The sequence below is a fragment of the Mauremys reevesii genome, linkage group 3 (genome assembly GCF_016161935.1).
Source record: "Mauremys reevesii isolate NIE-2019 linkage group 3, ASM1616193v1, whole genome shotgun sequence".
Lineage (NCBI taxonomy): Eukaryota > Metazoa > Chordata > Testudines > Geoemydidae > Mauremys > Mauremys reevesii.
The window spans coordinates 140531584-140603672 of NC_052625.1; the positions used below are offsets into that span (position 1 = coordinate 140531584).

A 72089-nucleotide genomic window follows, 5' to 3' on the forward strand; every position below is an offset into this window, starting at 1 on the left:
TTATTTCCCAGGTCACTCTCAGCAGCGAGATATCTTCCAGGACGAACTCCTGTGGAAAATGTGGGGACAGTGTTCAGTACAATAACTCCTCACTTAAAGTCTTCCCGGTTAACGTTGTTTTGTTGCTGATCAATTAGGGAACATGCTCATTTAAAGTTGCGCAATGCTCCTTTACAACGTTGTTTGGCAGCTGCCTGCTTTGTCCATTGCTTGCAGGAAGAGCAGCCCATTGGAGCTAGCTGGTGGGAGCTTGGAACCAGGGTGGACCGGCAGCCTCCTATTAGCTCCCCGCTCCCCTAAGTTCCCTGTGCGGCAGCCACTCAGCAGGCTATCAGTTGCCGGCAGTTCAGCTGTCCCTCCCCCCACACTGCCATGTGCTGCTACTGCCCTCTGCCTTGGAGCTGCTCCTGGGAGCTTCCTGCTTGCTGTGCAGGGGAGGGAGAAAGAGAGAGGCTATGTCAAAGTATCCCCCTCCCCCCTACTCCTGTCCCTCGCTTATGCCTTCTCCATATAGAGCAGGGTGGGGACAGGACAGGGCTCAGGTTGGAGAGAGCTTGCTGGCCACAGCTGCTGTCTCAACTTCCTGATTATTTTAAAGGCAATGTACTTAGAGTGGGGTCAGCTTATTTAAAGGGGAAATGCACATCTCTCTCTCCCACATACAGGGTGTGTGTTTCTGTCTCTGTCTGCCATGCTGTCTCCCCTCCCTCCATTCGTGCTGCCTTGTAGAGTGTGAGGCTACATTAACAACAATGTGTTAACCCTTGAGGGCTCAGCCAAATGCTAGTTCATCATTTAGCAGTAAGGCATTCCCTGGGAAATATCCCACCCTCTTCTACTCTCTGACTTTACCACCTTAACGAAGCTTCACGATCACCATTCCTGTGTACAGTATTAAATTGCTTGTTTAAAACTTTTATAGTTACAAAAATTTCCCTGGAACCTACACCCCCCCCATTTACATTAATTCTTATGGGAAAACTGGATTCGTTTAACATCGTTTTGCTTAAAGTTGCATTTTTCAGGAACATAACTACAATGTTAAGTGAGGAATTACTGTATAGGGGCCCCCTGCATCTGCTGGCTCTCCCCAAGACACAGAATCCCAGAGGGCATGAAACAATCAGTCCCCTTTGCCCCTGTGCTTACTCACCATATTGGGGCTCCTGTGGATTATGTGCGCTCGTTTGGGGATGGGCAATTTCTGCGATTGTGTAGACTGTGCTTGTCTTTAAGTACAGGCGAATCACTGCTATGTCTGGTGTGAACAGTGCTGCCTCTGTTAAGTGATGCATTTTGGCTTTACAGATGCAACCTTGAGATCTCAGCCATCCTTGTGATCAACAGCAGAAAGACACCAAAGAATTAGGAAGCGGCCACATAGAAGCAAAGAGGACATGCTGCTGAAGTAATGCAGCACTCCCTTAATGAAAATCAAAAAGCGCAGGAGTGGCGGGAGAGTGAAAGGAGGGTCCACCAGCAGAATGCAGATCGCCTGCACCAAAAGCACGGAGTGGCTGATAAGCATCATGGACCACCAAGTGGACTCGATACAGGCACTTGTAGCAATGCAGGTGGAGCACTTCCACACCTGCTCCCTTCCTCTCCCCCCTCCTGCAGCCCTTGTCCCAAAACTCTTTCCTTTGTGCCCCCATGTCACCTCCAACCCACTTTCCCCAACATCTGGGTTCTTATCACCACCAGCTGCCTCCAACACCTGTAGCTTCACCCTGAAAACTATGACCCTTATCCACTACACTCAATCCCCATCACTATGCATTTTAGCCAGCTAGAAGTGCAGCACTCATTGCACAGCACTCCAGGCAGGAAGGCTGAGTATGATAATAGGACATATGCAAATCTGTGATTGTACCATTCCCCACCCACCACTTTGTCCTTTCTGTTTCCCAAGCAGTTGTGTTTCTTTTCAATAAATGGATTTTTTGGCTTTGAAAACATTATTTATTATTGCATTAAGTAAAAGATACCTTAGACCAGGAAAGCAACAGGCACTGCAAGTCAGCGTAGCAAACACAGATTCCTACTGTCATTGGAACCACTGCACTTCAGTCCTGGGCAGGGCACCAAACATTACTGGTGGCTTTCAGCCTCAAATTGCTCCCTCAAGGCATCCCTAATCCTTGCAGCCCCTTGCTGAGCCCCTCTAATAGCCCTGCTCTCTGGCTGTTCAAATTCAGCCTCCAGGTGTTGAACCTCCTAGGTGTATGCCTGACTGAATCTTTCACTCTTCCCTTCGCAAATGTTATGGAGGGTTCAGCACGTGGATATAACTGCAGGGATGTTGTCATCGACCAGGTCCAGATTCCCATACAGACAGTGCCAGCAGCCCTTTAAACAGCCAAAAGCACACTCCACAGTCATTCTGCATCTACTCAGCCTGTTGTTGAACTGCTCCTTGCTGCTGTCAAGGCTCCCTGTCTAGGGTTTCATGAGCCACTGCATTAAAGGGTAAGCGGGGTCTCCAAGGATCACAATGGGCATTTTGACTTCCCCTATGGTGATCTTCTGGTCCAGGAAGAAAGTCTCAGCTTGAAGCTTCCTGAGCAGGCCAGTGTTCCAAAAGATGCGTGCGTCATGCACCTTTCTGGACCAGCCTGTGTTAATGTCAATGAAATGCCCACGGTGATCCACAAGCGCCTGGAGAACCATAGAAAAATACCCCTTAAGTTTAATGTACTCGGAGGCTAGGTGAGCTGGTGCCAGAATAGGAATATGCGTCCCATCTATCACCCCTCCACAGTTAGGGAAACCCATTTGTGCAAAGCCAGCCACAATGCCATGCATGTTACCCAGAGTCGTGGTTCTTCTGAGCAGGATGCCATTAATGGCCCTGCAAACTTGCATCAACATAATTCCAATGGTCAACTTTCCCACTCCAAACTGGTTCCCGACCGATCGGTAGCTGTCTGGAGTTGCCAGCTTCCAGATTGCAATAGCCACCCGCTTCTCCACCGGCAGGGCAGCTCTCAATCTCATGGCCTTACGCTGCAGGTTGGGGGCGAGCTCAGCACACAGTCCCATGAAAGTGGCTTCTCTCATCCAAAAGTTCTGCAGCCACTGCTCGTTATCCCAGACTTGCATGACGATGTGATCCCACCACTCAATGCTTGTTTCCTGAGCCCAAAAGCAGCATTCCACTGTGGTGAACATGTCCGTGAATGCTACAAGCAATCTTGTTATATGTCATATCTGTTATGCAAGTCTACATCATCATCGGACTCCTCACTGTCAGTTTGTAGCTTAAGAAGTAACTTGACTGCCATTTGGGACATGTTGGCAAGACCCATCAGCATATTCCTCAGCACTTCGGGATCCATTACTGTAGATCGAAAGGGAAGACAGAACATGCAGTACAATAAACTTTGAAAGGTGGCTCCAAATGTGGATGGAAGCACAGGGATTGCTGGGATGCGAAGCGATACATCACGGGGCATTGGGACAGGACCCAGAATGCCCTTCCCCCCCTTCCCGCCCCCTTCCCACAAGCCACAGCGCCAGAATGGGAAGAGGTGCTCTGGGGAACAGCTGCCCATAATTCACCGCTCCCAATGCTGCTGCAAGTGCTGCAAATGTGGCCATGCCAGTGCACTTGCAGCTGACAGTGTGAACACACTGCAGCGCTTTCCCTACTGCACTCTCCGAGGGCTGGTTTAACTCACAGCGCTTTATATCTGCAAGTGTAGCCATGCCCAGAGTGTCACAGCTAAATAGAAGGCAGAACATATTGTTTAGCATAAATAGTTAACACATATTTCAAGGGGCCATTCAAGGTGAAGTGGCCCGTTAACACCTCTCCAGTTACAAGGGGGAAAGGGAGAAACAATCTGGGTGTGCGGAGTTTAAATGGATTATAGATTGTTCTAATAAACCATAAATCCAGTGACTCAATTCAGTCTAGATACTGTATTTAATCAACCAATGTTCTGTTATAGTATGGCAAATCCTATTGTGTGTTCCAATGGAAAAAGTTTATTTTTATGAAAGCGTGATTTGATTATGTGTGGGCCCCTTGCTGAATGAGGGAGGGAACCTAGTGGCAGAGGATGTGGAGAAAGCTAGTGTACTCAATGCTTTTTTTGCCTCTGTCTTCACAGACAAGGTCAGCTCCCAGACAGCTGCACTCTGCAGCACAGTATGGGGAGGAGGTGACCAGCTCTCTGTGGAGAAAGAAGTAGTTCGGGACTATTTAGAAAAGCTGGATGGGCACAAGTCCATGGGGCCGGATGCGCTGCATCCGAGGGTGCTAAAGGAGTTGGCCGATGAGATTGCAGAGCCATTGGCCATTATCTTTGAAAAATCATGGCAATCGGGGGAGGTCCCGGATGACTGGAAAAAAGCTAATGTAGTGCCCATCTTTAAAAAAGGGAAGAAGGAAGATCCAGGGAACTACAGGCCAGTCAGTCTCACCTCAGTCCCTGGAAAAATCATGGAACAGGTCTTCAAGGAATCAATTCTGAACCACTTAAAGGAGGGGAAAGTGATCAGGAACAGTCAGCATGGATTCACCAAGGGCAAGTCATGCCTGACTAACCTAATTGCCTTCTATGATGAGATAACTGGCTCTGTGGATGAGGGGAAAGCAGTGGATGTGCTATTTCTGGACTTTAGCAAAGCTTTTGATACAGTCTCCCATAGTATTCTTGCCAGCAAGTTAAAGAAGTCTGGGCTGGATGAATGGACGGTAAGGTGGATAGAAAACTGGCTAGATGGTCGGGCTCAACGGGTAGTGATCAATGGTTCCATGTCTAGTTGGCAGCCGGTATCAAGTGGGGTGCCCCAAGGGTCGGTGCTGGGGCCGGTTTTGTTCAATATCTTCATTAACGATCTGGAGGATGTTGTGGACTGCACCCTTAGCAAGTTTGCAGATGACACTAAACTGGGAGAAGTGGTTGATACGCTGGAGGGTAGGGATAGGATACAGAGGGACCTAGACAAATTAGAGGATTGGGCCAAAAGAAATATGATGAGGTTCAACAAGGACAAGTGCAGAGTCCTGCATTTAGGACGGAAGAATCCCATGCACTGCTATAGACTAGGGACCAAATGGCTGGGCAGCAGTTCTGCAGAAAGGGACCTAGGGGTTACAGTGGACGAAAAGCTGAATATGAGTCAACAGTGTGCCCTTGTTGCCAAGAAGGCTAATGGCATTTTGGGTTGTATAAGTAGGGGCATTTCCAGCAGATCGAGGGATGTGATCATTCCCCTCTATTCAGCACTGGTGAGGCCTCATTTGGAGTACTGTGTCCAGTTTTGGGCCCCACACTACAAGAAGGATGTGGATAAATTGGAGAGAGTCCAGCGGAGGGCAACAAAAATGATTAGGGGGCTGGAGCACATGACTTATGAGGAGAGGCTGAGGGAACTGAGATTGTTTAGCCTGCAGAAGAGAAGAATGAGGGGGGATTTGATAGCTGCTTTCAACTACCTGAAAGGGGGTTCCAAAGAGGATGGATCTAGACTGTTCTCAGTGGTAGAAGATGACAGAACAAGGAGTAATGGGCTCAAGTTGCAGAGGGGGAGGTTTAGGTTGGACATTAGGAAAAACTTTCACTAGTAGGGTGGTGAAGCACTGGAATGGGTTACCTAGGGAGGTAGTGGAATCTCCTTCCTTAAAGGTTTTTAAGGTCAGGCTTGACAAAGCCCTGGCTGGGATGATTTAGTTGGGTTTGGTCCTGCTTTGAGCAGGGGGTTGGACTAGATGACCTCCTGAGGTCCCTTCCAACCCTGAGATTCTATGATTCTATTCTATGATTATGTAGTTAAGTCTTTTGTGGTAAAGCAAATAGAAATTCTGCTAGTGATCAAAAATCTTCAAAAGCAAATACAATTATGTTCAATAAATACTGCCCCAGTTTTGTTCAGCTCAGCATTGGAGTCCCCTTGGTGTAACAGAGAGTGGGACTGGTGATGGAGTATTCCCCACAAGGGGCCCTGAGTTGTGAAATAGACTGTTGATCTTTGGTGCCTATTTGCAAGGCCTATCCTATTGCCTGGGTATCTAAAAAGGGTAGGGCCCCCTTATATCAATGTTTATGGGAGAGAATTTTGTCAATGAAAGAAATTCCACCTGTTTTGTTGTGTTGGGAGTGAAGTTTTATTTAGGGGCTTGCTGCTGGTTTGGTTTTGTTCACACTGTTATTTTCATTTGGAGAGGGTGCAGAAAAGAGACACCCAAATGATTAGTGGGCTGGAAAAAATGTCCCATCGTGAGGGTTAAATAGCTCAATCTGATTTGTTAATCATAAAGAAGATTGAGACATGACTTGATTATAATGTGAAATTATCTTCAAGGGGAGAAAATACTGTTTGCTAAAGAACTAATTAATCTGAGACAGGCAGAACAAGAACCAATGGCTGGATGTTGAAGCCAGACAAATTCAAATGTGAGATTAGGCACACATTTTTAACAGTGAGAGTGGCTAACCATTGGAACAAACTGCCAAGAGAAGTGGCAGGTTCTCCATCTCTTGATGTCTTTAAATCAAGATTGAATGCCTTCCTAGAAGTTATGCTTTAGTCAAACACAAGTAATTGGGCTCACTACAGGTGCAAAAGGCTAAAACTGCATGTTGTGTGATATCAGGAGGCTAGACTGCATGATGTAATGGTCCCTTCTGGCTCTAAACTCTGTTAATCTGTGAATAATGTTAAGGGTGCCCAGACAAGCACACTTTTCTGTGTTGGTCTGTGCCAGAAGGAAGAATAATAATATAATATGAAGATGGTTTTATTTTGTCCTAAGGCTGAAATGTGAAGAGATTTCAGTTGTTGCACTTCTTTTATAGAAGAGGTTAGGAGAGAGGCTATTGTGATGGCTGTGGGAAATTAAGTTAAATACTAGAAAATGCTGTGAATTTCTCATTTATATAATCACTATGCACAGACACACAGTTTACAATGTTTGCAACAATAGGCCCCAATTCTGCACACCTTAATCACACAAGAAGTCCCACTAAAGTCAACACAGCTACTTCACTGACTCAGGTGAGCAGGATTTGGCCTTAAGGCAAACTTTTCAACAGCTCCTAGTGCAAAGCATACTAGATGAGTTTGTCACAGGCTACAGCTATCCTACATGACTGAACTAAAGTAAGAAATCTAGGAGGTCAAAAGATCATCATAATACCAAATCTTTAGAATAATGGAGATTTAGAAGAAGCCCAGTCACTCGACTCCCAGTCAATAATAAACCAGTTCTCATTTTTCCAACAGTCAGATTGGTTTTCTGCTTCTGTCATGAGCAAAAACAATCCGCTCAGCAGGATACCCTACGGGGCACCATACAGCCAGACTCAGACCTATATGTATCACATTCTTTCATCAAGCCCAGAAGAGATTTTGTAAACTCATTTTGCTTAGTGAATATACAGCTCATAGCTAATGAAAAGAATACCTGCTCCATGGAAAAGAAAGCCACTACTAGGTTTCATATTGTATTTGTTTGTTGTCTTCTTTCTCTATCTCCACCCCCTACAGTGTTTGGGATTCCTCTGTCTATTACAGCTGGCAAGGCACAGAAAAATGGGGATCATACACCGGTGGTCAACAAGCCAGCCTTTAAAGAAAAACACTGCTGATAAGATAAACAGCTTGTGATGTACTTAATTACAATATTTCATATTCATTTAGCCATCTACACATCACAGCACTAACAAAGTGGATTTCAAACAGGAAATAAGACTCCTTCCCACAAGCCCAGAGGGCTAATTATAAAATAACATCCCTTTTTTTTTTGTAGCTAGTGTATTTTTTTTCCAACAGAATTTATTGAGCTCATTACCAAGCTGCTTATGAAGTGATTTGAAATGAGGCAACATTAAAGCATTCTGAAAATCCCTTGTATTTAGTCATCTTGACACTTTGTTTGAACTCAGAGCATTAATATGAAATAACTGCCACAGCCCCATATTTCTGATTCTATTGTTTGACAGCACATTTAAAAACTAAAAGATGATATGATCAAGCTTTTTTAATCAGCACAGTCATTTGTAGGAGTGTCTCAAGTATTCATAACTCTAAAAAGACCAAAGGGGCATGACTGTGAGAAACAAGACAGGTACAGTCGATGTCTGCCTAGAGTAACATGGCAGTGTTAATCGAGTACTATCGGCACTGCTGGCACCATTTTTTTTTTAAAGCAAGACAGAAAATTGAGAGAGACATATCAAAGCTGCTAAAGAACTCCAGATACTGTACCTTATTCGCCTGGTTTTACCTTCTGTAATCACATTATACAATATGCATCATCAGATTAACCTACTCAGGGTCAGCAGAGGGGCCATGGTAAATATATTTGAAGTCAAGCCTTTGCAGGTTTCAAAGTAAAAAAAAAAATCTATAAAGAAGAGTAGTAAAATCCATGGAAACCTACAGTGTATTAAAGTCAGTTCAGTGCATCACTTTGCTTTTCATCACTTTTTTTTTCTCTTCAGTTTTGAAACTAATAGAGTCAATGGAAATGCTTCTATTGAAAGAACAGGTTTAACATCACTCTTCACTCCAGCTAAATTCTGATGTTCTGCCCACAGTGTTACAAGGCCCTTCAAAGGAAAAGGAAAATAATTTGTAAAAGAACAAATAGGCATTGGGAATACAGGTGCCAAATGATGAACTTTGCTCTAGCCCAGGAAGAGGAGAATACCTCTAGTTTGTCCATTGTTATGTAACAAGTAGGAGACAGATTCCAGCCAGCCCTTGCTCTGGTGCACAGAGGAGTTGTGGAGGGCACAAGAAGTTCCCTCTTCTCTTCATTGCATTCCCATGCAAGAAAGAGTCAGGTTCCCACTTGGGGAGCATAGTCCTTGCTCTATAGCAGTACCTATACAAATGCTAGAGGTCTGAAAGGGGTATGAAAAGGAGGGTGGCTTATCTCCTTACCCTCTCTGCACCAAGCAATAGAGCTAGATGGGAGACCAAAGGAAGAATTTTGATCAAGTCAAAACTCCATCTATGCTGCAGCCCCTTCAGTGTGCCTGTTGGGTTCTAGTGCACACTCTGGTCCTAAGTTACGTCGATGATTGTTCTCATCACACAAAAAAGAGCACAGCTGGCACCAGTTGGTCATTAATTTAGAAAGGAGACTAACTGAACTAGCATCTGACTTCTAGAGATCATCACGTCTCTGGGTTGGTTGTTGAGGCACGTGGGTGGGACAATGTCAGGAGGCCTGCATTGCTGAGAACTGGGCAGTACCTGCTCTGTGGCTTCAACTTCCAGTGCTGTCAGGCCAGCTTCTTTCTCAACATTACATCCACCTGGAAAACATTTAAATAAATGGTGGCTTTTTACTTCATCACTCAGGCAAAAATACATAGTGCAGTGCAAGAGCAAAGACCAAATGTAAAAATGAGGAAGATAAACTATTATATAAATGGGTACTTGTTTGGGGGCAAAAGCAATGTAATATTGCTCAAGGCTAAAGTAGTTCTATCAGTTTACACAATACAATGAACTATTTTTATCCTAGGGCAATTTATCTGCTGTTGTCCCTGGAGAAAGTGACCATTTGTTTTATTATCGACTCGTCTTGGATACATTTTGCATACACTGGAATCACATTCAGGAGGCCATCCAGGATGCCGGTTGGCTACTCTTTTTGGTGGGAGAGTTTAGGACAGCTGTTCATCTCCTCTCGCCGTGGGGGAAGTTGGGGAAGTGGCTGGCTGTGTTTGATGGAGACTCAAAGGAGCTAGTTATGCAGGTGTCCCTATGGAACATCAGTTACATTAGAGAGAATTATTTTTTTTAGGAGGCATATAAACCCTCATGCTTATAACTCATAGTGGAAAAGAAGAAACTTTCTCTGTGTGCAGGATATTTCATAACGGTCTGCTGAAGAGCTTCTTGCACCTTCCTCTAAAGCATCTGGTACTGACCACTATCAGAAATAAGATAATGAACTAGACAGATCTCTGAGTCTGAGCCAGCATGGCCATTCCTGTGTTCTAATGCGTGTTATTGCTTATTTAGGATAGGAAAATAAATAAATAAAGGAATTTATATGCTGCGTAACACTCAGTAACACTGTTGCAAAAAACAAACAAACAAAAAAAAACCCCAAACCCAAACATCATTTTGGGATATATTAGCAGGAGTGTTGCAAGCAAGACATGAGAAGTAATTCTTCTGCTCTATTCTGCACTTATTAGGCCTCAACTGGAGTGTCCAGTTCTGGGCACCATGTTTCAGGAAAGATGTGGACAAATTCGAGAAAGTCCAAAGGAGAGCAACAAAAATTATTAAATATCTAGAAAACATGCCCTAGGAGGAAAGAGTGAAAAAGATGGTTTTGTGTAGTCTGGAGAAGAGAAGACTGAGGAGGGACATGATAACAGTTTTCAAGTACATAAAAGGTTTTTACAAGGAGGAGGGAGAAATATTGTTCTCCTTAACCTCTGAGGATAGGACAAGAAGCAATGGGCTTAAATTATAGCAAGGGCAGTTTAGGTTGGACATTAGGAAAAATGTCCACCCTAACTGTCAAGGTGCTTAATCACTGGAATAAATTGTCTAGAGAGGTTGTGGAATCTCTTACATCATTGGAGATTTTTAAGAGCAGGTTAGACAAACACCTGTCAGGGATGGTATAAGGTAATACTTAGTCCTGCCATGAGATCAGGGGACTAGAATAGATGGCCTCTCAAGGTCCCTTCCAGTCCTATGATTCTATTATTGAAATGAAATATCAGTGAGTCAGCAAACTTTATTTTCTGATGCTCAAAATAACAGCAAGAGTTATAAACATAAATATATATTGGTTGAAAATATATAGTAGCCCATGCTATAGTTTCAATTTTCAAATTCTCTCGACCCAGAGGTCTCTTTCTTATGATCAGCTGATTTTTAATTTTTAAAGACTAAGTAACTAATAGTAATGGCAACTATTACCACAGTATTGTGTGAGCATATCATATCTGGAATTGGGGTGTGAAGCTTCATTGTTTTGGAAGCAGAGCTGAGCAAAAGAGTTTTGAAGGATCAATGAAAGTTGCTGCTGCCTGGTTCATTTAACGTCATCTGATCTTTTTCTAGTTAAACATTCTATACAACCTTTTTTCAGCTTAGAGAAATGGATCAGGGAAATAACTCCCCAGATGTTTTTTGCTGATAACTAGAAACACTAGGAGAACACTATAGCTGTGTCCTCTAGGAGTTCCTAACTACTACCCAAAGCAGCACTTTGTATTAAGAGACGATAACAAGACTCTTCTCAACAATATTGTAATCCCTGCATGAGGGAACATTTCACATTCATTCTGTAGTTATGGGTACTCAAAATGAATTATATCTGTTGTGCAACTATTACAAGCTATTTTATATGAATCTGAAGAAGTACATCATTTTAAGTAAAAGATATCTAAAAAGGCAGCTATCCAGAGCTATTGAAAGAAGGTAAAAATTAGATTATGTACTATACAGACCTACATAATACAACAGACTATATAGATCAGAATGTACCTTAAGGACCCAACTTTTCTCTTAGAGTAGCTCTGGGGATTCTTATCCACCAGAGTCTTTACCTGAAACTCAAGATGGGCAAATACTGCTATATAACCCCAGTGGGCTCTCTACCCTTCAGAGTGCCAATTGATTAGAGAGTTGGCAAGAAATCTCTCCCCTTGCATACCACTGCCAGCTCTCCTCTCATTGGAAGATGGGCCTGCCACTGAGGAGAAGCCCACGGGCCATAAATCACAGGCAGGGGAAAGTCACTACTGTTGATGGGACACTGCAAGCCCAAAAGCAGCTTCATCATAGTGCTGGGAGATAGGCACAGGGATTTGCTTGTAGCTCTCTTGCTTTATCCAAGGAACAACACAAATGTGTGGCCACCTTGCACCACATGAATCATGAATCCCAAAGGGAAGTAGGTGCCTAACGTTGAACTAAATGACCAAGGGTGAAGGGGCAGTTTGGACCCGTTGTTCCTTTGTGTTAGAGTTCTTTGTGTTAAGTATCTGGGGTTTTATATTGTTGAAAGGCACAGTTAATAGACACATAGGCTATGTCTATATTGTTATCATTGTGGCATTAGCTGTGCCTTTCAACAATGTAATCAACTCCAGGTTGAGAACCCTAATGCCAGTGAACAACCTTGGTCATTTAGATCAATCTAGCTTGCGTGGATCCATGAGCACTGACACATGACAGCACATGTTTCAGCATGAGCTAGTCCCACAGGTAATTACGCATGGTTCCAGGCAGACTTGTACAGCCCATTCTGCAGTATACACTGCTGCAGCTTCACTGCTCTGGGACCCAAGCTAGCTAGATTAAAGATCGCTTGGATGTGTCTGCTCAAGCTGTAATCACACCTTTCGATTACAGTGTGGGACTTTCCATGGTGATAAAAGTGTAGGAGATATCTGTACATTGAAGTCATTTATGAATAAATTCCTGCCTCCTCAAAAGTTGTAGATGGGGGGTGGGGTCTTCACTCCAAGGCAAAGGGGTGGGAATTTGAGCCAATCTATCAAAAAGAAGAAGGTTTTGTAGTGTTCCTTAACAATGGTCAGATTCTGGATGTGCCCAGTGTTTTCTGGAAGTTCATGCCAGAGCTGAATCTTTTTGTCCAAGAATGCTTTGTGCCCAGTTCTTGTGCATTTCATCCTCGGTTTTGTGATCTGCATTGTCACAAAGGAGCGCAGCTGCCTCAATACATCATAGATTGAAATTCAGTCTTTATTGTAGCTGCAACTTGATCCAATAAGTGTTTTGAAGATTAGGACTAAGGTCTTAAACTAGCATCTAAAACTGAGTGGGAGCCAGTGCTAGGGACTTGAGAAAGAGCCTGATGTGGTCAGACATTTGTGCAACTGAGTTTAACTGGCACAAACATAACAAAAAGCCACCTGTAGAGTTGCATGGCTGAATATTTGAATGGAAGCAAATTTTAGATGTGAACCTGTGACTATCAGACTAGAGGTGATTGTGCCCTTATCCAATCAGGCAATACCACCACATATACCAGGGGTGGCTCTAGCCATTTCGCCACCCCAAGCACGGCGGCACGCAGCGGCGGGCGCTCTGCCGGTCGCTGGTCCTGCGGCTCCAGTGGACATCCCGCAGACGTGCCTGCGGAGGGTCTGCTGGTCCCGTGGCTCCAGTGGACCTCCCGGTCCACCGGAGCCTCCTGCCACCCTCCCGGCAACCAGCAGAGCGCCCCCCGCGGCATGCCGCCCCAAGCACACGCTTGGCGTGCTGGGGCCTGGAGCCGCCCCTGCACATAACGTACCTAACTAATCAAAATTGGCCAGCACGGAATGAATACTAAATACTCAGAGAAAGCTGTTTGGGATCAATCCATAGAGTTAAAGAAGTCACAAAAGTATCACAAAATAATTCTGAATAAAGACCACACTTGAGAAAATCACAAATCATGACTTAAGCAGAAAAAGAGACTAAATTTGTTGGACAAATTATTCATTGTGAATTATTTGCTTGGATCTAATACTTCTCTTGATCCCCTGATTTAAAAACACATCCATGTTGTGACAACAGCCACAATCATTCTACAACTTTAATTTAATTTTTCTGTCTGCTGGGTAGCAACTTAAAACTTTTCAATTTTTTTAATCATTGTAATTAGTAAGACTGCACTTGTAGGTCATGAAATGCCTACTTATGCTCAAAGGAAACGTATCAGAGAGAATTGATTTTTACTTTCTCAACCTCTCTCATACACTTTACAATTCACCTATTGCATTTCCCCAATATCTTTTTGAACTAGATTCTCTTTCATAGCCATTCTCATAGTAGTTAATTGGCTACCAGGTGTAATTAATTAATCAGCCAGTTAGATGTCATCCAGCAGAGGAAATAAAGACGAAAACCCTCCACAGTTGCTATGCTTTCAAAGGAACAAAAGCTGCTTTCCAATGGGTCTTTCGAATGCCTCTTCTCTCCTTTCCTTAGAACAGTCTGTTTGCACTGCTAAAGTCAAGGGTCTGCCAGTTTTTCCATTATAAAACCTATTTTGAGCCTCTATACCTTTTTGAGCTTCTATATCTTCTGAGCATCTGTACCAATTCACTTCAAGTTGAAACAATAGCCGACAAGATTTCAGTACGTGTTTTTTCCCCCAGAGTTATAGTAAACCAAAAAGAAAGGCTTTTATGGTTGTGGTACTTTTTTTTCAGTCCATAACTCAAAAATGGCCTCACATTTTTTCCAGATAGACATTTTGCTACCCACAATGTAAATAAACTTTCTTGTTTGGAGGTGATGAGTAAAATAAATTAAAAAAAAAATACAGCATCCAAGAATCAAATGACGACCTTTGAAATGCAGTTTTTTTCCATGAGCATTAAGTGCACAGTTGCTTTTCTTAATATTTTTGTTGCCCATAAGTGGAATAGGAATCTTCTGTGCACTTTTTTTTTTTAAAGGAAGATAGACTGAGTATGGCATAGGGTATTGATGGGAGGCTGATTGCCTTGAAGTAATATTTTTCAGGCAAAGCACAAGCTGGAAGGAGCCTATGGGGCCCCCATGTAACTGCACATAGAGTTGGAAGCCTCTGAAAGGGCAACATGGGCTAGTGAGGTGGCTGGATGCTATCAAATTTTATATATATATACTCGTTAATTTGTATATATATATATATATAAAAACGAGATATACTCGTTAATTTGTATATATATATAAAAAATTGAAAAGTTTTAAGTTGCTACCCAGCAGACAGAAAAATTAAAATTAAATTAAATATATATATATATAAAACACTTCTATATTTAAAAAGTTGTACAAGGAATATATGTGATGTCTGAAATATCTAGTAGGACTTCAATCTTACTGTGTTAGGCTCTGATCCAAAGAAGCAGGTAACCATATGCTTAACTCTAGCTTCAGTGGCCACTCATGCTTAAGTTAAGTACATGCTTAAACGATTGACTGGATCAGGGTCTTATAGCCTCATCCAAAGCCCATCAAAGTCTATCTCTAAAATGCCTATTAGTCTATTTGGAACAGACTTATAGGGCTCCAGTTCTTCAGACATGCATAGCTTTACACACATGAGTAGCCTCATCTACTTTAATGGAATTATGCATATGTATAAACAAGTACATGCTTAAGTGTTTGATGGATAAGGGCCATGGGACATATGAAAGGAATCATACATTTTATATTAATGCAACTAGGGAGTCCATATATTTCAAAAGTCTTGTTATGTATCTCCAATTGTAAATTCATTGGGGGCACACTGTGAGAATTCTGAAGTCCATTCGCACACCATTGGGACCTTTTCTGACTCCCTTTGCTTTGTGATACAAAGAATTGTACAACATGAAATAATGTACTGAAATATCTGTTAGCGAGTATCATCTTTAATAATAACTTGCAAGAGCAACATCCTTGAATCCAGGGGAAAAATGTGATTCTGTTACAACAATTCATTTGCTAGGTATTTATATAGAGGAGTGGGGAAACCTTGGGCCAGAGCCTTTTCAATAATTGGAGATACATCTGTATCCTAGAACTGGAAGGAGCTTTGAAAAGGCCATGGAGTCCAGCCCCCTGCCTTCACTAGTGAGACCAAGTACTGATTTTTGCCCCAGATCCCTAAGTAGCCCCCTCAAGGATTGAACTCACAACCCTGGGTTTAGGAGGCCAATGCTCAAACCACTGAGCTAGCCCTCTCCCTTGCTTCCTTTCTGCTGTCATATTAATGCCCAACACTGATTTGTGGCGCTGGAACAGTATGTAGTGAGGGATAAACCACAGAGACTATTAGTGGAATCCAAGTTAACCAAAGGCTTAGTAACTTTGAAAAATTTTAGGAGAAGTCTGAGTTTTCCTAAAGTAAAACCCAAATTAATTAGCATTTGATGGAACCCAAGGTACATGACTCCCAACTCCACCCACCTAGTAAACTAAATTCTCCTTTGATTATCACCTATTAAGAGCAAATCAGAAAATGAGGTCATACAATACAGTGCAATTTTACAATTCTTACAGCACTACAAAACCAGCCAAAAGCCAGTTTATACAGCATGATATTTCCTTCAGTTATTGTCAGTTACAGCAATAACAGGCTCAATTTAGGCACAGCTTTGTTATCACAATACTGAAATAAGGTGTTAAAACAGATGTTACTTAACAGTTATTATTTTCTCCTGGAAATTGCCAGGGACTTTCAGATGACAACTTGTGTAGTTTTAAGAATATGTATCTGATGGAAGTTGTATCATTGGAAACTGAGAGTTGATGCTGGATGTGGTAGAGGGTTGGAACTGGGAACACATCACAAATCCAAGAGGAGAATATAGTAATCTCCATATTTTGGCTCTTGAGATTGTGTCATAATAAATATATTCAGAGACTGCATGCAAATGCTCTCATCATTTTAGAGATAACCATATGAAAAAGCGATTCGCACCACAGAAATAAATAGGCAAATAAATATATAGTTTGGAAATAAATTGTTCTTTCAAAGAGATAACAGACAAGAGAAGAAGAATCCCTTTCTTAATTAAAAGAACAACAAATGAAAAAGTAAGTAGACTGGAAAAACTAAAGAGTGGAAAGGAGAGAATATTCTCAGCCTTTCTACTGACATTTTTTTAAGGGATGTGTTGTAACAGATATGTGGGCAAATGAGAAAAGTCCAATTTCTCTTCAGGCAAGGGAGAATGATTTTGCTGTAGCTATGAGCAGCATATGTGTTGGTATCAATGGCATGACATGTTGGAGAAATCATTTCCTTTTCAGCCTTAGCTAGAGTAGGGTCTTTCTTGAGTTCCCTGTTTGTCCGAGCGGGGGAGGGGGGACAGAGAGGAGATGTTTCTAACATTTCAGTATTTTAATTTTGCTGAAAAATAGAAACAATTTTCAGTGAAAATATTTGCTGATTTTTTTTCATTTACAACCAGTTCTAAAAGTGATAATCTAGTTTATGCTATGAATTTAACAAACAAACAAATCTTTGCTATATGTAAGGGGACTGTTATCTCCTTACTAACATTCAGGGTGTTTTGGTTGGCTAGCTCCCAGTACCAAAAGGGGAAGGGTCAATGGGAAATGAGGACCCTGAGACTGACAGTCCCCAGGGCAATGGGGAGAGGCCAAAGCTCCAGGTCAGCCTGATTGACAGGATGGGCAGGTTAATCATGGATTCAGGAGGCAAGGGGGGTCCCGTCCTCCCTCTGAGCTGGAATTGCCTGGGTCAGACAGAGTGGGGCTTTGCTAAGGAGAGAGCAGGGGCCCAAGCTAAGCTGCTGGGAGCAGAGCTGCAGCCCCAAAGCCAGAGCACAGCCCAGAGAGAGCAGACCTGCCCTGGGAGCAGAGCTGTAGCAACCGGGGCCAGAGAAGCAGCCCAAGGAGCTGGAGGGAGAGCAGCAGCAGCAGCCGTGCTGAGGCAGAGTGGAGCAGTCTGGAGAGGGATCTTGGGCAGTGGGCCCAGCACAGGGAGATGCCTCAGCCAAGAGGCTCTGCAGGCCAGACTTGGAGGAGGATCGTAACCCTGACAGGGCAGGGGTGATGCTGAGAAGAAGGGTCCTGCCACCGAAAGCATGTGGCCACTGCCAGAGCAAGTGTCTGACCCACAGCATCGCTGCAGCACAGCCAGGGCCTGAGAAGGTACCTGGGACCTACAAAAAACAGACTGTGAACTGCCCTAACATTCCAGAGACACTGTTTGTGATGTTCCCTGCCACAGAGCAGGGTGATGTGTTTCCTTCAACCTTTCCCATTTTTCCTTATTCCTTTTAAAACTAATTGTTAATTAAATAAACTGTATTGCTTTAAATCGTATGTAATGATCAGTGGGTCAGGAAAGCATCCAGTGCAGAGAGAGTACCCTGGAGTGGGGACACCCTAGCCCCTGACCTGGGTGACCACAGCAAGGTTGGGGATCAAGCCCCCCCAGGAATCCTGGGCCCAGCCTTGTCGGGATTACGAGGACTCTGCCAGACAGGAGAGTGCAAGGGGAGCCCTCACGGGCAGGGAAGCCTCTGGGTAAAGGAAGTGGAAGCGAGGACTCAGATCCTTCCACTAGCCCACTTCACCGGGGTAGTGCAGATGCCAGGAAAGTTCCCCACAATAGCGGGACCATTCCCCGCTTACATATACATATTTCTATACTGGTAATACAAAATCTGTTTTTTTAAACTAATAATGTTATAGAACAGGGATCGGCAACCTTTGACTCATGGCCCGCCAGGGTAAGCACCCTGGTGGGCCGGGCTGGTTTGTTTACCTGCTGCGTCCACAGATTTGGCCAATCGCAGCTCCCACTGGCCGCAGTTCGCCACTCCAGGCCAATGGGGGCAACGGGAAGCAGTGTGCTCCGAGGGATGTGCTGGCTGCAGCTTCCCGCCACCCCCATTGGCCTGGAGCAGCGAACCATGGCCAATGGGAGCCGCAATCAGCCAAACCTGAGGACGCATAAACAAACCGGCCTGCTTACCCTGGCGGGCCACGGGCCAAAGGTTGCTGATCCCTGTTCTATAACATTATTAGTTTAAAAAAACAAATTTTGTATTACCAACTCTGTATACTCAGAAATAGTTCCATTATATCTTTGTTCACAGCCTCATATGCTGCCCAGTTCCAGCAACTTGCAGCTGATGTCAAGTGGAACAAGGCAGCCCAACTGCATCATTTTCAGCATGGGCTTAGTGAGGAAGTAAAAAACAAACTAGCCCATGTGGAGACCCCAACCTGCTTGGAAGCATTCACTGACCTCTCACTCCACTTTGACAACCAGCTGCATGAGCAGAAGGAGGAGAAGTGGGGCACCCTGCTACCACACCATAGACTGCCCCATAGATCTGAAACCCGGGGTGAGCATTCCTTATGGACAGATCTATGTGATGTCCAAACCTGAACTGGCAACCCTTTGTGAATACATCCAGGAAAACCTAGGCAGTAGGGGCTCCAGTCCTATTTGTCAAGAAAAAGAATGTAACTCTATGCCTTTGCATAGACTATCAGGCCCTAAACCAGGTAACGATCTGGAATGGGTATCCTCTACCTCTGATCCTGCAGTTACTAGATCATGTGCAGTCTGCCAGAATCTTCACCGAACTGGACCTCTGAGGAGCTTACAACCTAGTGTGCATCTGGGCAGGGGATGAATGGAAGACTGCATTTCAAACCCACTATGGGCACTTTAAATATTTAGTAATGCCCTTCAGTCTGACCAATGCCTCTATGACCTTTCAACACTTGGTGAATGATGTATTTAGAGACATCCTGGACAAGTGTGTAGTCATCTGTCTTGATGACATACTTGTATTCTCAGACACTCTTAAAGAGCACTGTTACCTCATTCATTCCACCCTGGAAAGACTATAAAAACATGACCTGTTCACGATGTTGAAAAAATGCACCTTTGACCAGTCCTCTACAGAATTCCTGGGCTACATCCTCTCCTCTGAGGGTGTTAAAATGGAGCCCCAGAAGATGGAGGCCATCTGTAGCTGGATTGTGCCCAGGTCCCTCCAGGAGTCACAGCACTTGATAGTATTTGCCAGCTTTTACCAGTGATTCATTCCAGGCTATTCAGTACAAATACCCCTATGACCAACCTCCTCCGCAAGACAACCAAATTTGTTTGGACATCCAGAGCTCACCTTACTTTTGAACAACTCGAGACTGTTTTCACCACTGCCCACATTCAAGCACACCCAGATCTGGCTCAAGACCTCATAGTGGAAGCTGATGCCTCCAATGTAGTCATAGGGGCAATCCTCTCCCAGAGGTATGGCCCACAGCAAGCACTGCAGCTCTGCACCTGCTTTTCCTGAAATCTCACCCCGGCTGAATGTAATTATGAAATATTGAAATAGGAACTACTTGCAATTACATTGGCCTTCAGTGATTGGCACCATCTTACTATGGCCTGGCTGCAGCTCTTCTGGGCTGCCCCCAGGCCAGGCCAGAAGCCGGAACTGGGTCAGGGTAAGAACCACGCAGGCAGCTATGGGGAGCTGCAGACCCTCCACCTACCATGGGGGCTGCTCTCAGCCCCCTCCTCTCCCCCCCGCCCCGGGCAAGTGGAGGGGCCTGGGATCCAGCTTCAAGCTTGGCCGGGAGGCAGGGACTCAGGGGGACAAGAAGGGACAGGGGCAGGGCCACAGAGGGGGCAGAGCCTCATGGCCCCTCACTTTTAGGAAGAATCCGTCCCCCCGGGAGCACATATGTTCCACCAGAGCGTCCCTGGCTAGAAGCACTTCATCTCTGCCATGACACTCCATTGGCAGGCCACTTTGGCTGCCTCAAGACCTTCTGCATGGCTTCCCATTTCTTCTGGTGGCCTCATATGTGAGCCGAGGTCCAAGACTAAGTTGACTCATGCGACTTGTGTGCATGCACTAAGACGCCACATGCTAAGCCCCTCCATCTAAGCCTTGGACTTCAATCACCCTGGACTTCGTAGTAGAGCTCCCTGACAATGCCAGACTTTGCCTTGTCTCCTGACCTCTGACTCCAGTCTGACTTCGAACCTCATTCCTACCTCTCAGTTCTAACATGCTACTGCCTCTGATCTCCAGTCTCTGACCCCGTCTGATTCTGTCTCTGACTCTTATTCATGGGCAGCGGGGGAGCCCCCTGTAGGGGAGGCTCCGCCCCATCCACCTGCACACCCCAAGACCCCTTGCCCCTCCCCCATGGCTGGAGCCACGTGTTCCCCCCTCAGCCGGAGGAATCCCAGGCTTGCTGAAGCCCTAAGCCTCCCCCCACACCTGCCCAGAGGAGACCTGAGCCAGCTGCAGCCATGTCGCTCCTCCCCTCCTCCAACCCCAAGCCGCTGTGGGAAAAAGCCTCTCACTCTGGTCCAAAGAAGTTTATGATATGCCCCATGCAGGTTCTGTGGCAGATGAGGAGACAGTATTTCCTACTCAGTTTCCTAGGTTCATCAGTAATCTCTCTGGAGTCCAGAGAGATTACTGATGAACCCAGGAAGGTGAATAGCACATAGCCTCCTCAGCCGCCCTAAAACCTGCATGGGGCAAAATAAAATAAAAACTTCCCCTCAAAACCACGCAACCAGGGGTGCAGTGGCAGCCTATTATACCTGCCGCCCATGCTCTTATTTACGGAACCTGGCCTGCAATTCCTCTAACTCTGGCCTGGCGACTCCCGCCCCTGGTGGGCAGACTGCAGCCCAACTACAACCACCCCAGTCCCGTAAATAGAGTCCCAGGGCTGGGTCTGCATTTCCTTTCATGGAGAATTTTGAAATGTTGGGGGTTTGTTCTGAATTAGAATGAAACCAGATTATGAAATAACCAAATCCTCCATGAAATGGAATGATCATTCTCTGCCCAGCTCTAGTAGTAAAATATTGGGTTGTTAGTAAATTCCACCTTGAGGCTTGGTTGAATCAATCAATAGAACTAAGGCTTCTCTCATAGTATCTATAGCCTTTGGGTGAGCCCTTCCTGAGAATTTCTAAGCTTACTGCCTTGCGTCAACTGGGCACTTCACACTGTGCCAACATTATGTCAAACATTTAAAGGTAAACTCTGAGTTTTCAGCACAGACTTAATGCCCCAAGCCTTGATTTTTGGCTGACGGCTGTGGCTCCATCTCTTCACACACATAAGGGAAAATATATGAACTACGTTCTTTTTCATAAGTATATTAATAAGAAAAAATGCTTTTGTTTCCTTCCCATAAGGAGGACGTGTTTTATCCCCTCTGGAGTCACTCCATCTAGGTACAAATATCTTATATTGAAAATTTAGTGTACTATTAGATGAATGTACCCCATTCCATTCTTATGCCAATCCAGAGAGAGTAACTGTGGAGCTGTCAGGAGTTAATTTTCATAAATTAATAATATTGATTCTGTTCTATTTTAGCTACCACATTTGCTGCTTAGAACAGAGTAATTATAGGCTGAGACTGTCTCGGTAGGAACAGCTTCAACAAAGAATAAAAGATCTACACCATAGCAGATAAAATAGATGCCCTCTATTTGGCACGAGGTGCCAAAACATTAGGTGTAGAGCAAAATTCAGAAATGTATTGTCAGTTGATCAACTATTGAATGCTGTAACCTGTTAGGAGATCATAGCAATCAGTAATGGAAAAGGGAGGAGGGATAGCTCAGTGGTTTGAGCATTGACCTGCTAAACTCAAGGTTGTGAGCTCAACGCTTGAGGGGACCACTTAGGGATGTAGGACAAAAATCAGTACTTAGCCCTGTTAGTGAAGGCAGGGGGCTAGACTCAAGGTCCCTTCCGGTTCTAGTAGATAGGTATATTGCCTATTATTATTCTATTACCATTTTCCATTAGTAGAGTCAGTGACATTGTTTTAAAACTATGCCCTCGGCCATACCCTCCACTTTTAAGGACAGATGGGCCCCTATTATAGTGAATCTCTCCTGAGGGAAACAAAAGGGCATGGTTCAGGGAGGAGAAAATCTTCCAAGGAGGGAAATGTGGCAATTGGGTTCCATTCACTTTGAGGGTTAGCATGGTGGTGTGTATCTCCTCAAATGGCAGTATATACCCCAGAATACATCTGTATTTAACTTAGGTTCCACACCCTCACACCAGCGAGAGAAAAGGGCTTTGTGCAGGCATGGCCAATGGCAGCACAGTTCCTGTAGGGGAAAAGTGGACTAAAGAAAGTATAAGCAGAGTACAACCCACTGCCAGGCCAGGGATTCCAGAGATATGGATTGGGTGGCCATATCCCCTGTCTCCTCTATGGCCTGGCTCAAACACTCCTCTCCCTGGGAGGGACAGTTTACAAATTCCAAAAGATAAATATCACATTGTTTCCTAGATCAGTTGCTATACCACAGTAGGTACTTCTGTGGGAGGATATGATTTGTCTTATGTTAATGTAAAATTCAAGTTGAAGTTACAGTAAATGCAAACGTTAATATTACTATTATTAGGTAAACCCTTGTCAGCAACCCTAACAAGGTTGCTTTGTTAAGTGCTTTGATTTGTTTGGTTTGGTTTGGTTTGGGGTCAGCCTAACAGGAAGCCTATTGGAGACTATTTTGCAGCCTTAACAATAGCAGCCAGGAAAAGATATAATTCAAATCATGCAAAAGGGGGATGGACAGATAGGGGAGTCTTAGGTTGCTCAACATAAACACCTCCAGAAGCTCAAATAAATATTGTGACAGCCTCCAAAAATAATCTCATGCCATCCAAGGATAGACAATAGTCACAAGAAGGTGCAAGGATAGGGTGACCAGATGTCCCGATTTTATAAGGACAGTCCCGATTTTGGAATCTTTTTCTTATGTAGGCTCCTATCACCCCCCACCCCCGTCCCGATTTTTCACACTTGCTGTCTGGTCACCCTATGCAAGAAGTTCAGTAAGGTATAATGGTTTTGAACCCATGGAAAGTTTTGTATTTCTGTGGGTACAACTTGCAGAAAGCTGCTCAATATCTGAAATATTATTCCAGTCTGAGAGGCACAGGAAGAGAAAAAAATTACTAGAGAACGGTTCAGAAAACGTAATTTCCATCCTACAAAAATTCCAATATTTCAATGTTTGTTTTCATCTAGAAATGGGACAAAAAAGTTAAAATGTTGAAAAAAATTGTGCAATGAAAAACTCCAAAAATCTTTAACCTTTTTCAGCAAAATTCAACTTTTTATGTGAAACACTGACATTTTGAAATGTCAACATTTTTGTCACTGAGGTTTCATTTCTAAATGTCAATTTAAAAAACACACAAACTTCACTTTGAACTTTCCTGCTTAAAAATCAACAAAATGTGTTAACCTACATTTGGGAAAACCATTTATTTCAATGAAACCCCATATTTCAGCAAGGAAAACAAATATTGAAAAAATTCTACCAGTTCCATTTTCTGGTGTTATGCTCAGCTTCTTAAAAGCACTGTCTGTACCCAACTATCAATGAACATTTCTCCAGGATCAAGTGCTTACACATTTAGTTACACAGAATTTATAACACTAGGAACTGTACAAAAATCATTTAAAACAAACAAAAATCCACCTGTTATTCCTTTCAGAAATTTGGCCCATTTTTCTAGTAGCCTGGTCTGCTGATTATAGCTTTGAAACTATATGTGGGTCCTAGCCACAAATTTCATATCCAGATATTTTCTGAAGCCAAAGGTTCAGAGTACTTGGAGCAGGAGTTTTGGTTCGGCTCAGTCTCTACAAGAGACACTGATGGCTACACTTGCACTTCAAAGCGCTGCCACGGCAGCGCTTTGAAGCGCTAAGTGTAGTCAAAGCGCCAGTGCTGGGAGAGAGCTCTCCCAGCGCTGTCCGTACTCCACCTCCCTGTGGGGAATAACGTACAGCGCTGGGAGCCGCGCTCCCAGCGCTGGGGCTTTGACCACACTGGCGCTTTGCAGCGCTGCAATTTGCAGCGCTGGAGAGGGTGTGAAAACAAAACTGCAAATTTGCAAGTGTAGCCATGGCCTTATAAGCGTAAATTTAGTCATGTGACTATGCAGAGTAGTTGTAGCGGAGTTGGTCCCAGCATATTAGAGAGACAAGGTGGGTGAGGTAATATATTTTGTTTTAGTTGGTTCAATAAAAGATATTACCTCACCGACCTTGTTTCTCTAGAGTTCCCTTATGTCTACAGAATAGAAATGTGTGAGGAATCCAAATATATACACTTATGCTGGTGCATCTTTATCCTGGTGAATTTGTTGCGGATGAATTGAAAATAGCTTGGCATTTAGGGAACATCCACTAGCATCAATTAGCATTACAAAAGAATAAGAATTATAAAGAGAGCCTCTGAGGACTTTAGCATATATAACAAGTGTGTAAGGAAAGAGTTAAGTAAGCACTATCTAGTAAATACTCAAAATGCTGGAATGAGTTAATTTTGAAGTAGTCTAATAATTAAGTGCTAATAGCAGACAGATTGAGAGTAAATTAGCGGGTTTATTTCAAAACTAGCAAAAACTGCATGGAGAGAAGGAGACACACAATAAAGGAAGAAGAGTCAGCCTGCAGGGGGGGGAAATGAAAGCTGTAGCGAAGATTTAGAAACAGCAGTGGCTTTAGGGCAAACTTTTAAAGTGTGTCACTATGTTTTAAGTGGGCCCTTAAACAGTGGCTTCAAGTAAGATGTTGAAATTTTACTGTTTGCAAGTAGTTAGCATTACCATTGCCTGGTAATACAGTTATTCCCTCTACTAAAGTCATGTTTGATGCAAAAGATCTGAGACTCTCACCATGCATTTCTACCTCCTTAAATGCTTATGTACACAGATTTTGGAAAGTGTGCTGGAAGTCAACAAATTTGGACTTTGACAGATCAAGAAGGAAACACTTCCCAGAGGTGAGAGGAGAAATTATGATTATTTGGGGGCAGTGAACGTCACCATTTTAATGGTAATCTGTGCTCTCTTGAAACACACATTCCCATTAGAGAAAGGTTCTTTGGAAATCCCTGCTCTGAGACTGCATTGCCACTAGTTACCAGACTTACAAATCTAGGGAATGCTATATCAAACTTTTATTTGAGTAGCTTAAATAGTGTTTACTTCCAAGGCATATTTCCAGTCCTATCTATGTTGTGGAGCCTCTGAGGAATGAAGGGAATAAACATGAAGGGTATTGTTTTTGTAGGTTAGGCACTTTTCTTGGCATTGCCCCAAATTCATTCCTCGTGGAAGTGGGTGTAACTCCGCATAGCTAACAATACCCAGGGGGAAGAGCCAGAGATGAGGCAATGACTATTATAAGCTTTTGTTGTGGAGATAAGATGGAGCCTATATTTCTCCATTTGCAGACCTCCTTGGAAGAACCACCCTTTTACACCAACCTTCTTCTGTGATACTCTACACCCCAGGGGTGTGCCTTGTAACCCCCATATTCCTCATTTGTATATAACTGTGTTATTGCATGTAAAGCATGCCGTGTGAGGTATCATAGGAAAGGTTATGATCTGCAGAAACTCATTGTTTTATCTACGTATGGATATCATTAGTGCATATGAAGTTATGAGATTGTGTTGTATGGTTGTCATTAAAATATGCTGTGAGTTGGGGAATTGCCCAGATATTAGATCCCCACAGACAAGGACAAGGGAGCTAACCCACACCTGGACAGGTGTCGAACAGCCATCAACAGCCATCGTCTTGCAAGGGAGTTACAATTCCAGGACTCACTTGCACAAGGCCACACGAGGGGAATTTCTCAATCTTGCCTGATGACTCAGCAATGCCCACCAGACATGCCTCGATTTATGTTCTCCAAACACATGGACTAAGGGTATAAAACAGAACACAAGGGCCCCAAGCTTTTCCTTTTCCCCTCCCCCCACCTATGCTGCAAGCAACAAGGAACTTCAAAAGACTGAAGACTCCAACAGAGGAGACTGGCCCAGGTTTCAAGGGTGAAACCTGTGTACCGTGAACTGCAATATCCAGTGGGCTGAGAAAAACTGCTTAGTCTAGATGTTACCGAGTCTAATAGGGTTGAGACCTTAGACTGTGTGCTTATATTTTCTTTTCTTTTGGTAAATAACTCTGACTTTTTGCCTATCACTTATAATCACTTAAAATCTATCTTTTGTAGTCAATGAACTTGTTTTACTGTTTCTCTTTACCAGTGAGTTTTCCTGAAGTGTTTGGTAAATCTGCTCAGGTATACAAAGGCTGCTGTATATCCACTTCCATTGATGAAGTGATGAACCAATTAATAAACTTGGTATATTCCTCAGGTACAAGGCTGGGAGCTGGGGGGGATTTGACTGGTGCCTTTCTTTTTGTGATCTGTGAGTGGCTCTGGGAGCATTCATGCAATCTAGCCGTGTGTGGGGCTCCACATGGGGTTGTGCTGAGTGATAACAGTGCCTGGAGGGGTTTGCAGCTTGTCACTAGCAAAGCATTGTGAGAGACAGCCCAGGCTGGAGAGTCAAGGGGGCACAACAGTCCCACAGTTCCAGGCTGCACCCCAGGGATGCTGTCACACCTATCTACAATGAATAAGGAAAGAAAACATCCATACACAGAAACAATAAACCAGCAAGCAAAGAAATTAGGTGAAAAGAAGGGTTCACTGTGATGTTCAATATTAACAACTCTGTGCATCTTAATTACTATATTTGGCACCTAGTTAAAAAATTACAATAGCTGTAGATAAATGGACACACAGACTCAGAAAGAGAGAGAATAATCCAGTCTTTCTAGCAACTGGAGGTACTTAAAATGCAAATCAAAAATACCATGGAGGCACCTTGAGCAAGAATAGTCATTCCTTGTTTTGTTTTGGTTGTAACCAGAAATATTAGGTCTGTGTATCTGGACACAATGATCTACACTGAGCATTTTTGTTTCTATTACTTATTTTGTATCTGTCTTTTAAATTAGCCTATTAAGAAAAAATTAAAATCAGGCCTCTAAAGAAGTTTAAAAATACTTTAAATTGCCACATAAAGATGGGGTGACAAACGTAAATCATCATTTTGTTCATATAAGCAAAGGTGGTCTCTTCACCTCTGGAAGACAGTAAACGGAATATGAGCTCATAGATGGCTGGTAACTACGGCTAGAAGGGGCTCAGCCCTTCCAAATCTGACTCCAAGCCACCCTGCTGCCTGCCTCTGGTGGCACCAGGACCAGATGGGGGCTGAGCAGCCTGGCTGCTAAGTATCAGGACGAACAGAGAGTCCCTGGGGCCTGCTAGAAGGCAGTGAAAGAGTTCACATGGTGCTGCAGGCAAAGTCTGTCCTGAATGCAGCCAACACCCAGAGAGCTAGACCCGTCTCTAGTCACTGGAGTGAGACTGTTGCTCCCCAATGCCTGAAAGCAGAGCTGGAGCCAATGAGGGAGGTAGAATCCTCCACCATAGCCACCCAACCTGCCCTGCCCATAGCTCCCACCAACCTCTTCTCAACCTGCCTCCCACAGCCCTCATCTAACCCAAAAATAACCCCCAACCTTCCACCTAGTCTCTGCTAAAATCTATCCGACCACCAGCTACTACATCCCCAAATAAACACACACCAACCCACTCCCAACCCCCAGATAAACCCAAGCCTCAGAAAACCTCCTCCTGCCACAGTCCCCATCCATCCCACCTCCCCACCAACCTCCATCACTCCAAATAAACCCATCACCATTGCACAGCTCCCCCAAATAAATACCGCCCAAAAGTTTTAAACATCATCCTGCCAAAACCCTTCCTCCAATCCCCAAAGCTCCATGTCCCCACCCCCAAACCTTCCCCTGCTATTGCTCACCATTCCCCCAAGGAGCTCCATTCCCCAATAAATGCACCTCTTAAAAACTCTTCTAGTCTCCAATGTCCCTCACCCCCTGCCACTCCACCACCCCTTGTCCCACCACCCAGAGCCCTTCTGCTGCCCCCAACACCCAAGTCCATCTACCGTATAGATCAGACCAAATGTCCTGAACTCCTGGCTGCACAAGCCCCCCTCCCTTCTTCAATTGCTCCAGTCCCCAGGGCTGACCCAGGAACCCCCTTCAGGGCCCCCCCACTCCTTTACCCTCATCATCTCATATTCACTTTTGAGTGTGACATACACACTGGAGAGCACGGCCTCACAGTTTTATTCAGCCCCTTTACCCCCAAAGAATATTTTCACCAGCTGTATTTTGTGGGTTTACACTTAGTGAGCTTACACAGGAAACTAGAACTATTGCCTGGCCCTGCAATCACATGCCCCCTAATGAGAAAACTCAACTAAAACAAGGTCAATCTATTTTTATTTATTACATTGGCTAACTTAGAACTTGTAAGCAAGCACCTCGCAAGTCAGGGCTAGGGACGAGTAGGAAAAGACAGTGAATGAATATCCTATTTGCCTCACCCTTAAACTGAACAAATTCAGCCACTCTAGAAATGCTCTTCAACAGTGAAATTGAATGATTTCACTCCTTTGTCTGTACCCCAGCCAATGTCACTCTAAGCAGTTTTCTCAGACTCTGGTATCACTCAACTTCAATACATTTCTGTTTCTGAAAACATAGTTCCATCTAACTATGAGCTGATCCTGAAAAGTGCAGAGCATCCATAACTTCCAGTGAAGACAGAGTTGCATCTGCTCAGCAGATACTCAGCAGCACCTCTCTAGACCAAGCTTTTCTTCTGTGCTACTCTCATAAAAACTCCATTACATAAGCTGCTTGAACCAGCCAGCCAAAGGCTACCAAAATTGCAATATTTTTACATCAGCCCTCCCCCCTTTAGTTTTCCCCCTTCAGAATGAAAACCTGCAAGCACATGCAATAGAATGAGGCTTCAAATCTCATGACATTTTATGCTCTTTATGATTTCTGTTATCCTGGATATGCCATGATTCTCACAGCATTTTTGGCTAACAGACAAGACCTGATAGATTGCTATCTAGTGATAATGAAAAATATGCTCTAAAATAAAATACAGTGAAAGTAACCACTCATTTTGGAACTTTAAAATGTGTTTTGTTCTAGAAATGTACAATATTTAGGGGACATTTTAAAAAAGAGAGTCACCTGTCTCTTGATTTTAGAAAGGCCTTGAAGTTATAATATCGCCTTGTTTTCTGGTGAACAAGGGGTAAAATAGCACGAAACACATTTTTCTTGGAGTCTTAAAAGTTTTATAAATTACCCATGTAGGCCTCTGAACCAAGGTCATTCTGTCTGTTTTCATTCTCTTAATTATCTGGTTCCAGGCTGCTACATTAACTAGGCTAATTGGACATGGAGAAATCCCTTATCAGTAAAGTTAGAGAAGGACCTGTGAAAGGGTGTTGGAGACCTCCATAAATCAAGGAGGAGAAAGTGAACAGAAGGAAAAAGGGGAAGTAAGCCAATCAGCCATGCCCTTCAAAACCGTAAGCTTATCGGCAGACTAGGGTCAGGTGGGCAGGGTGAATAACTAGCTGGCATGCCTCCAAGAAAAACTCAGTGTTGCAGGAAGTGTTGTTGCTGAGCCAGTAGGTGGCAATCTTCCTTCTGGCTCAGTACCGAAACAAAGCCTCAGCATGATGAAATGGGCTTTCTGTTTCTGGTAGTGCTGCTGTGTGTTGACGACTGAGATGTAAACCTGAGATCCTGACCACTTTGGTCATTGACAATTCTGTGACATTTTATACAAAAGTAGGGTCCTGGCCAATTTCTAAATAGGACATCTGCTTCTACATTTTTCCCTGAACTTTCAATTAGATAGAACACTGCTCACTTCTATTGTGTAGTTTTGCTCTTCGATGCTAAACAGTCGCTGTGTTTCTTCTTCAAGGTGATTGCATTTCAGTGGTGGATAAAGTGAGCTCTCTATGTATGTAATTTGTAAAGGACCTTGGGAAGTAGTGACTAGCTTCATATAAAACGATAGAAAGAACCACTGTTTGTGTAGTTACTCTGTGAAGCAACACATGAGCACCATAAAGCTCCAGAATGACTGGAGGTGGCCCCACTCACCATTTCATCAAGGTTTTTGTGGATATTAGAGCAGGACAGAAAATATAATTTTCTAAAATTGACTAAAACTAACATCTCAAATAAGGATGAAAAGTCAAAACCTCAATTTTTCACAGAATGGAACTACCACACATGTCCCTTGGATTCCTGGCTTACCAAGAAGCAGGGGACCTGGAAGCCCTGGAAGCTGCTTACTAAAATTAACATCATTCTTGTTAGTTTCACTGCTGCCCACAATTGAATAGCAGCTGTGAAACTGACCAGACTCTAGTCAAATTTACAAGTCTGATCAGTTTCTGGACCCTGATGCTATTGAGTATGGGGCAGCAGTGAAACTGATAAGAATTATCTCAGTGTCAGTCCTCAGCTTCCATGGTCTCCCCAGCTCTAAGGCAGCCTACCGGATAGGCTGCTGGCTAGCCTGAAAGCTCAGGAAGCTCTGGGTCCTTAACAGCCTGTCTGGAAGACTGATGGGCAGCCAGGAGCCTGAAAGCCCTGGGAGTGCCACTTCTCAAGCTCTGAGGCTCCCAGCTCAGCCAGGGCTTTCAGGCTTGTGGCTCCACTTCAGCCCACCTGGGTTGTTTTTTGTTTGTTTGTTTGTTTTTGTTTCCCCCCCAAAAAAAAATTACATTACATTTATTTAGTTTTGTGAATGATCAAATTCAAAATGAAACGTTTCAACTGTTTCAAACAAACATATTCAGAATTTCATTTAACAACATTCAGAATGTTGCCTTTTCATCCAAATTTGTAACCAAAAAAAATGAAATCTCTACATTTTTGAAGGATGGAAAATCTGTTGGTTTTTTTTTTTTTAATATCCAGGTCTGGACCCAAATTAGGTTGAGGCTGGGTGCAGTGGCTCTAAGCAAATATTTTGTTTTTGTACATATTTTCTATTTCTTTTTTTCATTAACTGTAACAGGTTCATAATCTATTTCTTTAAGTAGCTATTTTATCTTTTATGATGTTCTTTTTCACAAAGGATATGTCACTGCTGGGTTGCTTGTTTGGTTTTGTTTTTTGTTGGGTTTTTTTTTTTGCTTTTTTGGGGTGGGAGAGCTTTTGTTTTTTCTGATAACTCTGTTATCTTTACAACAGATGTGGCTGGAAAATGGGACACATTTTTTGTGAAACTGTTCTTGAATAAATTTTCCAATATTTGTAAAAAATTAAAAATCTCTTGGATTCTTCTTATTTTGGAAAGAACAAACATTTTTGGTCAGAGTGGGTTTTTTTGTTTGTTTGTTTTTATTTTGAGACTAAGAAAACAGGAAAAAAAAATAGTGAAGCATCCAAGACCCAGAAAACAAGTCTTCTCTGACAGTCTGCACTGTATTGAAAACAAAATGGTTGCCTGTCTCTACATATAGTCTTTACAGTTTTAAAATTTCAATACATAAAAAGTAAGACAAAACATTTTACAGTGAAATACACTACCAGGCTGAATCAGGACAAGGTTTTGGTTTGAGAATGAATTCTGATGGTGTTGAAATCTTGCAAGTTTTCTCATGAGATTTTGGCCCCAAATGACAAACTCTTGTAAGAGCAACCGTTCTCACAAGATTTTCACCATGTCCAAACTAGGGTTTTGAACCAACCCAGATGGCCTTGCTAGTTAAAATTTGTAATGTGCCAATGGTGGGGAAGGGGGAGGTTGTTTGTCCTCTCCCTGGCCCCCGACCCTCAGTGTGAAGGGGGAGTAGAGGAAATGCTCAGCAGAGACTTGTCATAGGTTCTGATCCTTTAAAAGTTGGGCCTTCCTTGGAAGACTTGGCTATATTCACCTCCTTCCCAGCATGCTGCAGGGTAATCCAAACTTTCTAGCCACCATCCCAGTAGGAGGAAGGGGACAGGTGAAGTGGTTATTGTGGGGCCACCTTCCCTGCTGGATGCTTGTGGGTATGACAGGTCCAGAGCCACCTTCTTCCTGAGCCAGAGAGTACAGTGTGGGGTGGGAAAGATAAGTGCAAAGAGGCCTTGAGCCTCCCCCAGCCCCTCACCCACACCACTTCCTGTATGAGGGTGACTGAGGCGAGTGAGACTGCAAGTGGAGGGATGAGGGCTCCTGAGAGAGGAAGAGGAGGGTCAGGATAGAGGGAGGGAGGCCATGGCCTGTTTTTCTGTATCTCAGGCTGTCACCCTAATCCACACTGCAACTCAGAAATAGACCCTGCTCCAGCTCTGTGTTTGGAAAGCATGGGCTCAGGTTCAGATCTAGGGATTCAGATCTCATTTTCCACCTCCCTGTCTCTGTGACCTCTTGCTGCCAACTGGCAGAGGACACAAGGGTGCATGAAGGTTATAGGGATCTCCTGAGTCTGGTATCTTCATACTAGTTGGCCAAAGGTTCTCATGCAAGGTTTCTACTGAAAGCCTGTGTCACACTGGTCATCCTAATCATTGTATGTATGTATAGGTAATATGTATGTTAGATATATACTGAAAAATATGTTCTTTGGGTCTGTGAATTGGGGCTGCTCACCAGAAGGGGATAAACAAAGGGGGAGAGGGTTTTCAGAAAAGAGAGTTTATCTATCTATCTGGCTATTGTGGCAAAGTACCTGCTTTTCCTCGGCTGGCTCAGTCCCTTTTAGCCTTGGAGACACAGGCTTGGGCAAAGCAAAGTCCTTCCTGGTCATGCAGGGTCTGGCTGATCCTTTTCTCAGTCAGTCCCTTGCTGTTTTTCTCCCCTTCTGGGGACAGAGTGCAGTCTTCCTTGCTGGAAGGGATCAGAGTCTTGCTGCACCTACTCGCTGGCAGCTTCTCTGCTTCTCTCATTCGCCCTGTTTCCCTGCCAGGGAGGGTTTACAAAGGTCTCCAGCAATTGGGGCCAGCTGAACCTAATTAGTTCCCTGGTAACCCCCGTTCCAGATGAACCTAATTTCTCCATGGCTATCTCTCCTCAATGGATAGAGAGAGGCCTTTTAACCCCCTTGGGACTAATTCCTACCCCTCCCTTTGTAGCCATTTGTCCTGGGTTTGCCATATATCCCCGCCCCGCCCCGCTCAACACTACGGGGTTGGGCTACTTGGGTCGGAAAGCAGTGCACCCTCAACAGGCCATCCGCATTGCCATGTTGGGTTCCAGACCTATGTCGTACTTTGAAGTGGAAGGGTTGAAGCGACAGAAACCATCTTGTTACTCTCGCATTTTTGTCCTTGTTTTGGTGCATCCACTGCAAAGGGGCATGGTCCATGACCAGGATAAACCTCCGCCCAAGTAGATAGTAGTGGAGGCTTTCTATGGCCCATTTTACTGCCAGGCATTCCTTCTCCACTATGGTGTATTTCCGTTCCCAAGGTAGGAGCTTCCTACTGAGGAAGAGGATGGGGTGTTCGTCATCGCCGACCATTTGTGAAAGCACTGCCCCCAGCCCTACTTCAGATGCATCCGTTTGTAGGATAAACTCCTTCCCCCAGTCCGGGGCTACTAGTACAGGGTCTGTGCAGAGGGCCGTCCTCAGATCTGCAAAACCGGCTTCGGCTGCAGCAGACCATTTTACTATGTCTGGGCCCCGAGCTTTGGTTAGGTCCATTAATGGGCATGCCCTGGTGGCGAAGTGGGGAATGAACCATCTATAGTACCCCACTAGTCCCAGGAATGCTCTGACCTGTTTTTTCCAGAGTGGTCGGGGCCACTTCTGTATAGCTTCTAACTTGTTGAGTTGGGGCTTCACCACGCCCCTCCCCACTATATACCCAAGGTACTTGGCCTCAGCTAACCCGATCAAACATTTGGAGGGATTTGCAGTCAGTCCTGCCTTCCTCAGGGTGTCCAGGACTGCTTCTACCTTCTCCATGTGCGTCTCCCAGTCGGGGCTATATATGATGACGTCGTTGAGATAGGCTGCTGCGTACTTTCCATGGGGCCGTAACAGTTTGTCCATTAGCCATTGGAAAGTAGCGGGGGCCCCATGCAACCCAAAGGGGAGAACAGTGTACTGATATAGTCCCTCTGGAGTTGCAAAGGCCGTCTTCTCCTTGTCGGCCTTGGCCAGGGGGATCTGCCAATAGCCCTTGGTAAGGTCAAGGGTAGACATAAACCGTGCCTTCCCCAATCGGTCAATCAGTTCATCTATCCTGGGTATAGGGTATGCATCAAATCGGGACACCTCATTCAGCTTGCGGAAGTCATTGCAGAACCTCGTACTGCCGTCCGGCTTAGGCACTAAAACCACGGGACTGGACCATTGACTATGAGATTCTTCGATGACTCCTAAGGCCAGCATCTTCCTGACCTCTCTCCTAATCTCTTCTCTCTTGGCCTCCGGGATCCGGTATGGCTTGATGTTCACCTTCATTCCAGGCTCTGTGAAGATGTGATGGTGAACCTCAGTCATCCTGCCTGGCTTTCAACTGGTTCACTACTTCATTCAGGGTGGCTCGATCTTCGGCCACCTGGTTCATCAGCAGCTGGTTTGTCTCCTGTTGGACACGTACTGACTCTTGCTGGGCCGCCACCTGTACTCTGGTAGCCTCTTGTTGGGCCGCAGTGACCTGTATCAACGCCTTCACTACATCCTCCATTTTCTTGTGGTTCTTTTTCCTTTGTGATTTACCTTGCCCTGAGATGGCTTGCCACAGAGCCTCACTCACTATGACATCCCACGTCTGACACCACGTGTGGCAAAGTACCTGCTTTTCCTCGGCTGGCTCAGTCCCTTTTAGCCTTGGAGACACAGGCTTGGGCAAAGCAAAGTCCTTCCCGGTCATGCAGGGTCTGGCTGATCCTTTTCTCAGTCAGTCCCTTGCTGTTTTTCTCCCCTTCTGGGGACAGAGTGCAGTCTTCCTTGCTGGAAGAGGTCAGAGTCTTGCTGCACCTACTCGCTGGCAGCTTCTCTGCTTCTCTCACTCCCCCCCCTGTTTCCCTGCCAGGGAGGGTTTAAAAAGGTCTCCAGCAATTGGGGCCAGCTGAACCTAATTAGTTCCCTGGTAACCCCTGTTCCAGCTGAACCTAATTTCTCCATGGCTATCTCTCCTCAATGGATAGGGAGAGGCCTTTTAACCCCCTTGGGACTAATTCCTACTCCTCCCTTTGTAGCCATTTGTCCTGGGTTTGCCACACTATATATAAACTGAGTATTGTATGATTCATAATGGATACACATTTACAGTCTGAACCCAATGTTAATGAAAAGATGGTAAAATCTTTATGGGAGAGAATTTACAGGGGCAGGTAAACCAGCAGGAAGGAGTCCTGTTTAAAAGTGAAGAAAATGGATTTCTGGACTGTGACCACAGGTAAAGGGACTCTAAATCTTTCACCTAAGAAGCAAGTTTACAGCGTGCTTTCTTTTCCCCCATGAAAAAAGGATCATAGCCAGGCTTGGCTGAAGAATTCTGGAGAGACTTTGGAGTGAGCTAAAGATTATTAGATAAGGGGTGTCTAGCTAAGTAAGTCTAGGTTCTGGACTGCATGTTATAATTTTAAGTTATAGGTAAGCTTTTGTTTCAAGTACTTCTACTTGCTACCACTTGAATATCTGCTCTCTGTTAAACAAATTTCTTCTGTTTACTATGAATGTATCTAAGTACTGTGTGTTAGGTGAAGCTGTGCCCTATAACATAACTGGTCATCTAGGGAGTACTGCTCCTTCGAGAGCAGAGCATCTGGGATTCTGTGAGTGTCCAGTGTGTCCGGGGCTGGGCACTTCAGGAGGATATTCCAAGGACTCCAGGCTTGATGTGTTCCTATCATTAACCTGTAAAGAGAAAGTGGGGGCTGTGAAGCCTAGAGGGGAGTGCTTGTGTCAGTGGAGTTGCGGAACTGACCTCTGGCAGGCACATCCTCACACTAAAGGCAGACGGTAGGGAGATGCCTCACAGCCCTGGGTACCCCCGGGAAGCGTCAGTCATCCCATCCCCAGCCAACATTTTAAATAGGTTCAGATTTGAGGCTCCATTTTTTGTCCATCTTTGGAATCAAGTTGCTGGACATGGAAATGAAATAACAAAATGCACTATACACACTACTCTCAGACATTACAGAGCACAGCATGTGCTACCCTGTTACATGAGGTGTACTGAGAATTAGTGATGGGTGAACCTCAACGAGTTTGCTTTAATTTAGATATGAATGCTAAAATCTAGACACTTACCTGAATGTACTCAGTTCTCTTTGTTCTGGAATCAGACACAACACCTCGTGAACAGAGGCTCTCATGGGATTGCTGGGTCAGTACTTCAAAAGTATTATGAGAATTGCCTCTCGCAGTATTTCAGCACTTCTAACTCCAGCAAAGGAAGAAAAAAATAGTTTGTAAGTCTCATTTTTACAGCTGGGCAAAGGTTGAGCTCATTTTACCCATTCTCCCTTAAAAACAGAGATTCACACTGAAGAGCAGAACAATGACAGTATATTCCAGGCTGAGGCTTTCAGGTCCCAAGAGGAGCCAACATTCCCCCTCTATTACAGTAGCCAGAGAAAATGAACAGAGGCTTCCAGTAATAAATATAGATATACAGGCTTCTGGTTCCTTTTTTGCCTCAGAGGCTATCAAGAAAATTTAATCAAGCCTTTCTTTCTAGTCAATCCACAGATTATTTTAAGACTCGCACATTCCATATTGAAATCCTGTCATCCTCGTCATTGCCTTTGCCTGATGGCTGCACGCAGTCATTGCTAAACAATTTGTAAAAGTGTTTTATTTTTAGAGATGTCGGCTCACTTGCCATCAAGTGGTAATGCCAGTTTGCAGATGTCATGAGGAAAACAACATATTTACGATGAGAGAGATTAAATGAATGGCTGAAAGTACATGACTATCTACCCATCTTATCGTCTCTATCTACCCATCTTATCTTCCCTACTCTTTCTTTTCTCCTGTAAAAAAAGCCACGCACCAGTGAGAGCTTTAGCCTGTATAAACCCAGTATGGTGTCTTCTTACCTACACTAAATTATGTAGTGCTTCTAAACAAACTGCGTACAAGAGCTGAATATAAATTAGAAAGAAAAAGATATAAGGAGCTCTAGAATTAAATCAGGCCAGAGTAGTCACTACCATTTACCCAAAGAAACCACTCTGTGGTATCTGAGCTGCCAATTTCCCACATTTTAAGTACAGAGGAATACCGTGCTAGCTGTGGGCAAAAGGTAGCTTTCTGATGGAGAACACTGTATAAAATAAGTGATACAGAGCTATGGGAATATGGCTCATGAGGAAATGAAGGGGTGAATTTTCCCTGCAAGGTGCATCAAATTGAAGAATATGAATGTATTATAAATTCTGGGTTCTTTTTGTGTTTTCTTTTAAATACGAAATGTTGCCACGCTGTTATTCCAAACCAGAAAGGAAGAAGCAGCAACTCAAGGGAAATATACTGCATAGAGTTTTGATAAACCTGATTAATTCTCTGCTTCATCATGAACTTTCTTTCCTACTGACCTTTCCTCATTGCTCCACAGTTCATTATGGGCTATTATGAAAACAAACACTTGGTGGGAAAATTACCAGTCAAAAATACGACTACTACAGTGTAAGCATTCTGTAGCCAACCTTCATTATCTTTTAGCTGAAGTAAAGTAGCTGGGTTGCAATCCTGTGTACAAAATAAAGCAAGTACATACTAAGGTTGCCTTATTCTGAAACATTTCACAACACCCTCCGCCATACCCCCTCTCCCCGCACAAGCACACACCTTTGTTTGAGCAAATACAAAATAAATATATGCAAATGTTGTTTAGCCACTTGAGGGTCTGTGAATGCATAATTTATAATGCTTAAGCAATCCTTCCACCACCCTCTGAACAGATGTTTTCTCTTCTCTATTTCCTATGCCATGAAAATAATGGACATGGATGGAGCCCGGAAGGAAAGAGGTTAAAATTAAATCTTATTTGGCAGATCTATCTTTTTGGTCTATGCACAGGGATGAGGGCTCACCATTAGAGCATAGGTGAAGAGGAATTTAACGAATAAGAAAAGTATGGCCTCTGCTAATGTTTGAAGCATTTGTCTAGTCTCATGCAAACCCACGTAAGTGCTACATAACTTGATAATGAGCCATTTACTGGTTTTTCAAAAGGCTCATGTGTGATAATGAAATGGCTACTTTCTGCTGCAATGATTATATGGCTATTGTAAAAATGTGATCCATTTACTTTCTCACTTGCTTACAAAGGAAAGCTGATTGTTTTCTGTGAAATGTAATAGCATCCTTGATGAGACGTTTAGTTAAAATCAACCATCTCTCCTAAACTTAGGCAGGGATTTCTATTGTGTTTGGCTGGATATGCCATCTTCCTTTTGGATCTGGTGTCTAACGGTGTCGGATGTTTGTGAGAGGAAATTGCAAAGAAATATTTTAAACAAACAGTTGAAACCACACGAGACTAATGAAGCCTTAATGGGGCCACTTGCATTGCTAATGCCTATAAAATAGAAGACCATACTCCTAATGCATATTATTCTCTGAGCATGACTGAAATTTAGGGTAGGCAGTGTTCTTGCAGCCATGTTGGTGTCAGGATATTAGTGAGACAAGGTGGGTGAGGTGATAACTTTTACTGGACCAACTTCTGTTGATGAGAGAGAGAGAAACTATTGAGTTCCATGCAAGATGTTCCCTCATCCACCTAGCCTCTGAAATTGAGGGTGGCATCATTCCCACCTTCACACTAGTCTAATAGTTCAGTGGGTGGTGAAAGAAGAAAGAGAATATATTTGCCTTCAAAATTTTACACATGTTCCCACATTGTTTTGCATATAGTCTCTTCTAATTTACCTGTTCTGGATATTCCAAAGCATTTTGTCACCCTACTATTTACTCAGGTGCTGGGAAATCTCCCAATCCTGCTCACTGCAGAAATGTGTGTGCATGTGCTTGATATTCTGATATTTCTCAGCAGGAGCTATGATCCATATAACTAATTATTCCTGTCTCTTTAGTGATATGGTGAATCATGTAACCTTTTTCTTCAGAAGATTATTTCATCAGTGTTTTAGTTTGTGCAGTTATTTCTTCACTGTTCCCCTTAACTGAACCTTGTGTGTCATGAATTCATTAATGCCAGATAATGAGGTGGAGACTCCAACGTCTAGAGGAATCTACAGAGAGAATTGCAACTAACTTATACTAGTTTCATCTATTTTATTTAGCACAAAATGTATACAATCTATTTAAAGTAAGCATGGTGGTCAAAGTAATTATCAAATCTTTCATTTTCTCCCAAACGTTCTGATAAATAAGGATGATATCATTTCATTCAGTCTCAAAAACAAGTAAACTATTGTAAACCAAGTGGCTCTGTGCAAGACTAGTATCTACTCTACTAGTGACTTCATCAGTCTGTTTGGTGAATGACATATTCTAAACTAAATGCTTCACTTTGAAAGCTGTGGTCAGCACAATATAAATTAACATATAAACAAGCAATAAAAAAGTGTTTCTTTGAAGTTTGAAACTTTTTGACATAATTTTTTGTCAAAAAAAATGTCAAAACCAGACCCTTTTTTGCAAAAAGTTTCAGTTTTGACAAATCAACATTTTCCAAGAAAAAAAAGTTTAATCAAAGAATTCTCAAACAGCTCTAGCGGTGTTTAGCCGGCTGGGCGAGCTTCAGTCCATGCATTATGCTTTTCCAGCACGATGGGTGAATATCACCCCTATAAATAGAAAAAAAGCAGGGGAATGTAGTGGGAAGAGCGCCTAAGACACAAGCTCTTGTATCAGAGGCCTGGTATGAGCCAAGATCTGCTCACAAAATCTGGCTAGAACAGGGCTGAAATTGCAAAAATACACAATCCTAAGAAGTGCTAGTCACAGAGTACTCACACAAACACATCCCGATATCAAGTGGTCCCAAAACATCACAAAATCAAAAATGGTACAAAAACATTCCCCAATTATAAGAGGAATACACTGATCCCTCCTAAAAGGTGTGGTCAGAATAACAGTTCGTAATAGAAATGTTTTAATTGAACCAACATGTACAAGGTAATGGGTAATAACTGGCCATGTCAGGGGGCAGTACTGACTTGTTTGTATCGGGGTATAAAAATGTATTTCAGAGGGAGTATCTTTGTCTAGCATAGGTAGGAATGGAAAGTCCTGCCATTCACTGAGTTGGTCCATTGTTATAGGCATACATATATTAGTGGTCCAGTAGAGTCTGCAGGATACTATAATACCGTGCTTCGTCAACAATAAACTTGGCTCGGTGCCTTCATCCCTTAACGGGTCTTGTGGTCATTGGGAGGTTTGCTCAGAGTCTGCCATGCCAGCTGCCTGCACAGGCCTGGGCCGGCACACAGGGAAAATGCACACACACCGCCAAACATCTATCAACATCTAACCACTGGAGGGTAACTCTGGATAAAATTTTCTGGCTTTGGCACATCTCACTTAATGCATGATCCTGCTCCATTGAAGTAAATGGTAGCTTTGCCCTTGACGTCAGTGGGCTCAGGACCAAGCCTTTAAAGTTTATCACAAGATCTGTTTCCTGAAATTTGAAAATAGAGAAAAGATGAATGGCAAAACTTACTAAGTGATAAGTGATCCCAAGATATGTTTGCATGCTTTGATCCAGCATGCTCCACATTCTGACTTAGTCCAACAATTGTGATGATAAATAGCAAGCCACTGAGAAGCCTCACTATTCCTATTAACCTGCCATTCCATAATCCTTGTTGCCACATTCAGTAAGCATGAAATGTAGCAATAAATTAACAGGAACAGCAACTTATCATTGCTTTCCTGATTCTTGTCCTAAATATCAAATGTTCCCTGTGGGGGTCTCTCAGAAAAAATGTGTAAGGTTCTGTATAAATCTAAATAAATAAACAACCTCTACTTTTACTTTGAAGACTTTGTATCAGACTCTGAAGGGAAGCAGAGCAGTTTCGAAAAACTTTCTTAGAGGCCAGCACACAGAAGGCAGCCCTTCAGTAACAAACTTCAGCAAAATGAAAACCATACAAGCCAAAAAATGAAAAAAATAAAAATAATCCATTGAAAATAAAACAGAAGATATGATCATCTTTTTCTGTTTCTAAAAAGTATTAAGTAGCAGCAAAGAGTGCTAATTTCCCCTGTAAATGGGAATCTAGACAGAGAAATCTCATTTTTACAGATGAAAATTAATTGTAACTGGGCAACTGAGAGACCTTCAGTGAAGACAGTGACTTGTCTAATCAGCAATGCATTGTCATAGCAGCAGCATTTTCATATCAAGGGATTATGGGGAGGGAAGGACGGCATAGGTGCTGGAACCAGGGATGTTGGGGGTTCTGCCACAACCCCTGGTTTGAAGTGGTTTCCATTATATATATGGTTTACAGTTTGATTCAACAGCTCTCAGAACCCCCACTATAAAAATTGTTCCAGTACCTCTGAGTAGGGCCGGGATCCAAGTGGGATATTCAAGACAAAAATGCTATAGCTTCCAAAATGTTGAGGACTACTTAGTGGATGGGAACAATGTCCAAGTGTCTTAAGTGAGGTCAGTGAGACCTTTAGGGTAAGAAAAGGAACATGAGTGAGGCCTGTCAAATGACATTGCTTTGGAACCATTGAAGAAGTTCATGACACAGGAAGTTTCTTACAAGAACCAGTTCTGCTGTTAATGAGGAAAGAACAGCTGACACTGATCAATCTATCTTGAACTTTCAGGTTTATCAGGCTTCAGTTAGATGGGGGTTCTCATAGATTATCCCTAGGGAGAGAGAGTTTTACAATCAAGCGTCACACCAGAAATGGAACAAAAAAAGCAGAATTTCAAGGATCACAGGTTAGTTATAACAAGGAATGGGGTTTCTCACCAGAATCCATCAGTCTAGTTAAATTGTCATTCTTTTCTTCTCATCCTCATTGTTGTCTTATGCAAGCCATACAAAATACTAGGAGATAAAACAATATGGACAATCTGCTTACAGTGAGTAGTTTCTCATAGATTAACAAAAAAGTTTCTGCTAATTTACAACAGCTATACTTTTATTTCGTCCGCTCTAAACTAAAAAAAAAATCCCTAGGAAAAGTAGTATAAGGAACAATCTTGCACAGGGAGGGAGATGGGTTTAAATTACCTAACTAGGCTTTTTCATGTTTAATTGATATGATTCTAAGTGGTAGAGCCATAGTTCTGCCTACATCCTAGCACTCTCCATTCCCAAGGGAGCAGTTTTTGTGCTCCTGAACAATTCTGCAGGCTACATAAAGAAAGAAGGGGCCTCTTGTTCCCTCACTCTATGGTTCCACAACTGTCTAAGGCATAGGCAGAATTTAGCCCTAAATAAGCTTATGGGTTGGGTGTGGTCTTTTTTCTGTTGATACTCCTTTTCAGTGTCTTTGTGAAGCACCACATGCATGAAAGGATCAATACATATAATTTAAACGTGCTGTAGATGGAAAAAAAATCAGGGTAGGGACTTTCAAAAGCACTCAGCAGCATTGATTTAACTTTGCTTTCAGTGAAGTCACTGGTAAAGTTCCCATTGACTTCAGTGGAAAGAGAGTAAGGTCAATGATGAGCACTTTGGGTAGTCTTAGATTCCTATATTAACAAAACTTGACTGTCAAGAAATTTCCATAACATACACTGATGTCAGACCAGTGGGTAACATTATATTAAAAATAGAGACAGATCTTCAATTCTTAGTTCTACTGAACTATGCTGATTTACACCAACTGAGGAGTAAGTGTGTGGTAAGTGCTCATGTGAACATAAGAACGGCCGTACCGGGTCAGACCAAAGGTCCATCTAGCCCAGTATCCTGTCTACCGACAGTGGTCAATGCCAGGTGCCCCAGAGGGAGTGGACCTAACAGGCAATGATCAAGTGATCTCTCTCCTGCCATCCATCTCCACCCTCTGACAAACAGAGTCTAGGGACACCATTAACCATCCTGGCTAATAGCCATTAATGGACTTAACCACCATGAATTTATCCAGTTCTCTTTTAAACGCTCTTATAGTTCTAGCCTTCACAACCTCCTCAGGTAAGGAGTTCCACAAGTTGACTGTGTGCTGCATGAAGAACTTCCTTGTATTTGTTTTAAACCTGCTGCCTATTAATTTCATTTGGTGGCCCCTAGTTCTTGTATTATGGGAATAAGTAAATAACTTTTTCTTATCCACTTTCTCCACTTCACTCATGATTTTATAGACCTCTATCATATCCCCCCTTAGTCTCCTCTTTTCCAAGCTGAAAAGTCCTAGCCTCTTTAATCTCTCCTCATATGGGACCCGTTCCAAACCCCTAATCATTGTAGTTGCCCTTTTCTGAACCTTTTCTAATGCCAGTATATCTTTTTTGAGATGAGGAGACCACATCTGTATGCAGTATTTGAGATGTGGGCGTACCATGGATTTATATAAGGGCAATAATATATTCTCAGTCTTATTCTCTATCCCCCCCTTTTTTTTTTAAATGGCTGGCCACAATTGTCCTAACACTTGATGGGGACCAGATAAGTACCTAGATTATAAACAGGTGGAAAGGAAGGTATATGGATAGATTCACTATTGTACTAGCTTATGTTGTTTTAAATAATCTACATTGGTTATAAACTTTGTCTTTCATAAGAAAAAAGAATTCTAAGGTATAATTCCACATATTATTGGGAAGTACTTTTGAAAATCACAGTAGTGCCACAGCCAGAAATCCATAAAAGCAGGGAAGGACATTTTTCGTATTCACATGCATATATTGTAAAAAAAAAAATAACATAACTAAGCGACCATGTATAACAATGCTGTCTTATCCAGCTCCAGGTTCTGGTAACATCACATAATCTGTCACAGAACCCTTTGGTAGAATAATTGTCCTGTTATGCATGGTTGCCTATCTATTTTTGTCTTGGTTTTGTGCTCACAGAAATGCAAAGAGGAAAACCATATGTTTTTCCTATTTCTTTATACTTTTTAATCAATAAAAAATGCACAGTTGCTCTTACCCAACGCATTTTTCCTTCTCTGTTTTTGTTAAGCACCCATTTCTGATGCTGTCTTGTAAGTAATCTTTGATAAAAAAAATTACAGAGAAGAACCTGTTCATTCTGAATCCAAAGTTATAGATTGGACAAAACATCAATCCTCTTTAACATCTTCATTAATGATCTGGAAGAAGACAAACAGCATGTTAATAAAATTCAGAGCTGATGCTAAATTGGGGGGTGCTGCAGATATTGATGAGGACCAATATCCAAGGTCACTCAAGACACTCCTGTAAAAAAACATATGAGAGGCGTGCAAGCTATTGTAACAGCACAAAGACCTACCTATATGAGAATCAGAGTATGAGGGACCACTTTTGCATCTGTATTTTAGCATATAGATATAGGAGATGCTTTTGACAGTTTCTACAGTGATGTTGTGAAAGAGGAATGGGGAGGAGATAAGGGGCAGTTTCTTTTCACTATAACCCAGATGGATAAACAACGAATAAAACCGTCTGTAAATGTCATGAATCATCCTTTGTCATTTACACATTAAAGGGACATTCACTGGAGTGTGTTGGGACCAGCAGCCTGTCCCTGTATGGTAAGGGCTGTTTAGTTAAATTTGTAACTGCTTATTTAGTGGGAAAGGTTTGGATGGATACATTCTCTTGTTACACGGAAGGGTGAGTATCCCATCAGCCTTAGAGGACATCCCTATACAACCCTCCTGAAAGCTCACAAAAGTCCAAGTACAGCACATGGGAGGAGTTATCAGTGTTTCCTGGATCATTCAAAAGCATGTCCTCCACACCCACAATGGCTCTCTGCAGCAACTTACTGTGACATGGAGGTTGCATGGCTTTGCCAGCTCACCTACTCAACTGTCTGGCCATAGGAAAAATTTGTTTATCTCTTCTAATATGATCGAGCCAAGATTAGAGCAAGAATCAACAAACTTTGAGAGGCTAAATGTGACTGTGTCCTCTCCCCCAATGCCAGCATATCATTCCCTTTCCCAGCACCTGTCACTAGGCAGCAGCCAGGATGGAATGCTGATATTGCTCACAGACTGTAGATGCACCAATAAATCATTAAACTTCTTTGTACTCTCCAAAACCTCTCCTATCTGTGTTTCACTGAGGAGCCTGCGATGGGGATTGAATTCTGTGTCCAGACCCAGAAACAGATTGCAATGGGAGGCAGAGGAAAAAGAAAAGCCTACATTACACTTTCTTCCATGCACCTATTGGTGCAAACAGAGAGCTTACAGCGGTGACTTAATTAATCCACCCCCAATGAGCAGCAGTAGCTTTGTCGGTGGGAGAAGCTCTCTCACAGACTTAGAGTACTGTTCATCCTGGTGCTTAGGTCAGTGTAACTTATGTCACTGGTGGGAGGAGGGCTTATTCACACCCCTGAGCGACATAAGTTATGCTGCCATAACCTGTAGGGTAGACATAGCCTGAGGCCTGCTTTCCCAGCAGCTAAATGCAAACTATTCTAAATAGCAGGCCTGGAAACCCAGAGAAACTGAATGTCTGCTATATTCCCAAAGTATATCCTCCATTCATGGTCACAAAAGCCACCCTCCCAATATCTGAGGATCTCAGCAGCAGTGAGGGAAGGCGCTGTCAACCCTCCTGATCCCATAGTAGAGAGGCAGGCAGGGTTAGGTAAAACATAGTAAGCAAAGTAAAACTGCTGTGCTGCTTTTGTTACCCTTTGATATGAGTTGGGCTGGCCAATGAATGACCTGAGTACAGGGCACAGACACAGTCTTGGTCACCAAAGAGGAATAGCAGTGGGGAACAGAGACCTGAGTGTTCCACACTCAGTGGAATGTTTAAAAACTCTCAAACAAATATCCTGGCTGTCAGGATATGCCCCAAATGGATATATTCAGATATGCTAATGAATGATGCAAATAACCACTGGAAATCTAAGGGCCCACAATTCAGCAGTAGGGAATTTTCAGCCAAATGTGAGAGCCAAGCACTCATTTAGCCACCATGCTCTTCAAGCAATGCCAGTGAAGAAAATGGAACTACTCAGAGTAGGACACTGCCTATTCAGCATGAATAACGGCATCAAAATCTGTCCCTTTGATCTCATGTACAAAGAAATCCCTCTACCTGGAGACCAGAATCAAGTTGCCTATTCAATCTCCTGTATGCTGTACTGTCCTATATTTGTTGCACAGTTATACCGATTTGTATATTGCACACATTGCACTCTTTCTCACTAGACACTGCATCTCCCTAAACACGGGAAGACTTAATGTCTCCATAATATCCCAGTTTGTGTCCATAAGGCACTAGTTTAATCTCTCTTCATACTGCCATTGTCCTAGAAGCCACCAGGGAGGTTATATTTAATTAAACATCACTCATTTTGAAATAAGACTCATTAATCAAAACACCTAAGAATGGAGAATAAGTCAGGCAATTAAAAATGTTTTTTCTTAATATGAATTTTGTAGCAAAATAATAAAGAACATGTGAACATACGCGCAGTAGTATGTATTGCATAACAAATAATAACCATAACAGAAAATATGCTTTAGAACTGGGCAAAAACATTCAAATTCAGAAATTTTCTGGGGAAAGGGAAGGACTATGCAAAAATCTTCCCCAGTTTTTCAACCAGCTCTAGTAAATCCATAAACATCCAAGGAAACTACAGAGTTGACAGCTACTAAAATAAGAAATGCACCTGCAGCCTTCTGAAGACCTATGATTGGGTGTAGAGACAGTAAATAAGGAAGTGTTATTTACTCTTCCTCATAACACAAAAACTAGGGGTCACCAAATTAAATTAATAGGCAGCAGACTTAAAACAAACAAAAGGAAGTATTTTTTTCACATAAAACACAATCAACCTGTGGAACTCATTGCCAGAGGATGTTGTGAAGGGTTCAAAAAAGAACTAGATAAGTTAATGGAGGATAGTTCCATCAATGGCTATTAGCCAGGATGGACAGGGATGGTGTCCCTAGCCTCTGTTTTCCAGAAGCTGGGAATGGGTGACAGGAGATGGATCACTTGATGATTACCTGTTCTATACATTCGCTCTGGGTCACCTGGCATTAGCCACTGCTGGAAGACAGGATACTGGGCTAGATGGTCCTTTGGTCTGACCCAGTATGGCCATTCTTATGTTCTTATGTTCTTATTAATCATTACTGAATTACTGTACTGTCTGTAGGCCCCAAACAAGACTTGGGCCCCAGTGTTGTAGGCAATGTAAAAACATATAATAAGGAACATCCCTTCTCCTAAGAACTTGCTGTCTAAACAGAGAAGACAGACAATTATGTGAATGGAAGCCAAGGTGAAGAGACTTATTCAAGACCACACAGCAGGTCAATAGCAGGAATAGATCCCAAGTCTTCAGAAGCCCAGTCTGGTGCCCTCTCAACTGGCTGCTAGCCTGACAGGAGCTATGGTGTCTCTCATCACTCACTATTATCACACGTACATTTTTTCAAAGTGGCCCAAACTCCCAATACAACCCAAATATGAGCCTTGGTAAAATACAATGATAGGAGTGCGTGCAGCAGGGTAGGGTAAACTACTATGTCAATTGAAAACTGTCCCATGTAAATTGTGTTATTAGTATGGTAGAAAAGGTGGGAAAATATATGAATCCTATGTTTATTTTTATAAGATATATTTGAAATTTGCAAGCGAACCCTTCAGAAGAGGTTAACTGTCTTTGCAGGTTTATCTAGCTCAACACCAAGTTGGATTAATTAGTGAGGACAATAGATGCCTTTGAACTTAATAAGCCGATAACATAAGCCACTTGAGCCCTTAGGTATAAGTGGAAGGGTTATTGATAGCTGTTACTTTTATTTTGCAAAATGTCCAGGGCCTTGTATGCTTGACTTTGAGTGACAGCCCAACCACATGTTCTTAAAAAAGATTTCAATATGTGTGAGGTAAAAATGCAAAAAAGACACGCAGAATCATGCAACATTGGGACAATTTTTTTTCTTTTTTTAAGAGAACCTGCATTAATTATTATTCACCTTCAAATTTCTCCCTAGAGTCAATTTTCTACACTTTCTAGAACCACTCTTCTGAAATAGGATCCTCGCTCTTTTCTGGAACCAAGCAATTACACTCTTGGCTGCCATCAATGAATGATTAAACCATCCATTATTCAACACACTACCTGAAATATTCTACATAAGCAAGGTCAAATCCAACCACAACGTTTACACCAATGGATATGTCAAATACATATGCATGAAGGATCCTTTTGTTTTACATCAACTCTAACAGGACCCAATCCTGTGAGGTGCAGAGCACTTAGATTCCCAGGCAAGAAAAGTCAGAGAGAGTTGAGGGGTCATTTAGCACCTCACATAGGATTAGGTGAAAATTATTTATCAATATGACAGTGACAAATAAATTCTTTATAGGACATTGACCTAAGTTTCTATTAAGCTACAGGAACTAAACTGTTTTGTAATGTATTTCCAGATATAAAGCCCTTTGCCCTCCAAGTGCCCCAAGAATGTTTACAAACCAGATTTGATGAGAACTTTGCACAGACTCTAGATAGTAAAGCAACTCTGTTTCAAAGGAGAGTTAAAGGATTAAGGGTAATAATGGTCCACATTATAGAAGGTGGGGAGGCAGGGGCCAGGCAAAGGTAAGGACTGAAAATGGAATGTACTAAAATTGAACTTCATTCAACTATTCCATCCTTCCCCCACAAATGCTCCTTGTGACACCTAAGTTTACTAAATGAAAAAGTTAAAGATTGAAAACTTGTCTGGGAAATGGGCAAATGTTCAGATGGCTGAGGTAAATGAAGCACTTCCAACTGCTTTTGGGGGTAAAAATGTGAGAATTTAATTATCTAGAAGAGGGGATGGATGGTCTTGTGGTTAAGGAAATGGTCACTTCCTAGCTCTGCCATTGACTTCCTTTGTGACCCTGTGTATGGGCTTAAGATGGGATTTCCTCAAGCGCTGACTCTTGGTTTAACTCCATTCCCATTTAAGTCAATGGTAGTTTTATCATTGACTTTAATGAGAGCAGAAATAGGCCAGCTCTGAGTGCTTTTGAAAATCTCACCCTTAATCTTTATTTCTCCATCAGTCAAATGGACACAATATTTTTCTGCCTCGCACAGGAGTTATGAGGCTCTATTCAAAACTACTGGGAAGATACTCAGACAGTGTGATGATGTATCTAGGTAGAAGAAGAGGCCAGACTGATGGACCTAGTACTAGAACTAAAGTATTCTATTTATCCACCGGATTGCTACAGCACAAGTAGCCACAGGGTAAACTTCCCTGTAATATGGAACAATGCTACAGATGGGAAGTGCAGTTCCTTTTCTATGCCTATTTGGCCCATCTGCTGAGATTGCCAACAAGGGTGCCAATTATTTGCGATGTGGACACCTGCCCATTGGGAACAGCACTGATCTCACTAACTCATTTTACATAGCTTACTAAACACCCATTAGCCCACTGCTAATCTAGGCTGAATTTGAACCAGCAACCCAGAGGTGAAAGTTCTGTTACCTTATCACTGAAGTTCCTTACTTTTAGCTGAAAGGCGATATGTTCCCAAAGCTAACAAAATTACCCTCAGCAAATGAAAATATTTTGTCTCAAGGTACAACATGAGCCAGCCTGCTGTATCACTGTCCATTAATAGACCCTAAAGTCAGAAGCTGTCAGTTTTGCATTCCTCTCTCCAGTTCAAGAGATGCCATTATAGTGCATCAAGTGATCTTGGAGTCATGGGAGGTTCTACGATACTAAGGAATCAAGTTGATGTCTAAGGAGCCTGAATGGGATGCCAGTTAAATATAGTAAACAGAAATATCTGGAGAGGATAAACATTCTTAATCCAATGATTCTGCCAGCTAAGTTTCTATATAAACCTTGCCAGTGTGGTCCATTCTCTTCTTTTCCTTTTGGATGAGCATGTAGAAGATAATTTTGTATACCTAACAGTAGCTGAGAGACATACAAGATCACATCCCAGGTAGGCTAGTTTCAGTTCAGAGCAGTGTGAGTTAGTGGCTTATGCTGTAGACTTGGAGACCTTAGTTCTATTCCCAGCTTTGCTACTAGCCTGCAGCGCGAGCTAGAGTAAGTCACTTCACTACCCCGTTCCTCAGTTTTTCTATCTGTAAAGTGAGCATAATGATATTGTAACGCACTTTGAGATCTACCGATGACAAGTGCTATATAAAACATAGGCATTATTTATTTATTTATTAAAACTTCTGAGTGATTTCATGTCAAAAGATATAATAAGATGCCACCTCATAATTCCTTGTTTTGAATGGCATGTGCAACATATCTTGAGAATTTTCAAGACATCATAACTAGGGCTGCAGCTGTTTCATATTGGAACATTTGGCAGAAATTATATGTTACATCAATTTTAATCTGCTATAGCATCACTGGCTTCAATGAAATTTACATCAGGATAAAACTGATGTATTGTAGTGAAAAATCAGGCCTAGGAAGCTTTGACAGAATCACAAAAATTATCAAAAATTGTCTCACTTATGATTTTATTCCAGAATTTCCTACTTGCTCGCACTCCAACACTAACACCACCCCTTACTTCCTGTGCTACTTACTAGGGCTCCCTGTCATGGACTTGTTCTTATTAATCACTTTTTTTTTCTGCTATTGCTCAACAAAATGGTTTGTATGAGTAAATCTCACCGTAGGGTTTATTCACAAACTCAAATAAGTATTCATTAGTTGTCACTCTGCACTGTACAATTGGCCACCTAAATCACATCAGATAGTTTCTGTTCCTTGCGTCTTATTCCTATTCTCAGATTATCTGCAAACATTCATCACTGTTTGGATAGACCTATTAAGCTAACAATATAAAAAGTGCTTTGCAAAAAATGACCTTGAGAGAACTTTTTATATGAATATTTTTGGAAGTATGTATTTGTAATATTTTTCAGAAGCATTTGCTTCCAGACTTTCTGGTGAACATTCACCTGAACTTGCACAGATACACAAAGATAATGCCAAAAAGAAAAGTATCAGGAGGGTTTTTTTAAAAGCATATTTGCACTTTTTTTTTTTTTGCTGAAGTGGCCCAGCTGAACCATGAGCACATCACAGCTGCATTTCTGATGCCAAGAAAGTGTATCCAAATCTTTTTAGAGACGATTATATCAAGAAAGGAAAGGAAAGGGGAAGGGTGCATATTATATTACAAGTGCAGATTTTTTTTAAAAAAAACCTCAAGATGACTTTCATGTTTTCTGGGAAGAAACTTCTGTCTACAGACTGCAAGTTCAGCATTTTGATGTTCCAAGGCAATGGAAAGCTAGGCCAGCAGGGAAATGTCTGGCATATGTTTCCAGAGAAGGAGAATTATTTTTCTGACAAGAAGCAAGAAGTGATGAAGGATGTTCTTGGTGTGTGAATTAACTTCAGTTTTCCCAACAACATCACATAGATTAATTTAAAAATTATTCCCAAACAGTAGCAAAACTCAAATTATCAAGGCATCCTGTAGTAAAAATAGATATTAGAATTCCATTTTCATTTAAAACTTACCCCTTGTATGATCTGACACTTCCAATCTGGCATGTATATCCGTAAGCACATAGTCTCCCACAGGCATATTGCTAACCCTTAAGAGGTGAAAAGTTCCCTGCAGATGTAAAGAGAAATGCCCTGGCATGAGTCAGATCCTTCCTCCCAGACCAAATCTAGGGCATTGTTATGTGAAGCAGCTCTCCATTTTCAAAGTCCTCACCGATAGAGTACCACAAGGCTCAATCCTCTCCCCCAGAACGTTCAGCTTTCACAGGAAGCCATTGGTAGAACTGGTGAGAAAACAGGAACTGAAGTGCCAGCAATACATGGACAACCTTCAGCTGTACATCTCCTTTACATGAACAGTGACTTTTCAACTGTCCCATTGCCTAACCAAATTATCTGGACCTTATGAGGAGGGAAGTACTTTATCAAACTTGCATCCTCTATAACATCCACCACTATTAAAACATCTGCCCTTGTGCCATTAAAATGGTTCATAGCCTTGGGGTCCTTTTGAACACTCAATACTGTTGGTCACAAAATCCCCTGTTTCCATATGTGTCTGGCTGGTAGATAGCACCCGAACCTATTAGACTCAGACCTGGCCACAGTAATTTACATCTTTCATTTTTTATATGTATAATCAGCGATCCTTTGCCATACAATGACATTACTCTCTCCTCCTGAGGGGAGAGAAATTGTGGTCTTTTCTCCATTCCTCCAAATATGGTCTTTGTGTCTCATTTTCTCTCTCTCTCTCTTTAATCCTTAGGTTATTACTCATATCATGCCCCCAGGAGGCTAAGTGCCTCACAGGTAAATAAAGGAGACTCATTCCCTACCCTAAGGAGCTTGCAGACAACATGACAAAACAAGAGAGAGCAAGAAATAAAGAGGGGCAATAGGGCATGAGAGTACAAGAACACAACAATCAGGTTTCTTATTGAATGTCTTTAAAGTAATAAAAACATTCAATACAGGAAGTGGGGAAATAGATGCTGTCTTTTTGTGCAGTTGGACAACAGATGGTGCACCCGGTGGACTCAGCCCTTCCACACTCCATCTGCACCCCTGGATTTCTCATGTGTGGGGAGCATGTCAAGTCACTCCCCTTTCTTTCCAGCATGAGACCCAGCTGATCTAGGTTGAAGGAGAGAGCCAGGTTAGTCCAGTGATTAAGACACCAGTGTAGGATTTGGGAGCCCTGGGTTCAATTTCTTACCCCAGACTTGGTTTGTGACCGTACACAAATCCCTTAGTCTCTCTCCTCAGATGCCAATCTACAAAATGGGGATGATATTACTTCCTGGGATATTGTGAGGCTCAAAACATTAAAGATCACAAGGACCTCCAATACTGCAGTGACGATACCTACGATAAACAGATCTGCTGCTTTTGCAAGTCAGCCACAAAATAGTGAGTAGGACTGCTTATTAAAGCTGGTCAGCACATTTTCCATGAAACATTTTTCTCCAGAAAGATGTTGTTTCATCAAAAACATTTAGTGGAAACTATTTTGACAAAGATTTTCAACAGGAAGGTTTCTGAGGTTCAGGGTGGACTCTGCAGTTACTCTAAGAGAGAGAGAGAGAGAGAGAGAGAGAGATGAATCAAAAGCCTGATTTTCAGTCTGAAAACAAACATTTTGACATCATTCCTTTCCCCAAAAACATTTGAAAGGTTTTGGTTTTGTTCCAGTGTGGAATGAAAGAAAAGTTGACATGAAACAAATTGTGGTTCTCTGGCCTGCTCTACCTTTTATAATTCAGGACACACAAAAGGAGCACAACTATTAGGTTGAAAAAGAAGATGCCACCTCTTTGATACATGACTAGTGTGCAGGTTTTGAACCACTTCAGGCTAGTCTGTTGTCAGCTGAAATTACAGGTTTTATCTACCAAATGAAGGACATTTAGGAGCAGTGATATATATGTAGCCAGATTTTCAAAGCCACCTCTATCTTTGCAGACATAATCTTGCACTCAACAGTGAATTGTATCTATGCTACTGTACATTGAGGAGGCAAAATTTTATCCATAAAAGAGGTGCAATTTGAAAATCAGGCCTATAATACCCTTCTGCAGTTACTATTGCTACCCAAAAATATTTAGCCAATATTATGTATTTCTAGGAGGATCTATACTTATGATAAAATAAGCTTCCTATCATCTTCTACAGTGAAATACATTTAAAATGGTGTGTCAGCTTTTGTTCTTGGTATATTCAAAAATAGTCAAGGACAAGATGGTATTCTGCTGAGGTTTGTGAAAATAACAAGCAACTAGTATAATTGTTGCTAAAAACTGGATATAAATTTCCAGTGACTTTGGACAGCAAGTGCAAACTGCTTGGGAACAGAAATATTAGGGTAAGAATGATGCAAACTAATATTGGGAAGTTTGTCCCCCGCAGTGAGGGCAGAATGAAGGGCTGCAATGGTATATATTTTAACTCTGCATTTTCTGATTTTCAGAAGTTTAAATTTTAATTACCTTAACTCTTTATTTCCTGGTTTTCAGAGGTTTGATTTTTGCTGAACACAACGTTCTGGTAGGCCATGAGACATCACCGAGCAATCTTAGTTCTGTGTTAACAAGTATTTTTTGGTCAGGTAATTACTTCGGGTGTTCATGTATTTTTTTATTTTTGTTTTATATAGAAAGAGGTTTTTTGCAGAATCAAATAGTGATAGAATCTAATAGTGAAGCATGCTATGTGATTCCTAAGTGGTTCCTAGTCTATCCCATATACTTTATTACAGTGAAATGGGGATTATGATCATGCTTTGGAGTGTGGCGCTGCTGACAGGGCAGGGAGAGAAATTAAAGACGTGTCCTAAAATCTTGACAGTTTTATTCCATGTTTTTTACAGTAACTTTATACAAATGCGAGAAGACTGGTGTGTCTCCCTCCTTCTTCATCCCCTTCCACCACCCTCCTCCACAATATGTAGCCCCTTGGTACATTTACAGCTAACCCTTCCCATCCTATTAATCCATTAGCACTTTAGAAACTGTTAGCACATAAATACATGCTTCTCGTAGTGCAGCACACTCTGGTCTTGCACACACATATCACAGGCTTCAGCTTACTAGAGTGTGTCACACTTCCTTGGTTATGAAGGCCAAGCTGTACACTAAGCATTTTGCAAAAGTAAGCAATCCCCTTGACAGAGTTGGACAGCAGCAGCATAGCTAAAGATCATTCTCAGAGTTCTTCTAAGGGTTGGTTGTGAACTTCTAGTGCATGGATGTAGCTCAGGTTCAATGGCCACAGCATGTCCCCTGAGGCTTCCAAGCTCATGTGAAGCCAGTAAGTCTGGCAAGCCCCTTACCAAGGGCTCGTTTTCATGTTCAGCACTACAGTGGTGCAGCTACACTGATGCAGCCGGGCCACTGTAGCTCTTTAGTGAAGACACTACTATGCCGACAGGAGAGTTTCTGCCATCGGTGTAGTTAATCCACCTCCCCAGGAGGTGATAGCTGTGTTGGCAGGAGAAGCTCTCAAGCTGACATAGTGCTGTCTACATGGGGGGTTAGGTTGGTATAACTACGCCACTCGGGGTGTGGATTTTTCAGACCCCTGAGCGATGTAGTTATACCGATACAGGTCTGTATTGTAGATCTGGGCTAAGTCTTTCTGCACATACACCATGGCCTTCAATTGGGTGCATGAGTGTCTTGTAGGCACTAATCCAGAGAGCCTAACTCTTCTTTTAATAATTTTCAATATTACTTTCCCACAGGGCAGTGGATGCCAGGCACTTGCTGAGTTAAATGTTGAACAACTGAAATAAGCTAGGGAATGATCTGAGCCGTGGTTTGACCCCCATCTGTGCACAAAAAATAGTTAGTAAAATCTGTGGACTTTATGAAATGCTTTCAGGGGGTTGTATCTCAAGAACCCCTTGCTCAAATCATACTAAATATGGATCACTAGCCTTATCCTGATCCCCTAGGATGCACAGCAAATTTCAAGAGAATCCAAATAACCATGTGGATTTTAGATCCCTTTGAAGAGTTGATCTTTAAACAGAAAAAGGTTCTCAACTTTAACAGAACCGAGCTCTGCTGTAATACAGGGGAAATGATTGAACCTGGAAAGACCAAAGGATTCAGGCTCCACCTAGTGGGCAAATATTATTATTCCTTTAAAAAACAAATTTCAAACAGAGAATGTTTCAATACCTGGCTAGACATCACAAACACACTGAACAAGCAAAACTACAGACTTATTTTAGAGTTGTATTTGCTGAATTCCTCATAGACAGTCCATGATCACTTACCCAGTGTGCTCACTGATTCCTGCTTCTTCTTGAATCACAACCGTTACAATTATGTAAAACTGTTTCCTTGCCGCATCAAATGGTAAGGTTTAAAAATATGACACATTTAGATACAGAATATATATGCTTCCATCTGCATGCTTATAACAAGAATGCTTATCAGAAAAAACTCTGCCTTAAAATGTCTGCTTTTAAGGTGGAGTTATGCCATGCAACTGAATAGAGACAGTCCCTCACAGATACAATCTATGACTCCTATCTCCTTGAGCCAGTAACTCAAGGAAAATGACCCTCAAAGAGTATAATTTTCTGCTTCACACAAAGCTCATTATCCTGGGGCTGTTTTTCTGTTTCTTCTTTCCCTTTGTATCATCGCCTCACAAATACAAAAGATCATACAAGTCATCAGAACCAGGCTTGATTGGAGATGCCTTTGGTGTATTTTTGTTTTTTTTTCTTTCCCCTTTAGCCAACCTTATTTGATCAAGATTTTTTTTTTTTTCAAAATAATTTTAGGCAGTCTACAGTTGTCTGATGTATTAATGAATTGAGGTGTGCTGCTCGCTGCTCTGTTGGAGAGATGTGTGAAGTAGCAATCACTTAACCATTTGATTTTTCCATATACACCTCTACCTCGATATAACGCTGTCCTCAGGAGCCAAAAAATCTTACTGTGTTATAGGTGAAACCGCGTTATATCGAACTTGATTTGATCCACCGGAGCGTGAAGCCCTGCCCCCCGGAGTGCTGCGTTACTGCGTTATATCCGAATTCGTGTTATATCGGGTGGCGTTATAACAGGGTAGAGGTGTATTATAGCTAGGGTACTGGTTTTAATTATTTAGCTATTTATTTTTATTTTGAATCTTTATTTTTAGGGAAATTATGCCTTCAGAGTAAAAATCAGTGTTTAAACAATGTTGTAAAAAATAGTTCTCCTTGTCTTAATGAAAAAAATATTGGACATCTCAAAGTCCTGTGTTCCTGAAGAAAAGCATAGAAAATCAGTTCTTCCCTTTTCCTCCAAACAAGTTTCAACACTGCCAAAAGGGTACAGTCAGGCAAGTTTCACTATATATTATCAAAACAAGATAGAAATAGAAAATAAAACTCTGGATCTGAATTTTGTAACTTAAACCCATCTCTTCTAAAAAAAAACCCTATATACACCCACTATAATGTAATAAGGGCCTAGTCCAGGAAACATTTAAACAGATGAGTTACTTTACTCATGTGATTAAAGTAAATCATGTGCTTTAGACCCATATCATATAAAGTCTTAAGCACTTACTAAACATTACACACTGTGAATAGTTCAATTGAAATCAATGGAACTACTCCATAAAGTTAAGTACATATGTAAGTCTTTTCAGAATCAGGGCATGGATATTTGTCAGATTAGGCCCCAAATTCGTGAATCTGAAAGCATGCAACTGCTCACATGAGTAGTCTTATTCAAGCCTATGAAAGTACTCACATTAAAGCTGGTCAGAACGCAGTAAGTCCTTAGAGCAAAACATTTCAAAAGAACCAACTAATTTTCATTTTTCAGTCATTTTTTTTGCATATATTATTAATTAAATGAAAACTTTCCACATACATTTTCATTAAAAAAAAAAGATATTTTTTCAGTAAAAAATAAATGGAAAAGCTTTGACCAACTCAGTCACATACATAAAGTTAAACATATGCATAAGCACTTCAAGGTCAAAACATTGGTCTTTGGTTTGCTTTATCTTGTCTCATGGTTCAGAGGCCCTTGATAAAATATCTTTGCAATACATATAAGTATATGCAGAGCATCACTGTTGAGCCTACATTTTTGAGCCAACACACAGTTAAAGCTGCGCTATATTAATGTTACATCCCCTACTGTGTATGGCCAGTTAACGAAAAATGTGCTACAATTAGATGACCTGTTTCAAGGACAGTTTCATAATGAAATTTCAGTTGATTAGCTGATGTCCGAAATAAATGTTTCCATTAATTGCTAATATATAAATCCTCTTACGCTGTAGAATTCCGCAGCGAAAGAAATAGGAACATTTCAAACACATGATTCACCAAATATTGTCATTGTGCACTACTGATGACCTACCCTGACTACCTCTAGAACAATGTTTAATAAAAGCCTATTTGGACTTCAATAGTTCAATCATTTTATATTTACTATAGAGTGGCCATCATTAAAATGTTAATGTTTCCCAGATGAAAATAATTACCATTAATTACCATCATCACAATATTGCAGTATTTCCTAACCTATATTTTTGCCGCATTAAAGGTGTTTACATCATATCATATAGGGAAACCTGTCATACTGTGCTGATATTATATATAGGGAACACTGGTAACGCTGCATTAATGCTAAATATCAGCATTTTTATGACCACTCATTTTTAGGGGAAGGAGGGAGGCAATATCCAAATTGAGCCCCTGAATCTGCAAACTCTTATGCATATGCTTAATGTTACATGTGAGAGTCAATGCATTGACTTATATGGGACTATTTACATGCATAAATATAAGCATGTGGAAAAGTGTTTTCTGGATCAGGGCCTAAGGGCCTGCAAATTTCACTGTTCTAAGCCTTTTTTATTATTATATTTTTTAGGTTATCAAGAATAAAACATTTTCTTAGCCAAACTAACCAAAATAATAAAAATAAATAATAATAAATTACAGAAAATGGTAAGAGAGAAAAATGATTGCCATGCTGAGCAACTCTATGAGGGAAAAGATAGCCTTGCGGCTAAAGGACAGGACTCGACATCAGGGTATTGGATTTGAATGAATCACTGTGTCACAAACTTCCTGTGTGACCTTGACATAGATGCTGGAACTAGGGATGCTGGGGGTCCTGCTGCACCCCCTCGCTTGAAGTGGTTTCCATCATATACAGGGTTTAGAGTTTGATTCAATGGCTCTCAGCACCCACACTATACAAATTGCTCCAGCACCACTGGACCTTGAGCAAGAAACATTGGCTAAAATTTTCAACTGTGAGTGCTTCAAGTTGGGTACTTAAAATCATATTTAGACACATAAATAAAGTAGTCTGATCATCAGAGTGAGTGAGCACATACCACTCCCAAATGAACTTCCCTGTATGGTAGTTTTCATGTACATTCATATATATGTGATTGGCTGTTCTTGTTTTCTTGGAACCCCTCACCTTATTGTGAGATACTGAATCCTGATGGGAAAAAATGTAATGGGTTGTGAGAACTCATTGAGGTAGTTGGCTCACTACTCTACTGTGGTGGTTGGGTCCCTCACGAGAGAAAGAGAATATGTCTAATCTAGGATGTACACTGAGCAATCCTGAGAACAACCAAGCCTGAGGTGAAAACTCGAGTATAAGGTTAGCTCATTCTATTCTGAATGTGTTTGTTGATAAAGGCAGGTCCCTGGAATGGGGTGCATTTTTGACTGTACCACTTATGCTTTAGAGTAGACAGGGAAAGACACCTGATTGCAGTTTGTAAGGTGTTATGAGACACTTAGATGTAGGATGACCAGATGTCCCAATTTTATAGGGACAGTCCCAATATTTGGGGCTTTTTTTTATATGGGATCCTATTACCCCACACCCCCATCCTGATTTTTCACACTTGCTTTCTGGTCATCCTACTTAGATGGGAGCACAACATATTATTAATGTGATCAGGACTGACGGAAACTCCCTAAAAGTGTGGGGGGGCCACTAGCAGCCGAACTGTGACCCCCACGCTGTCTCTTCCCACCAAGACCCTGCCCCCACTTGCTCCTCTCTGCCCCCTTTATTATCTTGCTTGATTTTTTTTTTAGCATCCCCCTTTTCAGACACTTTTCTTTCTTCCCGTCTATCTCCACAAACCCTTCTTTCTCGGATGCCTTGCCATACTTCTTTGTTTCCACTACTTCTCTTCAGATCCTCTCATTTCTCTTTTCTTGCCTCCTTGGCCCATTCTCAATGGACTCACCTCCATCTTCCTGACATGAGTGTTATTAACAGATATATAGTGCCTGCTTCCACAACATCCTCATAGTTGGCAGAGCGGAGGAAATTGCAAATAATATTTTCTAAGCTGGCGCCAGCTTCTTACCATCACCAGCTTGAGAAGAAGGATTGATTCATACATAAGGTACTAGAGATGTGCACTGAATTCCAGGCTTCTTGTGTGCTGTTGAGCAAGACACTTTATAGGGTTCATGCTTTCTTTTTCCCACCCTTCTTCTGCTCTGTCTATTTAGACTTTAAGATCTTTGGAGCAGTGACCATCTCTGACTGTGGGTCTGTACAGTGTCTACAACTGCAGGGCCCTGATCTCAGCTGGGGCCTCTACACCATAATTCCAAATGATTAAGACAAAAAGAAGTGGGTTCTGCAGCTACTGAGGCTGGCACCTTGAACATGGAGTCATGGGGCATAGGTTTCATAGCCATGAAATAAGTAGGTGGGTGCCTTCAGAGTCTGTGAATCTCTAAACAAAAATGCCATTGTGTAATGGTGGCTGACAGGACATCCATTTGCCGGAAACCACATTACACATCGTCAGATCTATTGCTGTCTATTTCCCTTAATAAATTAATAAATGCTCCTTTCTCCGCTGGTGGCTGTTTCAGAGGAAGATATCATGACTATTTAACTAATCATATTAAAAATATAGAGGGCAGCCTAGCTACATTAGATTAGTTATACAAACACTGCTGGGGTTAATAGCTATGTGATAAATTGCAGACCCATGTGATAAATTGCATTTATTATGCACTTTTGACTGCCTCACTTGCACTCTACCTGTTAATCCATCTCTGCCAGGATTCATTCCAACATTCCAAACCTTTGAACAGCTTTTAACTATCTGCTTTAAAAAAAACCAATCACTTTGCTACAAAAATATTTTTCTTTCCTCCCTCCACTCTCCCCATATGGAATTTCTCCTCCAAAATACACCACTCAGAGGTGCAGGATGGACAGTATTCTGTTCTAGACCAGTAAGAGGCTGAAGGGTCAATATCTTCTTGCATGTCATCAGGATGAGCGAGACAATATGGGTGAAATAATATCTTTTATTGGACTGACTTTTTGTTGGTGAAAAAGGCAAGCTTTTGAGCTTACACCAAGCTCTTCTTCTGGAATGGGAAAGACCAAGTGTCACACTCACAACTAACTACAAGATGAAACAGATACTGTAGCATAAGGAGTATGTCAGAGTTGTAAATAGCATCCAGAGGGCTATAGATGGTGCATCCTCAGAGGATGATGGTTTGTTTCTTGCATTTGCTCAGGAAGTAGATGTCACTGTTAAGTTTGACTTTCTCTTTTCTTCATGTTGTAGACTTTACATTTCATATGGCAAAATTCAATATCTTCTATTGACATTTGCAGTGTTGTTGTAGCTGTGTTGGTGCCGGGATATTAGAGAGACAAGGTGGGTGAGGTGATATCTTTTATTGGAACAACTTGTCTTGGTGAAAGAGAGAAGCTTTTGAGCTAACACAGAGCTCTTCTTCAGGTATGGGGGATTAGTGACACCTGCTTTGTTGCAGTAGTAATCGGCACTTTCCAATGGGACATAGTATGTGTCTAGCCCAGTTATGTAGTCATATTCCATATCTTAAAAGTGTTATATTGTGATTTAAAGACAAGACACTTAAGATCATTTTAGAGGGTTCAAAATTGTTTTGGTTCTAATATTTCTCTTATTTTGAGGCCTGTACAGTTGCACTTATGGTACTATGTCAATCTGTCTTCACATGGAGAAAGAAGTGCAAAAATTGCATCAATAAGAAATCTTAGACCTCCCTAAAGCATTTCTAAAATATTTTTTCTATAGAATTTGTGGCAAGAATGAACTACACAACATGTGGTATAAAGGTTTGGACTGATCTGTATAACACACTTTTGGCTACACCACTCATGTGTAATATATAAGCAACTTGTGCCAATACAGGGCCAGATAGATCCTCAGCTAGTGTAAATCATCGTAGCTCTTTTGAAATATATAGATCTAGGCATATTTACACCAACTAAGGATCTGGCCCAAAATTTGTGCACAACACCATTATTTATTTTTTGTTACGTAGATACATATCAAATCCATACGTATACTGTACACATGTAAAAAACATTCTTCAGCAGGAGACTTTGATAGAAGGAACTGTTTTGTTCTTATACCATGAGGTGAGAGTCCTGTTTACTGGTGTTTGGACACTTTATTCATGTAGTTTGATCAGGAGTACTTACTGCACTTTAAATTACTGCACATAAAAATACTATTTAAAAAAAATCTTTAAGGTTGCAAAGTCATGCACTCAAATGTTAGGAAATATCAGTATTAAGGTTGCCTGTGCAACTTTATTTCAGCCCTTTCAGAAGGAGAGTGTCATGAGCAGCACATCGATGGCCTGGTTTAGTGGATAGGAACAGGAGTCAGGCCTAGTGGTCAGCACAGGAGTAGAGCCTGGTGGTTAGAGTAGGAGATGGAGCTGGGAGTCAAGCCAGGGGTCAGAGACAGAGTCAGAAACCGGGAAGCAGGCCTAAAGTTGGAACCAGAATCAGGCATGAGAAGTCAAGTCAAGGGTCACGCCAGGAATCAGAGCCAGAATCTGAAGCAGGGAATGAGAGTGGGGTCTGTTGGAGCAGCAGACCAGGACTGCTGAGTTGCAGCTTCCTGGAACTCCCTCCATGCTTAAATAGTGTGCCTGGACCAATCAGAGGCCATGGATGAAGGCTGCCAATTGGATATTCTATTAGTGGCAGTTCCTGTGGTGCTTAGTCCCCTAAAGTTTATGGTGCATGAGTCATAGCTCTGCCATAGTTGCAAGTAGCATCAGTTCCACAGACCTGCATTATAGTCCTCTGGATCCTTGCAGAAAGTTGCATTAATCTCTCTCCACAGATGTAAATATTGCTGAGGGATAATCTGTAATACAACACATTAAATGCAATTTGCCTATTTTTTCAATTGCAAATTGTCCAAATTGCAGTTTTCTCATTATTCACATATTTATAAAATGAATAATTTGTAGTCAGCTTGTTCAGTTAGTTGTGAACATTTGGATTCTATTTTGGGGGTGGTTAGCTATGTAAATCAAGTGATATTATTTATATTCCCTGATTGGATTATTTATATAAATAATCAGCATAGCAGCAAAAAGAATTTCAAATTTGACAGTCGAATATAAAATCCAACATCTGCTTTCAGTGCATATTGGAGCATTTGGGAGTAAATTTGCTTATCGCAAATTTTCACACTAGTTAACCTCATTTGGTGGATATTTGCAGAAAGAAAACTCAAGCATGGTATCAACACACTTGAAGCAAACGTGTTTAAAGGAAGTTACGTAATATTTCCCAATGCTAGAGGTAAACTACATGGTTATCAACAGTGCTTAATTTGTGCAAGGGCTTGCCAGGGCTGAGTCCCGGCACCTCTAGGCTTGCCGTGTCAGTTATGAAATTAAATAAATTGCTTGAGCCCTGGCACCTCTTTCATTACAAATTAAGCACTGGTTATCAACACATCATAATACTATGCAAAGCTTTTGGACTCCTTTGGTAAGACATATTATTGTCACTGGCTATGTTATCAGGCAAGACATAAGCCACAACTGTAAGGTTCTCTCTTATCTAAAATTTCACAACAGCAAAGTCACTGCCAACAAATGACAAATTCTGAAATTGCTCCAATGCAGGGAATAAGCTACTTCATTGGTTACTGAATCCTTTTGATTTTATTAGGTTCTGTAAGTGTCCCATTGAAATCAAACAAAACTGATTATTGAGACATTTCTCATATTTCTAGTAATCATGTTTAGGATTTTTTAAATGATCAACCAAAATATAACATTTGAAAGAACCAAGAAAAATTTCAAAAATAATTTTCCTTTATACTGTTTGTCTGTAAAATATAGGAATTCCTCATACATCTGGGAAACGCCCAGAATTCTGGAGAGCAAATCAGCTGGACAAACACCCATCAACATATGAGAGAAGACACAAAAGACAGTCTTATACTGAGGAAGGAGCTTTCATTCTCTGTGAGTGGCAGATCTGTGAGAACAGAAACCACTAGATTGTTCTCTAACTGAAGTGAAGGTTCAATTTAACTGGTTTTGTATTGCTGCAAGAGAGACCAAAGCTTATCAGCTTTCATGTATTGTAGGAAATGAAAAAGGATAGAACTGGATTACTTTCTTTTTTCAGGTCTGAGGTCAACCAAGAACAGCTTTAGGGTCAATCTGACTGCCTTACACTTTCTGAATGACCAACGCATAGTTAGCCATATAGGGTGGCTGATTGCTACTTTAGATACAAGGCTGCTTTGCCCTTTTTAAAGCCTCTGAAAATCTTTGATGTAATGTAGAAAGGCACAAAATGTCACAGCCGCAGCTGAGTGGCATATGCAGTGTTAACACTAAAAGTAACTTGTTTTCAGAATTTTTGCATTGATAGGAGCCAAGAGAGAAAGAGGTATGTTTAGTTGGGAAGGAGATAACAAACAATGCAGTGCCACATTCTCTGTGTGTGCTCTTTGTTATCAGCACAACTAGCAGCATCATGTACTGTACAATGAAAGATAACCATAGAATGAGAGATAGCAGGCTTTGTAGCTCTATAGATTAAACAACATGCTAGGGTAAACAGAAAAAGAACGTTTTAGGGGTGGGAGTTGAACCACTCTGGAATCCTGAAAGTTGATGGCAATATTTGAAATGTTAATTTTTTGAATAAAATTGTATCTCCGAAGCACTGTTTTCTTACTATCCTAAGTGTTTTAACTACTTATACAATACATGCTCAATACATGACTAATTCTGCATAGATAAGTATTATGATTTATCTTCTCTGTTTAACAGAGAGGGGCATGAGCTGAAACAGTATGTATTTAGAACCAATGCCCAAAAGAAAGTGTTCAGGTCTGGTGTTTTGGGTCTGCCCATTATAGAGATGAAATTAACTTCATAACTACTGTGGAAAGGGATCTGGGGGTCATAGTGGACCACAAGCTAAATATGACTCAACAGTGTAATGCTGTTGCAAAAAAACAGAACATCATTCTGGGATGTATTAGCAGGAGTGTTGTAAGCAAGACATGAGAAATAATTCTTCCGCTCTACTCTGCACTGATTAGGCCTCAGCTGCAGTATTGTGTCCAGTTCTGGGTGCCACATTTCAGGAGGGATGTGGACAAATTGGAGAGAGTCCAAAGAAGAGCAACAAAAATGATTTAAGGTCTAGAAAAACATGACCTATGAGGGAAAATTGAAAAAATTGGGTTTGTTTAGTCTGGAAAAGAGAAGACTGAGAGGGGACATGATAACAGTTTTCAAGTACATAAAAGGCTGTTACAAGGAGGAGGAAGAAAAATTGTTCTCTGTAACCTCTAAGGATAGGACAAGAAGCAATGGATTAAATTGCAGAAAGGGAGGGTTAGGCTGTATATTAGGAAAAACTTCCTAGCTGTCAGGGTGGTTAAGCACTAGAATAAATTGCCTAGGGAAGTTGTGGAATCTCCTTCATAGGAGATTTTTCAGAGCAGGTTAGACAAACAGCTGTCAGGAATGGTCTAGATAATTAGTCCTGCCACGAGTGCAGGGGGTTGGACTAGATGACCTCTCGAGGTCACTTCCAGTTCTATGATTCTATGATAATGTGGATCCAGGTTTAAATGTCAAACTTCTCCAAATTTTCATGGTATAAAAATCACAGAAGTTTGGACAGGCCTCTCTCTAATATTCAAAGTTTATATTTTTCCTTTTTAAATATAGGCCCTTTGTGTTAGCTTTATATATATATAAGCAATTACATACTTTAGAACTCAGTCGTGTCCATACAAAACACCCATAGTATATCAGTAAGTTTGCCAGACAAACTTACTGATCCAAACTAACTTATCCAAAATTCAAATTCTGAATCTTGAAAAATCTCATTCCACATGTGCTTAATAGCAACTTGTTAGAGTTTGGCAGCTAATTCTCTGAAGTTTCTGACTGCACCGAGCATGCTCCAGTTCTTCACAGCTCCTGTGTACTGATTGCAATGTGCATGCACCATTCCCACAGAATGACTGTACATACTCCATCCTGGAACTACAAGGACTGTCCAGAACTGAATATGCACCATCCCAGGGCTGCTGGGGCTGAGCAGTGGAAATCATATGTAATCATGTAATTACTATATGATAATCTATATGCATAAGAGGGCCAACTTAAATTTGCATAGGTAGCCTTTCTGGAATTCCCTTTTTAGTGCTTGACTTTGCAATCTTAACATTCTTTTACCATAGGTTTTTGGATATAATAGTTATACTGGTTGAGATTTTCAACGCTGTTCCAATCCTGTACATCTGAGGAGAACTCCTCTGGCTCAGGAGCTGAGGAAGACAGATATAGGCTGTATTCCAAGTACTCTCTTATCCTGGTGCATAGGATGTGCTGCAGGGCCGCCCAGAGGGGTGGCAAGTGGGGCAATTTGCTCCAGGCCCCAGGCTCCGCAGGGGCCCCCACGAGAACGGCTGAGGCTCCAGCCCCAGCCTGACCCGACCCCGTCTCCACCCCTCTCCCGGAGACTCAGCTGAGGCTCCGGGTGAGCGGGGAGCCAGGGGAAAGGGGCCGGGGCCGAGGGGGTTGGCTAAAGGGCAGGGAGTCCTGGGGACAGTCAGGGCACAGGGAGGGGGGAGGTCAGGGAATTGGGGGGTTGGATTGTGGGCATTCCGGGGGGTCTGTCAGGACTCAGTGGAGGGTAGATAGGGGACAGGGAGCAGGGGTAGGGTCCCGGGGTGGGTCTCTGGGGGACAGTGAGGGGACAAGGAGCAGGATGGGTTGGGGATTCTGAGGGGGGCAGTTGGGGGGCAGGAAGTGGGTGGAGGTCAGATAGAGGGCAGGGCCAGGCTGTTTGGGAGGCACAGCCTTCCCTACCCTAAAGCTCCTTCAGCAGTTTGAGGCTTGCAGAAGAGCCAAGCTGTTAGCTTTTCCATTAGGGCTACCATCCCTTTCACTTCTCAAATGCCAAATTATAGTGTATATGTAATTTCAGTGCCATAGGGAGATTCATGTCAGGGGAGGGTAGCTTCCTTTAAAATTAGCCACTGGGGGAGGGATCACATGAGAAGAGCAATATCCTTCCCAACCCTGCCAAGGGAGACCCCCCTCCCCTGCATTCCCTGAGGCTTCAAAGGGGTTAATTCAGTGGTTCTCAAACTTTTACACTGGTGACCCCTTTCACATAGCAAACATCTGAGTGCGACCCCCCCCTTATAAATTAAAAACACTTTTTTATATATTTAACACTATTATAAATGCTGGAGGCAAAGCAGGGTTTGAGGTGGAGGCTGACAGCTTGCTACCTCCAGTAATAACCTTGTGACCCCCTGAGAGGTCCTGACCCCCCGTTTGAGAACCCCTGGATTAATTTAATTTTAGCACCCTGTGTCCATTCACATGCATGTGCTATTTTGAGCATTTCAGTTTTCACAGCATAGGCTCATCCCAGATTCTGGAACAAGTTCAAATGCTCAGTTTGTGGAGTATGTACATAAGCTATACTAAAGACAAACCCACATTAACCTTCTCCAGTTTGTGAGGGACCCCATGGAGTCAGTCTCTAGAAACAGCTAAATGCATGGAGGTTAAGTCCATTAATGGCTATTAGCCAGGATGGGTAAGGAATGGTGTCCCTAAACTCTGTTTGTCAGAGGGCGGAGATGGATGGCAGGAGAGAGATCATTTGATCATTACCTGTTAAGTTTACTCCCTCTGGGGCACTTGGCATTGGCCATTGTCGGTAGACAGGATTCTGGGCTGGATGGACCTTTGGTTTGACCCAGTATGGCTGTTCTTATGTTCTAACCTAAATGAACCCAAAGTTATGGAGACAGATATGAGTCAAGGAAGCCAGCAGAGTACCAGAAACCTGGAAAAATCTCTGACTGGATGGGCTCAGGCGTTTGATCACAAGCTGAGGTGGTTCAAAAGTTTTGGACTTTTTTTAAGCAGAATTTTGTTATTGTTTCTTTAAACAATAAAACACAGCAAGCAGCAAATATTTGACCACACATTTCTGAAACCCCAAACCATATTCAGGTTTTGGCAGACTAATTTCAGCTTTTCAATTAAAAAACCACAACAAATTTTGAAGGAAAACAGACATTGTCCGTGATTTTTTTCTGCTTTTTAAAAACTCCTAGTTTTTGATCCAGAAAAAGTTTTGACGGAAAATACTTGTCCAACTCTTTTAATGAGCTTTAGTGCCTTTTAGCACTAGCTGATGCTGAGAACCTGTGATACCTTGTAAAGAAGTTTTCTCAAAACTGGGTTTGTGCTGAAATGCAGAAGGTTTATTTTTCCCAGAGCCGCCCGTGGGTGCGGAGCAAGTGGGGCAATTTGCGCTGGGCCCCTCAAGGGCCCCCACGAGAATATAGTATTGTATAGTATTGCAATTTTTTTATGGAAGGGGGCCCTGAAATTGCTTTGCCCCAGGCCCCCTGAATCCTCTGGGCAGCCCTGATGTGCTGGGTAGGGCAGGGCTACACTGATCTAGTATGTTGCGTGAACATATACATTGACAAATGTGTAAAACCAGCTATGTAGGATGACATATCTTCTGTTATAGTTGGAGGTTAAATACATCTCATTCCCTTTCCCATATAGTGTGGCTATACTTACAAACCACTGATAGAGCAATTGATAATATCTTGGTGACCATTTTTTTTATAAACAGTAATTATTTAATGCCACTTTAACAAATTAATTCACTCTTCCACTATTCCTTTTACCCAGTCTCCTGCATCCTGCAACTCCGCAGCCCACTAATAACCCAGCATTAGGGCTGCAAGCTTGCTTTTGTCAAAGAAAAGCACTAAAGCCCTCAGACTAATTCCGGGTTTACTCTTTCAAGGAAAGACTTAGGAAGCAAATCCTGACAAAGTTCAGCACATATAGCTGATTCACAACTTGATCCTGCTCCCACTTAAGTCAATGACAAAATTCCTATAGATTAAAGTGGGGGCAAAACTATGTCGGCTTTTTTATTATATTGTCTGTCACACACACATTTCTCCACTCTTCTGTTTCTTTTCTTAGAAGCCTCATTGTGAGTTCACAATTCAATGTAACTAGCTCTTCCTACAAGTCTGCTTCTATCTGGTACCTTGATCCAAAGTCCATTGAAATCGATGGAGCCTACCCCCCGACTTCAGTGAGTTTTGGATTAGTCCACATTAGCATTGTCATATCATTTGAAATTTGGTTCCTTCATATTTCATAATGGGAATGAAGTACATCTTTTTTTTTCCCCAAAAATCCTGAGTTCTACCAAATGACAAATCGATATGATCTAAAATAAACAAATAACCACTCCATTTTTTTAACTTAATGGTCACAAAAATGATTTGAAAATAATAGGCCAAATCAGCAGGTCCAGATAACTTGCAGCCAATATTTTTAAAAGAGCTGGCTGAGGAGCTGGCTGGACCATTAATGTTGATTTTCACCGAGTCTTGGAGCACTGGAGATGTTTCAGAAGACTGGATGAAAGCTAATATTGTCCCAATTTTTATAAAGGATAAACAGGATGAGCTGGGTAATTATAGGCCTACCATCCTGACATCAATTTCAGGCAAGATTATAGATCCTGTCAAACTAACCTGATATTTTTTTTACCAGATTACCACTTTGACTGATATACTTAGTCTTCTCCGAGGCATTTTACCTGGTACCACACATTTTGATTAATAAATTAGAACATTATAAAATTAATATAGCACACATTACATGGATTAAAAACTAGCTGACTGGTCTCAAAATGTAACTATAGATGGGGAATCATCACTGAAGGAGTGTGCTTCCAGTGAGGTCCTGCAGAGATCAGTTGCTGGCCCTAAGCTATTTAATATGTTTATCAGAGAGATCTGGGTCACTTGGTAAATGGGCACAAGAAAATAATGTTTTAATACCGCTAAATGTAAATATATACATCAAGGAAAAAGCAGGAGTAGAGATGTTATTTTACCTCTGTTTTTGGTCTTAGTGCAGCAGCTGCTGGAACACTGTGTCCAGTTCTGGTGCCCACAGTTAAAGAAGGATGTTAATAAATTGGAGAGGGTTCAGAGAAGAGCCACAAGAACGATCACAGGATTAGAAAACATGCCTTATAGTGATAGGCTCAAGGAGCTCTATCTATGTAGCTTAACAAAGTTTACTGTGATGTTCATGAACATCTGTTCTAGTCAAACTGTGGATTCAAATCTGCTTTCATTGAAGTCAATGAAAGTTTTATCATTGACTTCACTGGCAGCATATACAGGACCTTTCAGGTGCCAGTAGCTTTACTATGAGTACATACCACCTGGCTGACAAAATCTAAATAGTCTGAAAGGTTGTATACAGAGTCCTGATCTGTAGGCAACTTTTCCATTAACGTAATATTCAGCAATGCCACCAGCATTTGAATGTCTAGATTGAGCGATATTGTTCCTGCTCTGCTGGCTAATATTAAGCACATCTTCATAGCTGGTTAAAGCCAGCACAGAACACAAGGTTAATAAGGACAGGCTTACAAGCATGCTGCGCAGCTCTTACCTTCCTTTCTGCTTTACTCCTCACCATTTTGAAGATTTGCTTCAATTGGTAGTAGTTTGCTAGCAGATTTTCTTGGGTATTCACAAGTCTTTATCCAGTGTCAGCCAGAAAGCTAGTGACCATTCTGAAGTCAATTGGCTCATGCCCAAATTTAATTAAACTTTTCACTGCATGTGTAGAGGAAACTGATTTCACTCAACGTCATTTATGTGGATAATATGTAGAATTAATTCTCCTTCACTAAGTTACCATTGCACTAAGCAGATAAACACAGATATAATGTTATTAAAAGTAATGGATTAGGTTCATCAGCAGTTAACTTTAATGGCTTGTATCATTGTGATCCTGTGTGCAGTTTAAGAGAAACTACTCAGCCTCTCAGTTTGAACAGGCTGAAGGTCAATGACTAGGGTTACCTGATTCTCCAGACACCAAAGTAGAACGGTTTGTGTACTGCTGAGATCTGAAGGTTTTGTGAATGTCCCCTGCTAAAAGCCTAATTATATCTAGTTTCAGAGTAGCAGCAACAAATTTATTGTAGCATGAGAGTGAGCTTTAGCTCACGAAAGCTCAAATTATATCTAGTTCTTGCGTCCATGTGTCAATGTGGGAGAGGGAGGGGAGCTTAAATGCTATACTCTAGCCCTAATTGTCCAGCTGAGTTTGGCAAGGATTTCAGATTAAATGAGGATAAAGTTCAGGAGAAACATAGCTGAATATAAATACCTGCCTTCTTCATTCAGACGTTGTAAAGTGAAACCCTGACACTGTCAGGCTAAACTAATGCACTTCTTTCTACTGTACATCAACCTCTCAAGTCCTTATATCACTTTAGCTGCCCTTCTTTTAAATTTTTTTTAACATATTACTAAGAATATGGTAGGGCTTTTCTTTTGGTAGGCTGCTTCAGAAACAAACCATGTCCCCATAGCTATGGTTTAGAGCAGAGACACATAATTTTGCATGAGATCATTCTCCTAGAGGAAGCCTTTTGAAATGTCACATGACAAATTCATCTGACATTAGTAGCATTGAAAGCATTGCTCATGCTACATGAAATGGTATAATCAGCTGTGCTGTTGCATCACAGAGCTGCAAAACTGGGCTGAATTTCTCAGTTCTACATTTCAAAAAGGTGACCTAAAATATTTCAACAGTGAAAACAGCAATCTCAATATACATGATGTAAAGTACTTACACATCACTCGGGGTAAAGATTTCTTTAGACGTAATAGTGAAGCTGCCGCTCTGTAATACATAAAAGGGTGAGGAGCAGCGAAGGGGAAGGTGGGTAAGTTAGACAGGAGTAACATTTCAACCCTGTACCTGTGCTTGCATCTGTTCCAGGGCTCAATTAAATTATGCCAGATTATATTAAGTGTCCTAACAGACACCCCTCTTCTCTTCTTTAAAGGTGGCAAGCAAGCACCAACTGAG

At 41.9% G+C, this 72089-nt stretch overlaps 1 long non-coding RNA gene across 1 annotated transcript; it reads right to left on the reverse strand.

Moving 5' to 3' along the window:
- Positions 1-8518: 8518 nt before the first annotated feature.
- LOC120402182 lies at positions 8519-44387 on the reverse strand. Its single transcript, XR_005597043.1, has 5 exons — positions 44269-44387; positions 42136-42213; positions 36470-36598; positions 9214-9275; positions 8519-8561 (listed from the first exon to the last, which is right to left on the reverse strand). It is a non-coding gene; the product is annotated as an uncharacterized LOC120402182 (long non-coding RNA).
- Positions 44388-72089: the final 27702 nt, after the last annotated feature.